Raw genomic sequence first — 69,398 nt, 5'->3', positions numbered from 1 at the left:
CCGAGAGCTCTGACAAAAGGTGATCCACTGGAGAAGGCAATGGCAAACCACTCCAGTATCTTTGCCATGAAAACTCTATGGACAGTTCCAATAGGCATAACGATATGACGCTGGAAGATGAGCCCCTCAGGTCGGAAGGTGTCCAATATGCTACTGGGGATGAGCAGACGGCTAGTACGAGTAGCGCCAGAATGAATGAAGCGGCTGGGCCAAAGCCGAAAGGACGCTCAGTTGTGGAAGTAACTGGTGGCGAAAAGACAGTCCGATGCTGTAAAGATTTTTATTCCATAGGAACCTGGAACGTCAGATCCATGAATCAAGGCAAGCTGGACGTGGTTAAACAAGAAATGAGAAGACTGAACATCGACATTTTAGGAATCAGTGAACTAAAATGGACAGGAATGGGTGAATTTAATTCAGATGACCATCAGGTATACTACTGTGGACAAGAATCTCGCAGAAGAAATGGAGTAGCATTCATAATCAATAAGAGAGTAGGAAAAGCAGTCTTGGGATACAATCCCCAAAATGACAGAATGATCTCAGTTCGAATCCAAGGCAAACCATTCAACATCACAGTGATCCAGGTCTACGCCCCAACCACTGCTGCTGAAGAGGATGAAGTTGATCAGTTCTATGAAGCCCTACAACACCTTCTAGAAGCAACGCCCAAAAATGATGTGCTTATCATCATGGGGGATTGGAATGCTAAAGTAGGAAGCCAAAAGATAACCGGGATAACAGGCAAGTTTGGCCTTGGAGTACAAAATGAAGCAGGGCACAGGCTGGTAGAATTTTGTCAAGAGAATACAATGGTCATAGCAAACACTCTTTTCCAGCAACCCAAGAGACGACTCTACACATGGACATCACCAGACGGTCAACACAGAAATCAGATTGACTATGTGCTCTGCAGCCAAAGATGGAAAAGTTCTATCCAGTCAATAAAAACAAGACCAGGAGCTGATTGTGGTTCAGATCATGAGCTTCTTGTTGCAAAATTTAGGCTTAAATTGAAGAAAGTAGGGAAAAGCACTAGGCCACTCAGGTATGAACTAAATCATATCCCTGACGAATACACAGTGGAGGTGACAAATAGATTTAAGGAATTAGATCTGATAGACAGAGTGCCTGAAGAATTATGGACGGAGGTTCGCAACATTGTACAAGAGGTAGCAACTAAAACCATCCCAAAGAAAAAGAAATGCAAGAAATCAAAATGGCTGTCTGAGGAAGCTTTACAAATAGCTAAGGAGAGAAGGGAAGTGAAAGGCAAGGGAGAAAGAGAAAGATACACCCAATTGAATGCAGAATTCCAGAGAAAAGCTAGAAGAGATAAGAATGCCTTCTTAAATGAACAGTGCAAACAAATAGAAGAAAACAATAGAATGGGGAGGACCAGAGATCTTTTCAAGAAAATTGGAGATATGAAGAGAACGTTTCATGCAAAGATGGGTATGATAAGGGACCAAAATGGTAGGGACCTCACAGAAGCAGAAGAGATCAAACAAAGGTGGCAAAATTATACAGAAGAACTATACAAGAGCGAGCTTAACATCCCTGATGACCACAATGGGGTAGTTACTGACCTGGAGCCAGACATCCTGGAATGTGAAGTCAAATGGGCCTTAGGAAGTCTGAGCAACAATAAAGCTAGTGGTAGTGACAGCATTCCAGTTGAACTATTCAAAATCTTAAAGGACGATGCAGTAAAAGTGCTACACTCAATATGCCAGCAAATTTGGAAAACTCAACAATGGCCACAGGATTGGAAAAGGTCAGTTTACATTCCAATCCCAAAGAAGGGCAATGCCAAAGAATGTTCAAACTACCGCACCATCGCACTAATTTCTCATGCTAGCAAAGTTATGCTCAAAATCCTACAAGCTAGGCTCCAGCAATATGTGGACCGAGAACTTCCAGAAGTACAGGCAGGATTTCGAAGAGGCAGAGGAACTAGAGATCAAATTGCCAACATACGCTGGATCATGGAGAAAGCTAGGGAGTACCAGAAGAACGTCTACTTCTGCTTCATTGACTATGCTAAAGCCTTTGATTGTGTGGAGCACAACAAATTGTGGCAAGTTCTTAAAGAGATGGGAATACCAGAGCATCTTATTTGTCTCTTGAGAAATTTATATGCAGGTCAAGAAGCAACAGTGAGAACTGAACATGGAATCACTGACTGGTTCAAAATTGAGAAAGGAGTTCGGCAAGGCTGTATACTGTCACCTTGCCTATTTAACTTGTATGCAGAGCACATCATGAGAAATGCGGGATTAGAGGAGTCACAAATTGGGATCAAGATTGCAGGGAGAAATATCAACAACCTCAGATATGCAGATGATACCACTCTAATGGCAGAAAGTGAAGAGGAACTAAAGAGCCTGTTGATGCGGGTGAAGGAGGAGAGTGCCAAAGTTGGCTTGAAACTCAACATCAAGAAAACAAAGATCATGGCATCCGGCCCTCTCAATTCCTGGCAAATAGAAGGGGAAGAAATGGAGATAGTGACAGATTTTATTTTCCTGGGCTCCAAGATCACTGCAGATGGGGACTGCAGCAAAGAAATTAAAAGACGCTTGCTCCTGGGGAGGAAAGCTATGGCAAATCTAGACAGCATCCTAAAAAGCAGAGACATCACCCTGCCAACAAAAGTGCGTTTAGTCAAGGCTATGGTATTCCCAGTTGCAATGTATGGCTGCGAAAGTTGGACCATAAGGAAGGCCGAGCGTCAAAGAATTGAGGCTTTTGAACTCTGGTGCTGGAGAAGACTCTTGCGAGTCCCTTGGACTGCAAGGCGAACAAACCGGTCAGTCCTAGAGGAGATCAGCCCTGACTGCTCTTTAGAAGGCCAGATCCTGAAGATGAAACTCAAATATTTTGGCCACCTCATGAGAAGGAAGGACTCCCTGGAGAAGAGCCTAATGCTGGGAGAGATCGAGGGCAAAAGAAGAAGGGGACGACAGAGAATGAGGTGGATGGATGGAGTCACTGAAGCAGTAGGTGCAAACTTAAATGGACTCCGGGGAATGGTAGAGGACAGGAAGGCCTGGAGGATCATTGTCCATGGGGTCGCGATGGGTCGGACACGACTTCGCACATAACAACAACAACAAAGCATTGTCTTCCACCAGCAGATAAAGACCTTTGTCTAATGTTCCCTCACGGACTCTCAATCTGGTTTACATGTGCATGTATTTGAGAAGGGGGAGGGGTGTTCTGAAGCTTGCTTTAGTATTTTTGTTGTTCGGCACACTGGGAGCCCTAAATTGGGTGGAACAGCAACTTTAAAAAATAAATAAAAGCATATATATTCAGGGAATTGCTGATCACCACTGTGGGATAGTAGGTGAAATCCCTCCTGGCCAGGCTGAATATTATGGAGATTTTTTTTGGGAGGAGGGGGGATCGCTTGAGCAGGAAATTGGGAGTCACTGTGGGTGGGCAGGTAGTTGTGAGTTCCTGCATTATGCAGGGGGTTGGACTAGAGGACCTCCTTTCCAACTCTATGATTCTCTCCTGCACAATGAGCATGACCCACATTTTATGTGCAAGCCCCATAAAGATCAAAGGAGAACAATGTGCAAGGGGGCTTCGAGGTATGGGTTGAAAATTTGGGATGAAGACCTGTGCGCTCTAGAATCCTGCTTGTGCACATTCTTATGGCAAGGCATGACTCTGAAATATCAGCCTGCTCATAACAACCCCCCCCCTCCCCAGATACACAGGCACACCATAAAAGATTTGAGGAAATCACGTTGCTCAAAGCTCCCTGAACAGCAGAAAGAGGAACTTACTTGCTATGACCAAACGGGATGCTTAAGACAGGAGAGGAGGACGCCGGAGAAGGGGCCAGCTTACTTACCATCACCAGGGCCCATCGCCACTCAAAACACACAGCCACCTGTCCTCAGGAATTACCCAGGAAAGACTCTGGCCTTTCTAATGGGCCAATTGAACACTCTGTATGGCTGTTTCTACACCATTCAGCTTTGAGAGTAAGCAGCTCCCAGTTTCCTTTGCTTTCAGTGCTTGCTAAGGGCTCTCTTCACAAAGTTAACAGGACTCTTTTTGCTCCTCTAGTTGTCAAGTTCTTTGTTGATTTGCTTAGTTCACTATCAACCAACAACCAACTATTAAATCACTAGCCCAGGGGTAGTCAAATTGCAGCCCTCCAGATGTCCATGGACTACAATTCCCATGAGCCCTTGCCAGCGAATGCTAGATAAGGCTAGATTCAAGCCTAGGAACCAGATTCAAGGCCTACACTTTCCAGAGTCAAAGCCCCATTTGTCAGCCGGGGTTTCTTGATGGCCCTGGAAGGGTTTCCCAAATTGGTGGGAGTGAATTAATTTTTAATATTATTTAAAATGTTAAACATATAACCATATAGGGTCATGTTGACCTACAAACCCAGCCCCAATGGCCAAGGATGGACCTGGAGGGGGTGGGAAGGGGAGAGGTCCCAGGTGGGTGTAGACACAGCTCTGCTTCCCCACCATATTCTGCATGACCTGCCACTTCTAGGTTTCTCAAAGCCTGAAGGATGTTTCAGAGGTTTCTCAATGGTAAAAATGTTGAGAAAGGCTGCTCAGATACCTTCACCATAGCGCTTTGCCCCTCAAAAGCTTACACCCTGGATTTCTTGCTGGTCTCTAAGGTGCTACTGGACTCATAGAACCATAGAGCTGGAAGGGGCCACACAGGCCATCTAGTCCAACCCCCTGCTCAATGCAGGATCAGCCCAAAGCACCCTAAAGCATCCAAGAAAAGTGTGCATCCAGCCTTTGCTTGAAGACGGCCAGTGAGGGGGAGCTCACCACCTCCTTAGGCAGCCTATTCCACTGCTGAACTACTCTGACTGTGAAACTTTTCCCCCTGATATCTAGCCTATATCTAGCTGGTCATTCCCGGACCCAGGGAAGCACATCTGGCCTTGACCAGGGCTAGGGTCTTCTTGGTCCTGGCCCCAACCTGGTGGAATGAGCTCCCGGGTGAGCTGCGGGAACCTTGGGCATTCCGCAGCGCCAGTAAAACGGAGCTCTTCCACCCGGTCTATGGTAGAGGCCGGGGTAGCGAGGAAGATCAGCAGCCCCCCCACCCCCCCTCAGTGTTAGGCAGCAGTCAGTTCCTGGCATCTTGACCCCCTTTCCAAACCTCCAGAGGTTGGGATGGGGGGTTGGGGAGTTTGGAGGTATTACTGCCATGTTGTTGTTTTACTGTGATTTTGTTATCTGTTTTAATGGGGTTTTATCAGGGGGGGGGGTTACTGGATGTTTGTAATAACAATAAAAACAACAACAACAACAACAGCTGTTCTTCAGCAAGCCTAAATAGGTACCTTCTGGAATTACGGAAAAAGGACCACACTTGTTCACCCACATTAAGTGAGTAGTTGCGCTATTTAGGGCCATAACAAATTTTGTTGCTTTCGGTTCATTTTTGCAAGGCTTTATACTTCTCCTTCCCAGCTGTGGATACAGAGCACCAGCCCCCAGGAAGCAACATTTTCTTCCTAGCCCAAATCTCACTTAAAAGCCATTTCTTAACACAATGCAGTCCTCCAGGGCACGGCCAGGTTCGCTTTACCCTCCAGTTGTTTTTCTGATTTGTTCAATAATATTAAACCTAGTCCACACGCCTGAATGTTTAGCATAAATCCTGCATCACAGCTTGGCAAGCCGCAAGTTCAGTCACCGTCACTATGGATGCACCTCCTCTGTGCTTGCAGCTTCACTGCAGAGGCCTCCCTTGAGCAGGCAGCCCTAAGAGACTGAGCCAAGCGGCAAAGGAGCAGCCCCAAGTCTTACACTCTGCAACGTGCAGAAAGCCTACTTTGAAAAGTCATCCAAGCCGCGCACATCGCAGCTCGCGTCGCATTTGGCCCCACAACACTTGCCCAACTTGCTGCCTGTCAAGAAACGCAGAATGGGAAAGAAGGTTTTGCCCAGGGCTTGGAATCTTCCGCCTCCAGCCAGCTTCTGCCACCCTGTCCTTCAAGCAAGGTACAGATGGGAAGCAGTCTGAAATACAAGCCTGGGGCACATAAAAGCAAGTCGCACTACATTCTACGCTCCTTATTTCTGCCCAGCCTCAAAAACGGGAGATAAAAGACAGGGAGGCAGGCAGCCAAACCCCAGCCCTCCGGAGAATTCAGCAGCAGCGGTCTGACACTCCGTCGACAGACGATCCTTCCGATGGAAAAGGAAATGCATTTAAATCAGAAGCAGACGCTCGGGCCGCCACTCACCTGAACACAGCTGTTCTATCTTTGTCAGATTCAGTTGGAGGGACTCGTTGATCCAGGCAAGCATGTCATGTCGGCTCAAGTTATCGCTTGTCACCGAGGTGGAATACACGTTGACTGCCATCTTCTGGGCAAGATTCAAGGAGAAGAGTTTTGGTTTATCCAGCGGCAAATGAAATGAAAACCTCCCCTCCCCTTTTCACAGGGCGACTCTCTCCACTGCCAAGGGTTGGATGCCGGCCACCTTTTCAGGAGAGCCGGCTCACGGGAACCACTCGGAGTCTAGCCATTTATCAGGCGTCCAAGTGCCCCGGCAATGTGAGGAGCCCATACATGCACAGACGCTGTGCTCATTCCCACGGACACAGGAAAGAGACCTATCCGATTATGCCAGTGAATATGGCTAGCCTCTTCACGGGAGTGACACAGCCTGTCTCATTCAACAGCTGGCCCAAAGAAGCTCTCCATCCTGAAGGACAACAGCCAGCCGGCTCTGCTCGTTTTTAAAATAGCCTGCACTGCAGGGACAAGAGCGGAGAAAGGAGATTCTAGAAGGTATCGAATGAAGAAGGTGGGGGGGGAGAGTGAGTGGATAGAAGCAGGCAAGGTTAGTGAGGCTTGGAACGGAGGGAAAGCTTAGAACAGTCTTTCTCGGGGGGTTGTGAAATCCTGGGGTTTCTTGGCAGCTCTGGAAGGGTTTCTTGAATGGGTGGGAGTTAATTTTTATTATTTGTTAAACATGTGTTACTTATTAAAACATTTATCAGGTGCTATGATAAATGTTTTTTTAATCCCCCCCCTCCAAATGGCTAACCATATTCTGCACGATCATGGCACTTCTGGGGTGGCTCGAAGCTGGAAGAAAGTTTCAGGGGTCTCTCACGGGTAAACAATTTGAGAAAGGCTGACAGAGAAAGCAATGGCTGCTCAGAGGAGACCAAGGGGGAGGCCTGGAGAGCTGAGACAGGGAAAGGGCCTTAGGCACAGGGGCAAGAAGAGCACCGACTACTAACAAGCTTTCTGAAAACGAGGCGTGGAAACATGGCAAGGAAGAACAGAAGGCCAACAAGGACTTTGGATGATGCAGAAATTTAAAACTGTGTGACGTGATCAGAAGGAAAAAGCTTGGGAAACAAAGGAAAGAGTTGATGAGAGAATGCAGCCCTTCCTGCCCCCCTGGGACACTTCCACCCTGATCAGCATGAGAGGGCTCGGACACAGCAGGAAGGTCACATGCATCTGCTGTTTGAATGTAGGCACTGTGACACCCCCCCCCCCCCCTAATAAGGCAAGTCTCACTATGCAAGAAACAAAGCAGTCCAGGATGAGACAGACTTCGCCTGCCCTGCAAGTCATACCTGCAAAGCTCCCCACACCACTACCACATTTCAGGAGAGTTCTTTATCTGAAAAAACACACTCTACAGTGAGCAGTAGGGAAAGGGCTGTGGCTCAGGGCCTGCAGAAGGTCACAGGTTCAATCCCCGGCAGCATCTCCAGTGAAAAGGACTGGGCAGGAGGGGATGGGAAAGACCTTGAATTGAGTCCCTGACTCAGTGGCAGAGCCTTTGCTTGGCCTGCAGAAGGTCACAGGTTCAATCCCCGACACCTCCAGCTAGAAGGACCAGGCAGGAGGGGTTGGGAAAGACCTTAACCTGAGACCCTGGCCTTAACCTGAGACCCTGCTTGGCAGGCAGAAGGTCACAGGTTCAATCCCCAGCATCTCTAGTTGAAAAGCCCAGGTAGGAGGTGATGTGCGGTATCTATGCCCGAGGCCTGGGAAAGCTGCGGCCAGACTGAGGAGAAAATGCTGACCTTGATGGGACAATGGCCCAATTTGGTACAAGGCACGCTCATATGTGCATGTGCACAAGAAAGGCCATGTGGGGTTACCACTGAGATCTCCTAGGAAGAAGTCACGCAAATGCTAGTCAGTAGTTGCGATGCAGATGTGCAAGTCTGTGCTTCACCCTTCGGGTACCAGGGCAGGAACCGCCCCCCCCCCCCCACAAACACACACATCCTTGCACATTTGGCCACAGAGTCAATACAGCACCAGCGTTAGAAAGCTCTGGCAGGCTGCACATGAAAGTGCCTTAGACTGAATCAGACCTTTGGCACACTGAAGTCAGTATTGTTTGTTCAGACTGGCAGCTGCTCTCCAGGGTCTCAGGCGGAGAAAGCTCATTTTACACCACCCACTGCCTAGCCCTTTATTATGGCAACACTGGGGAGCACTGGAGGGGCTGTGGTTCAGTGGCAGAGCACCTGCCTGGTGTGCAGAAGGCCACAGGTTCAATCCCTGCCATCTCCAGTTGAAAAGATCTGGCAGTGGTGCTGCAAAAGACCTTTTCTTGGCCTGAGATCCCGCAGCTTCGTGAGGAGGGGCCATGGCTCAGCAGGACTGAGCATCTGCTTAACCTGCACAAGGCCCCAAGATCTCAGTTGCTCACCAGTTAAAGGACCCTGGCAGCGGGTTCCATAAAAGATCTTTTCATAGAATGACAGAGTTAGAAGAGACCTCCTGGGCCATCTAGTCCAGCCCCCTGCACTATGCAGGACACTCACAACCCTCTCTCTCCTCCACCGTCACCTGCCACCCCCTTGAGCCTTCACAGAATCATAGAATAGGAGAGTTGGAAGGGACCTCTTGGGCCATCTAGTCCAGCCCCCTGCACTATGCAGGACACTCACCACCCTCTCGCTCCTCCACTGTAACCTGCCACCCCCTTGAGCCTTCCCAGAATCAGCCTCTCCATCAGATGGCTCTCCAGCCTCTGTTTAGAAATCTCCAAAGATGGAGAACCCACCACCTCCCGAGGAAGCCTGTTCCACTGAATCCTAGAATCCTAGAGTTGGAAGGGACCTCCTGGGCCATCTAGTCCACCCCCCTGCACTGTGCAGGACACTCACCACCCTCTCGCTCCTCCACCGTCACCTGCCAGCCCCTTGAGCCTTCCCAGAATCAATCCCTTCCCGGCCTGAGCGCCTGGAGAGCTGCTGGCTGCCTGAGTAGACCATGCTGGCTGTGACGGCCAAGCACCCCAGAGGGCCGCTTCCTGTGCTCGCAGGCCTCAGGTCCAGCTGCAAGGCGCAGGCAGGGGGCGATGGGGAAGAGCTTATGCCAGCCCAGGGCCTGGGGGGCGGCTGCCGGCCCGACCTGGTGGCCCCAGAGGAAGGCCCAGGCTCAGCCCAGGGGCCCTTCTAAGGCCGAGGAGGCCGGGCCCGAGGGGGGGGGGCTTTCGAGGACCCTGAGGCGCAGGGCCAGGGGGGTCCGTGGGCCTCTGCAGGGCCGCAGTCGGACCCCCCCTGCCCACAGCCCTGGATCAGAGGCCCGGCCCCCCGGGCGCTGCGGCCCCAGGCAGACACGGCGGGGAGGGGGGGCGTCGGGGGCAGGCGCCCCTTCCCCGCCCAGGCCTGCTTGTCCGCCTGCCTGGGCCGAGCCGCCCCGCACTCCCTCCCTCCCTCCTCAGCGCCCGAGGCGGACAGGCGGCCTACCTCGCGGGGCCGTCGTGAGGCGCGCCCGGCCCCGCCCCCTCCTTGGCACGCGAGGCCCGGAATGGGCAGGGCCCCCGGGGGGAGGGGGAGGGGGAGGAGGGCCCGGGCCGAGGGGGGAGGGGTGTGGGGCCCGGCCCCCCCGGAGCTCCGCCGCCCCCCCCGCAGGAGCCCCCCCCGGCCGCGCCCCGTCCCGGCCCCTCAGTCGCTCACCGTTCAAACCGGCCCCGCCCGCCTCGCCCGGGATCTGACGTCACGCGCACGCCGGCGCGCCAGTGTCACCGCGAGGGGCGGGGCGAGAGACGCGCAGAGCACGCGCCTCCCGGGCGCAACGGGGAAGGGGCGGGGCCCCTCGCGGGGATTGGCTGTCCGCCGGCGCAAGCCGTGACGCAATCGCAGCGCGAGAGGCGCCCTCCGGCCCCGCCCCCTGGCCCCGCCCCCTGACCCTGGGGAGTTCCCCGCTTTTTGTTCAGGGCGAAATCCGAGCCCGGCAGCGCCGAACGGACAGGGGAGCGGTGCGCAGGCGCAGTAGTGGAGGACAGCACGGCCCGGCCCCTGGGATCGCCCACGGGACCATGGACTACAATGCCCATGAGCCCCTGCATGCACACCTGCAGGCAATGAGTGTGCATGCGCAGGAACGCTCACCCTCGGAATGAAGCTTCGTTGCTCCTAAGCAGGCGTGGCCAACTGTGCCTCTCCAGGTGTCCCAAGACTACAATGCCTATGAGGCCCTGCCAGCACACCTGCAGGCAATGAGGGTGTATACGCATGAACGCTCACCCCTGGAATGAAGCCTGGTCCCTCCTAAGCAGGCGTGGCCAACTGCCTCTCCAGGTGCCCCAAGACTACAATGCCCATGAGGCCCTGCCAGCACACATGCAGGCAATGGTGGTGTATACACATGAACGCTCACCCCTGGAATGAAACCTGGTCCCTCCTAAGCAGGCGTGGCCAACTGTGCCTCTCCAGGTGTCCCAAGACTACAATGCCCATGAGGCCCTGCCAGCACACCTGCAGGCAATGGTGGTGTATACACATGAACGCTCACCCCTGGAATGAAACCTGGTCCCTCCTAAGCAGGTGTGGCAAACTGTGGCTCTCCAGATGCCCACAGACATGAGCAGACGCTCATGGGAATTGTAGTCCACGGACATCTGGAGAGCCACTATTTGGCCATCCCTGGTTGTAAAGGTGCCGCTGGACCTTTCCTTGCTCACCTCTGTCAGTGGGGCGGTATCCAGGTTTCTACCTGGAGCCATGCCTCATCCAGAGAAATGCATCCCACCCAACGTTCCTCTGGCCAGCTGGCTGCTCTTGAGACACCGTAAACTGTGCAGGAGCCACACCTCTAGTTAACATAACTGTTCCCAGGAAGGGCTGCTTAAGCGTCAAGATGCACTTGCAACTGAGTGATCAGGATTAAAGCGGCTGGCAAGACCTGTAAATGGCAGTCTCCAAAGCAGCGGCTTTCTCCAAAAGAACTGATCTCTGCCATCTGGAGTCCAGGAGTAACCCCCGGAGAATCACAGGCATCACCTGGAGGTTGGCAGCCAGCTCCAGGTCAGCAAATCCTTGAAGCCTGGGCAGGGTGAGGAGGGTCTCAGCCGGATTTGGGGAAACAGTCCTCTCTCCAAGGTAGCAGTTTTCTCCAGGGGAGCGGATCCATATCCCCTGTAGATGAGTTGTGATTGTCGGAGACTTCCAGGCCTCTAGAGCAAGGGTAGTCAACCTGTGGTCCTCCAGACGTCCATGGACTACAATTCCCATGAGCCCCTGCCAGCAAATGCTGGCAGGGGCTCATGGGAATTGTAGTCCATGGACATCTGGAGGACCACAGGTTGACTACCCCTGCTCTAGAGCACTTCTGTGTGCAGGTCTGTAAAGTCTGCCTTGGAGCCCAATGAAGGCCCAAACTATATATCTGAACAGGTGTGCCCATACAAGAAAGATCATACCCAGAATTAAACTTTGATGGTCTTAAAGCTGCCCCTGAACTAAAACTTTATAGAAGAAGAGGAGGAGAAGAGTTGGTTGTTATATGCCGCTTTTCCCTACCCGAAGGAGTCTCAAAGCAGCTTCCATTCGCCTTCCCTTTCCTCTCCCCACAACAGACACCCTGTGAGGGAGGGGAGGCTGAGAGAGCCCTGAGAGTACTGAAGAAGAGTTGGTTCTTGTATGCTGCTTTTCCCTACCCGAAGGAGGCTCAAAGTGGCTTACATTCACCTCCCCTTTCCTCTCCCCACAACAGACACCCTGTGGGGTGGGTGAGGCTGGGAGCCCTGATATTCCTGCTCGGTAAGGACAGTTTTATCAGTGCCGTGGCGAGCCCAAGGTCACCCAGCTGGCTGCATGTTGAGGAGTGCAGAATCGAACCTGGCATGCGAGATTAGAAGTCCGCATTCCTAACCACTACACCAAACTGGCTAGAAACAGACACCCTCCCCTAATAGGAACAACAAAACTAGAAAGAACCCCAAAAGTCATCTAGCCCTGTGGTCCCCAACCCCCGGTCCCGGTTCAAAGATCAGTCAGTACCGGCCGCGGCTCCTCCTCATCCTCCTCCCTGGCTGCTGCCCTGACACTCTGCTACCGGCTCACCTTTGGTGCTCTCCAGTGTCCGCCATGGCTGGGGCTCCCCTTCAGTGCGGCACTGCACAGCTGCTGCTGGCAGCACCCCCCAGTGAACAGCAGGAAGTCAAGGGCCCCAGTGGGAAAACAAGTGGAGCAGGGGCTCAGGTGGCGACGTTCCCCCCCCCCCCGGGGCCACAGTAAAATTGTCAAGCGTTGACCAGTCCCCGGTGATAAAAAGGTTGGGGACCACTGATCTAGCCGAACCTTCTATACCAGGGGTGGCCAAATGGTGGCTCTCCAGGTGTCCACGGACTACAATTCCCATGAGCCCCTGCTCTACACAATGCAGGAAATTCACAGCAACCCTCCCCCGCTGCCACCCTCCCTGCTCTATGCCCAGAGGAATGTTTGCCTGTTTTCTTTCAGCACCCCCCCCCAACCATGAAATTACCAAGCCCACAGCTGAATGCCCCACAGTGGTTTCCTTCTCCCCCCACCGCTCCACAGTTGCCAGCTCCAGGTTGGACAATTCCTGGAGATTTGGGGGAGATGCCTGAGGAAGCTGGGATTGGGAGCCACAAGGGACCTCAGCAGGGTATTATGTGCTCGCATCCACCCTCCAAAGCAGCCTGTGCCCTGGACATCAATTGCAATGGCAGATCATCTCCCAGCCCCTCCCGGAATTTGGCAAGCCAGTTCCCCTCCCCCAGTCTGGTTAAGAATGGCCGCCTCTGACCCAAGGAAGAAGAAGAGGACGCCGAGCGACAGAGAAACACTGCCTTTAATTAAACAATGAGGTTGACGGTAAAAAACAAACAAACTTGGTGGTAACCAGTTCTTCCCACACAAATACACCCTCCGTGCCTCCCCCCCCCCGCCCCTCCCCACCCACTCCAAGGCTCAGTTAGGGTCCCTTCACATTGGCCCTGAGCTCCCAGTCTAGAAAGTTAAGTCGAAAAGCACAATTTTTGTAAAAAAGAAGATTGTATTAAAACGTACAGTTTTGACATTGTAAAAAAAAAAAGTTTTAAAAATGTAGCACCAACAAGAGGGAAAGGTCTTTTCAACAGCTTCTGAACACCACTTTGGGGGGGAAAACACAATTCTTTCAACAACAAAATACAGCAAACATTTTGGATTTGGCCCTGGCCAAAGCCCCCCAACCATTTCTAGGCCTACGTTTTGTGTGCAAATCTAACAACAACAAAAGCCATCTCTGCCCTGCGGCCCTTCCCAACACCCCCTTCCCACTCGCCTGAGGAATTGTTTTATGGTGAGAGGAGGAGAAAGAGAAAGGCCTAAATTTCCCTGCAGAAGTGAGGCTCTGACGTTCCGGCCTAGAAAACCATGTGCAGGTGATACAACATCTTGAATCAGACGCATGCTTGCGATTTCCACACAGACATATTCTGGGCACACTTGATCCCCGTTCGTTTCTGCCGACGCAGGTCTTTGGTCTGAAGACGCCAGCACATGGAGGCAAACCCTGTGCAAGGATTTCGGGTTCATGTTCCCAATGAAGCAGCCCAACAAGCAAATATTTAAGGCACAAACACGAGCAACTGCATTCTCACCCTCCAAGTGAACGGATTGTACATCTATGAATGCACCAAAACACTCAAGCATAAATAGGGGATTCCATATTCTACGGTCTCCTAAGGCACCTCCCTGACCAACTACTTTAAATCGCAGGCCCGGATTCAAAGGGAGCCAGCTTTGTCCCCTTAAAATGTCTTTCTCCGGAGTAGGACAAGTCAAGTCAGCTGAGACGGCCATTCAAGAACTGCAGGGACGATGCTGATGGAAGGGTGGGGGGGGTCCCTGAGTCTAGCCCCAGGCAGGACAAGAACAGGCCCTGGCTCCAGCTGCTGGCCACCTGCCCCTCCATTCTCAAGCAGCTGTTTGCCTAAATGGGGGGGGGGGGCGCTGCTCCCCCAGGGAGAGAAAACTGGGGATTTCAGCTGTGATTCAAACCTTCGCCATTCAGTGCAAAACCTGCTAGAGGGATACCTGAGCAAAGCTGAAATCTCAGCATTGGCATCCCAGTGGCAAATACAATAATCGCATTTTTTGTTGGACAAAATCAGAGCATCACTTGGCTGGCTTTCAAGGATGGTGAGGAACTCAATGCAAAGGCCGGCTTTCCTCCACAGAGCCCCCTGGAAGCCCACTTGCAAGGGGATGTGGACGGGGCAAACATGCTGGTGGACAGTGTAGCCATGCGAGCTTCATCTACGCAGCAGCGTAAGATCCTGGCAGCACAACTGACACGAAGCTCTCGGTCCGCGCCCGGTCGAACCTCCTCTTGCAACCAGGCCTAAATGAGCGGCCGTCGCTCATGCAGAGAGAGCTCTCTTTAGCCGATGGCTTGAATCGTCTTTCTTGAATTGTCTTTCGGCACATTCAGCAGCTCCAGATGCGTCCTCTGAAGGCACACAAGGTGCAGGAGGGAAAGCCCCGGAGCGCTGGTTGAGGCAGTAGGTTGACATTAGGGTTGTGCGATTCGGCTGGTTCGGCGGCCGTTCCCTCCGGGCGCAGCCAGCGCCGCACCGCAGGGGGGGGAGGGCGGTGCCGGCAGCGGCGTGACAGCGGGCGCAACCACGCAGGCGTGCCTGTGTGGTTGCGCCCGCTGTCACGCCGCTGCCGGCACCGCCCTCCCCCCCGCGCGGAGTGGTGCTGGCTGCGCCCGGAGGGAACGGCCGCCGAACCAGCCGAATCGCACAACCCTAGTTGACATGATTCGGAGACCGCACCGTCTTGAGAAAAGCAAGGTCCAAAAGCCAAGTCTTTATTGCAGATACTAGTACAGGTGAGCGTGCCGGGGCTGCCCCCAAATGTCTCCTCGAGGTGGGCCCTGGTAGAGGCCCGAGAGATGTGGGGAATGGCTCAACTGTAAGGGCAAGGTCTTACACAACCTGACAAGAAACAAGGATTTCTTTTATTCCCAGGTAGGTAGACAGGACCTATGTCCACGAGTCTCGTCCTCCTCCGTGGCAGAAAATCAGATCTGTTGACAAATCTAGGTGATGCGAATGGCATAGACAGCCCTGACTTCTTCTGGAGTGAGACCATTTGGGGCAAGGCAGCTGAGGAGGGGAGAGGCCCCCATGGGGATATTTTCCCAGCTGTTCTGCTGGCAAGGAGGTGGTGCAATGGGCTGGAGGAGGGGGGGATCTGTCCTCGTTTGTCAGCGTTCCTTTGGGTAGACGCAATGGGGTCTTTCCCCTTTGAAAGTACTGGTGCGTGTCCCTCCCTGCTCCTGGCATGGCTCTGCACTGAGAAGGTCAGCATTTCTGCAGGACGTCACTGATGGTGTCACTGACGGACGACAGATGCCGCAAGGATGACACATCTCAAGTTTCCTCCCCAGGATCACATTCCACGTTCAAAACACACCTCTTGTGCCTCCCGGTGAGCACAGTGTCCAGGTATACCCAGATGCCCTGGACGGTTCTTTGGTTCTTTTGAAGCTCTAACTAGTTTATTTCACAGTCCTGTTTCTGCTACATTCAGCAGCGGTTGCCTGTTTTTTGAGGGGGTTTAGACTGAAGAAAGTAGATAGTCAAAAAGAAAAAAAAACACAGTCCCCCACATGGTGCGTGGCTCAGAATTGAAGTCGAAGAGATTCCGTGGTTGCTCGCACCTTCAAGTTTTGGTTCTTGTTCACAGCCCATCCGAAAAAAATCCCCTTTTTGCTAAGGGGGCAACCCAGGGGGTAATTCTGCTAAACACAGAATGATGAACAGTGTTGGGGGGGGGGGGGTCCCACAAACCACCAGAGTTCTGCAGAACGGGAGAGCAGGAAGTCCCAGTTGGGTCAAAGGACGCTTCCCTGATTGGTAATCTTATCGTCTGTCCTTTCTATCCCCCACGGGTGGTGGGGGGGGGGGGGTAGCCTTGGAGGAAAGTGGAGTTCCTGCTTTGCTCTCCTTCCCGGGCAGCTCTCTGCCCCTCCCCCCGCCCCCCTTTCTAGTCACAAGCGAAATAATCCTTGAGTGGGGCAAAAAGGTGACGGATGACCGGGACGCTCCACGACCTGCCGAGCAGCTTCTGACGAGCCCCGCGGCCCATATTGTGCAAATCGGTGTAGTGGAGAGGAAAGCCAAAAATCCTGGAAAGAGGCAAGAGAAAGGCACAGCCGTGAGCACAACATTTTCGGGGCAAGCACAACAGTCCTGCACTGATGGGCTAAGCTCCAGGATCCACACACCGCAATGAATGGGATCAGTCAAGGCCCCTCCCAGTGGCATTCTGCAGGTTCTGGGCGGGAACACTGCTTGGCATCTTCTGGATCAGATCTCCATGGGCTACAATTCCCATGCTGGCGGGGGCTCATGGGAATTGTAGTCCATGGATGTCTGAAGAGCCACAGTTTGCTCACCCATGCTCTAGATCAGGGGTAGTCAAACTGCGGCCCTCCAGTTGTCCATGGACTACAATTCCCAGGAGCCCCTGCCAGCGAATGCTGGCAGGGGCTCCTGGGAATTGTAGTTCATGGACATCTGGAGGGCCGCAGTTTGACTACCCCTGCTCTAGATCAAGGGTTGGCAAACTGTGGACGTCCATGGACTACAATTCCCATGAGACCCTCAGAAGAGCCCTGCTGGGTCAGACCAGGGGTCCATCTAGTCCAGCAATCTGTCTCACAGGCCCCAAATCCCAAGCAGTTCCTCTGAAGGTCCAACAACAAGGCACAGAGGCTGGTTCTGTCCCCTGAGGTTGCCTCCGGGCTCTGGGATTCAGAGTTTTAGTGCCTCTGAATGCACCAGGGCTAGTAGCTATTGACCGACTTATCCTCCCTGAATCTACCTAATCCCCTTTTAAAGCTGTTTATTCCTGTCCCCATCATGACAACCTTGCCCAGCAAATTCCACAACTTAATCCCTTGCTGTGTACAGAAGTTTTTTCCTTTTGTCCATCCTGAATCTATTTCCCTCAGCCCCATCGGATGTTCTCCAGTCCTAGTATTTCAGGAGAGCGAGGAAAAAGGTGCTTTGTCAATTCTCCCCGTCCCCCCTTAGGTGTCTTTTCCAAACTGATGCATACCGAAGGTCCCGGACTGGATCACTGGGCCACCGTGGAAGTGCCTCCAGGAAGAGGATTGGAAGCCACAACCTCAAATTCGGCCTGTTCTCTGCAGAGGCTGCCTGTATGCAGTGCTGACTGGCCAGTGTCGATGCCATCATAAACCCACCTCCCCGTCCTCAACCCAGGAGTATGTTGTCAACCATTTAAGACTGAGAGTGTCTAAGACAGGGGTAGTCAAACTGCGGCCCTCCAGATGTCCATGGACTACAATTCCCGTGAGCCCCTGCCAGCATTTGACTACCCCTGGTCTAAGATGACATGATTTTGAAAACATGGCCAGGCTGCCTGAAGGAGGAAGGCGAAGAATTCCGTGGAGGGATATATACGTCTGTTGCTTGCATTCTAAAAATGGGAAAAAGTCAAGCTCTCCCTGAAAGGAGGGGAGGAGCAAAGGGATTTCTGTCCTGGTTTGCTCGTATGCAGCTGTTCTTCTGTCCCCCCCCCCCCATGGGAAACCATGAAGCGGTACCACCAAAGGAACCTGACGGACAGGTGCCTCACCTGTTGGACTCTTTCCCTCTTTCTGTTCCCCGGTTCCTCTTTCCTCCCTCACTCTTTTGCTCTTCCAGAGCTCAGCCCGCCTAGTCATTTCTCTGCCAACTCAAGCACCAATCAGGAATCCCAACCTGACCTACAAGGATGCCTCGAAAAGACGGCATAAAAACACAGATATGCCCTTGGATGTTTGGACGCAATTCCAGATCCCTTGGGAAGTCTTTGGAAAAGTCTGCCGCTGGGATGTTAACCATAGTGGGTCACAGGGACCATAGTGCTCCAGCTTGGCCGCCTTCACTGGCTCTTGGTTTGATTCTGGGCACAATTCAAGGTCCTGGTCTTGACCTTCAAGCCCCTATATAGTTTGGGGCCAACATACCTAAAGGACCACCTGCTACCTTAGGAACATACCCAAGCACTATGGCCATCTTCAGGGACCTCCTTCGGGTGCCCCCATCTTCTGAGGTTAGGCAACAGGGATCCCAGGAAGGGGTCCTCTCAGTGATGGCACCAAAGTGCTGGAACTTTCCCCCAAGGAAGATTTGCCTGTCCCCTTCTGCTCCCATCTGCAGCAGGTGAAGCCTTTTTTTTCCCTGTCTCCTTTGGTGTTCCTTCCAGACCGTTTCAATTGTTCTAATGTCTTTGTGCCTATCATAATTCTGCTTTTTAATAGTTTCTATTCTGTGTGCTTGGGGGAGCTGGCCCTGAATACATTTTATACAGGTACATTTTCAACTGTTAGCCACCTTGGTGGCATCCTTGCAAGGGCAGAAAGCCCAGGGTACTCATTTTGTAAAGAAACAATCAAGTAAATAAAACAATCCAGCTGCAGGATGTGGGGTGAGGGGTGCCCACGTGCCGTCATGGCTGGAATCTTTGCAATGCTTCTGAAGGGAGTGAGGCAGGATGGTCTGTGGGAGGGAGGGGCAACTAATCCCCCCCCCCAGTGGCTAAGTGAGAATCAGAATAACACAGAGCTGGAAACCCCCCCCAAGGGCACTCTAGTCCAGCCCCCACCTTCTCAGGAAGGTACAAAATGCACCCTCCCGCGAGATGCTCCTCCAATCTCCTAAAAACCTCCAGCACCACATTCCATCAACGAACAGAAAATCACCATCAGAAAATTCTTCCTAGTTTTTCAATGGAACCTCCTTTCCCGTCATTTGAACCCGGGGCTATTAGTATCTGTGCTTCCTCAAGAGGCCGGATTCTGCGGCCTCTCCCCAGCAGGCATCTGACTCTGAATCAGGGTTTGCTTTCTCACAGCTCTCCCTGCTCCCAATTCCAGCCCCCAATTCTCTTTCCCCTCCACGATCTCGCCTTTCTATCTAGTTGAGATCTCACCTTTCAAGTTCAGTGCACCACAAATCGTCGTCCTGGCCGTTCATGCGCACCGGGAGCACCTGGGCTTTTCCCTGCCGGATGGAATTGGACTTTGTGGTGATGGTCTGGACCTTTTTCAACTGGAGGGGACGAAAAGAGCAGCGTTGAGCGCCACGGAGCGAGGGCGGCCCATGTCCAAACGACAGAGATCAGTGTCCCAGGGGGAAATGACCGCTTCGGAGGGGGGGGGGCTCTGTCTCTGTACTGGGGTCCCTGTCCTCCTCAGGATCTGCCCCCAAATCTCCAGGGGTTTCCTACCTGGATCTGGCAACCCTTCATGCTCCTCACCCAACTGCTGGGGGACCTGGCTACCCTATAATGCCACAGGATTCAGGATTTGCAACCAGCAGGAAGAGTTGATTACTTATACCCTGCTTTTCACTCCCTGGAGGAGTCCCAAAGCAGCTTACAAACCCCGTTCCCTTTCCTCTCCCCTCAACAGACACCCTGTGAGGGAGGTGGGGCTGAGACAGCACTGAGAGAACTGCTTTGTGAGAACAGCTGTAAGAGAACTGTGACCAGTCCAAGGTCACCCAGCTGGCTGCATGTGAAAGAGGAAACCCAGTTCTCCGGATTAGACACCACGGTGGCTCACAAGGGACATTAAAGACATAGGATCCTGGTTTGGACAAAGGAAGTCTGGGGGGGGGGGGATGCTGGAATCAACACCGAGAAAGACACATGCAGTCCTGTGACTGTAACATTCCCCTTCATCTGTGCAGGACGCCAGGAAGGCTCCCTAAGTCTGCCTTCCCTTTAACGCCGACCCTGAAGGCATCCCAAGGGCTAAAAATACCCTGTCAGAAGACAGAGAAGGACGGGCCAGCCCCACGCTCCTTGCCGAGTCCTCAGGAATGTGGTCCCGAGGTCCTCCGCTCTCTGTTCATCCACATGCTTTTTTTGGGAGAGCAGGGACCCCGGCCGACGTCTCAGCCTCGCTCGGCCGAGGAAAGCAGGTGGGAACAAGGGCAGGGAGAAGAAACGCGGGCTTCAGCGCATGGCATGGAGAGAGCTGTGGCGTTGGCATTTCCTGACCCATGTTCCGTGGCACAAGGGTGAGGAGAGGTTTACTCCTGCCCCCACCTCTGGCCTGCGCCTAAGAAAGCTCCTGCATGCAGCTGGCAAAGACAGGGTGACGGCACCTAGCCAGTGCAATTCCTTCCCTTCTGAGGCACATTTAAAAGTTATTTATCCATTTATTCATTACATTTATTTATCCATTTATCCATTGCTGCAGCTCAGGGCAGTTTATAGCTCAGCTTGGTGTCATGGTTAAGAGCACCGACTTTAATCTGGCGAGCCGGGTTTGATTCCCCGCTCCTCCTCCGCATGCAGCCAGCTGGGTGAAACTGGGCCAGTCCCAGTTCTCTTTGAGCTGTGCTCACAGAGCAGTTCTGCCAGAGCTCGCTCAATCCCACCTCCCGCACAGGGTGTCTGTTGTGGGGAGAGGAAAGGGAAGGCGAACGTAAGATTCCCTTCGGGTAGAGAAAGGCGGCATCTAAGAACCAGCTCTTCTTCTTCACAATACATAGGTCCAGTGTACAATCAGACACAAAACACTTCAAAAGTTAGTTCAGCAGATTGCAACATTTTAACCACTAAACATTTAACTGTAACTCAGTTTAACAGACTGTCAAACTGAGGATTGCCCCATGATGTAGCCAGTGGGGAGGTGTCTGGAGGGCCCAGGAGATGTTTACATCCCACTGGCCCCATCCAAAGCTAGGCAGAAGAGATCCGTTCTGCAGGCCGTGCAGAACTGTGCTGGGAGGGGCCTGGGTCTCCCCCGGGAGCTCATTCCACCAAGTGGGGGCCAGGATAAGCCCACCTTTCTCCCCAAGGAGGACCCAAAACAGCTGACCTTGTTCTCTCCTCCGTTTTACGTTCACAACAACCCTGTGTGGTAGGCTGGGCGGAGAGCATCCGAGTGGCCACAAAGTCACCCAAGGAAGCTTCCATAGAGTGGGGATCTGAATCTAGCCTTCCCAGAGCCTAGCCTGACACTCCAGCTAACCGCTACACTCCTGGGCTTGTTTCCTTGGGCCTTCTGGCGTGCCTAGTAGGAAACGGGTGAAAGTACTTTTGATTTGGCATGTTCTGGGTTTGGAGGGCTGTGCCACCACGAAATCCTACCCTCTGTTTGTTTTAGGATCAGATTCTGCATATGAAAGGGGCTGTGGGAAAGATCATTGGACCCAAAAGAGGGGTATAAATTGTTTAGGTTAAATGTGAATCTTTGGGTTGAGCAGTGGGGTCTTACCTTGGCTGTCCTGCTGTACTCCAAGCAGTCCTGAAGTTCAAGCTTATCCGTCTTAGAAGCGACCAGCGGCCTAAGAACAGGCAAAACTCATTACGGCCTCAAATCCGGCATGCTGCCCCTTATCCACTATAAGAGGTTTACAAAATGATGCAAGGGATAGGCAAAGGGATAGCAGACAAAGTAGTGCCTTTCCCCCTTTCCCACAGTACAAGAACTGGTGGGAAATGGGTGGATTCCCCTATAACTTTATTGTATTTATATATCGCCCTCCTCTGAGGCTTAGGGCGGTTTACACGCAACTGGTGAAAAAACACTACAAATAACACGATAAATTGAACAATAGCAATACAGCCATAACAGAAGAACAATAAAATGGAACAAACATGGTGAGAACACCCATGGAACTGTTACATGGTGCCGGCCCCGTGAGATGGACGTGTCAGTGGTGGTCCTCAGGGGAGGGGGCCAATGGGAAGTGATTGAATTCAGGTCGACCACAACCAAAAGCCTGGCAGAAGAGCTCCCTTTTGCAGGCCCTGCGGAACTGTTTAACCTCTATTCCCATAGCGCGTTTGCCCAAATACCAGCGTGCCACACCCATCGCCCTGATGTGATGACATCACTTAGAATCATAGAATCACAGAATCATAGAGTTGGAAGGGGCCACACAGGCCATCTAGTCCAACCCCCTGCTCAACGCAGGATCAGCCCAAAGCATCCTAAAGCATCCAAGAAAAGTGTGTATCCAACCTTTGCTTGAAGACTGCCAGTGAGGGGGAGCTCACCACCTCCTTAGGCAGTCTATTCCACTGCTGAACTACTCTCACTGAGAAAAACTTTTTCCTGATAACTTCTAGGTCATGTGGGCAGGGACTCAGACATGTCGGCCGGATTTCCCTGTTTTTCGGCAAATCAACAGTGGGGTAGTGAGGCCTAGCAGTGCGGGATGCCCATCTCCCCCAGGGAGGTCTGGTAACCCTGCTCTGCAATCCCAGTGACCCTGCTGGCATAGATCGATGCTGAAATCCTCAACTGAATTTGGGAGATTTCAAAGAACGTCACAGGGTTGTGAGTGTCCTGTACAGTGCAGGGGTTTGGATTGGATGACCCAGGAGGTCCCTTCCAACTCTGTGATTCTAGGATTCTAAATTCCGTCTCAACATCCGGAAGAACTTCCTGACAGTGAGAACAGTTCCTCAGTGGAACAGGCTTCCTCGGGAGGTGGTGGGTTCTCCCTCTTTGGGACATTTTTAAACAGAGGCTGGAGAGCCATCTGACGGAGAGGCTGATTCTGTGAAGGCTCAAGGGGTGGCAGGTGACAGTGGAGGAGCGATGGGGTTGTGAGTGTCCTGCATAGTGCAGGGGGTTGGACTAGATGACCCAGGAGGTCCCAACTCTTATGATTCTAGGATTCTCCCAGTGCTGCATTCTCAATTAGTCAGAAGCTGCATTATGCAAATTCTGCTGTTCCCGGGTACCCTGTTCTAATCAGTCTGCCCTCTCCCACTATCTGGGGGCTGAAGAAGCAGGCGGGGAGGAGATGGGGGGCTTCTCAGTTACCGGTTCATGCCAGGCAGGTTCCCCCAGAAATATCGTGCCCGGTGAGCTGCGGAGACCTTGATGGCATCGATCATAACTGGGTTGCACTGAAAAGAGGGAAGAGAGAAAAGTTAAGGAGAAGCAAAGGATTCCAGAACAGCTGGACGAGGCCCAGGGTGGGAAATGGGAATGAGGAAAGGAGTCAACTCCAAAAAATCACCGTATATTAAACAACTCGTAGGGTATAATGGCTCCAAGAGGGGTCCCTGAAGTGTTCTGAGCCTGGGACTCCTTTCGAATTCTGACACAGCATGCGGAGCGCACTATGTATATAATGCTTTCCTGCTACAGCGTGGATTCTTATGCTGCAAAGAATGCCAACTAATGCCAGGTATTTGATGCATGAGATGGATCAGCGACAAATAGAGCCCAAATGGAGCAAGTCAAAGAATGTAAATACAGAAGCTGATGGGTGCAAGAAAGGAAAGTGTCCTCTGCCCCTGGAGCCCACAGTAGGATTGGTGAGCAACCCCCGCCTTTGCCAGGCTCAGATGGGGCCTCTGGAAGAAGACAAACATCTCTCTCAAGACAAACGTTCGTCTTGCCAATAAACTTGCCAATCCTCCTAATATGGATCAGAAATATGGACTTTACTTGGCACTTAACCTCAAGGAGTAAGCCTCTTGTGGCGCAGAGTGGTAAGGCAGCAGACATGCGGTCTGAAAGCTTTGCCCATGAGGCTGGGAGTTCAATCCCAGCAGCCGGCTCAAGGTTGACTCAGCCTTCCATCCTCCCGAGGTCGGTAAAATGAGTACCCAGCTTGCTTGCTGGGGGGTAAACGGTAATGACTGGGGAAGGCACTGGCAAACCACCCCATGTTGAGTCTGCCATGAAAACGCTGGAGGGCGTCACCCCAAGGGTCAGACATGACCCGGTGCTTGCACCTTTACCTTTATCTTTAACCTCAAGGGCCGCCAAGGCTGGAGATGGCTCAAGGGACAAGGAAGCATGAATTGGTGGGCCCAGGCTTGGGTTCCCGAAACAAAGGCCGCTAGCCGAGTCGCCCTGGTTGGCGATGCTCTTTCCTGGTCCTGGACTGGCCAGCGGCGCTTACCTCCAAGAAGCGAGAGATGTCTCTCTTGTCGTTCACTCGCATGGCCACGACGTTCTCGAAGAGCCAGAAGAAGGGGCGCTCCTCCTCAGCCTTGGGCCGGGTGTAGTTGAGAAGGTGATAGAACTCGAAGAACAGCCGCCCGGTCCCCTCTAAAGAGGGAGAGGAAGGAGGGTGAGAGACCGAGGACGGCAGCATCGGCGTCCCTGGCCCCTAAGCGGGGTCACCAATAAGCCCCTCCGGCCGGCCGCCCGTCTTACCGTACAAGCCCTTCCGAGCAGGGTTCACGATGGACAGGTCATTACAGGGGCTGCCGCCAATCACCAAGTCAAACGGGCCCCAGTCGTCCATCTGCAACAGACAGACACGCGTTGCGCTACCCAGGCTGGGGTTTTATTGCTGCCTTGTGGGGTTTTACTGGGCAACCCCTCGCGACGGCAGGCAAGACGTCCAAACCGTAAATATAAATAAGAGCACCAGAGCAAGACTTTCCCTCAAATGCCAGTTCTGCCCAGTCAGTTCGGCTGCGGGAGAAAATAACTGAGCCAAAGGTGTGCATCTTCCGTGCCTGCTCCCCTTAGAGCCCTTCTTGCCACGGAGAAGAACCACCAGCAAGCCCCTGAGAGAGTGGAGTCCGTGGGGCATGATGCTTAGCGCGGCCAGCTGGCTCTGGGGAGAGCCACGTTCCCATTCCCACTCAGCCCCCAAGTTACCTGGGGGATCGAGGGCCAGCCTCTCTTCCAGCCTGACCTGCCTCGTGAAATCGTTGTGATGACCAAGTAATGCAGAAATGCAGCCTGAGTAGAGAGGGCACTCTGGGGGTTCCCTAACCCCTGCAAGGGGACAGCTGCCAGGTCACTCCCGAGAGAACATTTCCCCCCTCTCTCCTGCTCGTTAGCAGCTGTCATCTAGGAAGCCTGATTTCCTAACACTCGCTCCCTGTACGCCCTCAAAAGGGCTTCAAGATCAAGCCAGCAAAATTAGCTTGGAGTCCCCGGCCCCAAGGAGATCACAAAGGCCTCAATCAGAACGGGGCCTTTTGGCCATGGCTCCAGCCCTGGTGGAATTCTCCCCCAAAGGAGAATTGCAGGACCTCAAATGGCTCTGCAGGGCTGGCTTGTAAGAGAGAGCTCTTTCGCCAGGCCTATGCACTATAACAGGGGTAGTCAAACTGCGGCCCTCCAGATGTCCATGGACTACAATATCCAGGAGCCCCTGCCAGCAAATGCTGGCAGGGGCTTCTGGGAATTGTAGTCCATGGACATCTGGAGGGCTGCAGTTTGACTACCCCTGCTCTATAACTTTGCTGAGTTAAGCTGGCCTCCCAGTCAAAGCCCCAACGATACATCATGGGGGTCCTCCCCTCCCTCTCCCCTTCCCAGCCACTGAAATGTAGAATAGGCCAACAAAACAAAATGAGAGTCCAGGGGCACCTTTAAGACCAGCAAAGATTTATTCAAGGCGAGAGCTCACACCTTGAATAAATCTTTGTGGGTCTTAAAGGTGCCACTGGACTCTCATTTTGTTTTGTTGTGCTGCTTCAGACCAACCCACTTGAATCTAGAATAGGCCGTTATGGATGAAATTTTTTGGAAGGCTTTAGACTTTACACTATTTATTACAGGGGTAGTCAAACTGCGGCCCTCCAGATGTCCATGGACTACAATTCCCACGAGCCCCTGCCAGCAAATGCTGGCAGGGGCTCCTGGGAATTGTAGTCCATGGACATCTGGAGGGCCGCAGTTTGACTACCCCTGATTTATTATATGCATTTATAAACTGTATCAACCTGTGTGTTTTTGTTATGATGTACCCCGCCCTGAATCTGAAAAGAAAGGGCAGGTAGCAAATAGTATTGTTGTTGTAATTATTGTTATTAAGAATAATAAAAATAACAACCACAACAACAGAGGCCACGGCCAAGATGGCCTGGCTCATCTCAGTATTTGGGGTGGGTTGATGAATGATTTCTGAACGGGTAGGGTATACGATGCTTAGTTTGAGCTATGCATCTCGTGTCGAGGTCAGGCCAAGCGTCGCAGTGTGGGGCGCACTGAAGAACCAGCAGATGAGAGCTTAGCTGGTTATTCCCGTAAGCTTGATCACCGCGGTTTCAAAATCCCCTTGTAAGCCAATCGGATCTGAAAATCGTTTCCTTGGGATTTCTGCAAACCTGGCCAGAGCGCTTCTCCCGTCCCTTCCCAGGACATTCAGGCCTTGGGCTCAGACTGGCTCAGCCCTGGAAACTCCCAACCCAGAAACCTCGTCGCTGTCCATGGCCAGAAAGCGTCTGTCTGATAAGGGACCAAGCCCTATGAAGATAGGTTGAGGGACTTGGGAATGTTCAGCCTGGAGAAAAGGAGGTTGAGAGGGGACATGATAGCCCTCTTTAAGTATTTGAAAGGTTGTCACTTGGAGGAGGGCAGGATGCTGTTTCTGCTGGCTGCAGAGGAGAGGACACGCAGTAATGGGTTTAAACTTCAAGTACAACGATATAGGCTAGATATCAGGGAAAAATTTTCACAGTCAGAGTAGTTCAGCAGTGGAATAGGCTGCCTAAGGAGGTGGGGAGCTCCCCCTAACTGGCCGTCTTCAAGCAGCGGCTGGACAGATCCTTCTCCTGGATGCTTGAGGCTGATCCTGCACTGAGCAGGGGGTGGGATTAGATGGCCTGTATGGCCCCTTCCCACTCTAGGATTCCAGGAGTCTAGTTCAGCCGTGGAAGGGGCTGCCTAAGGAGGTGGTGAGCTCCCCCTCACTGGCCGTGTTCAAGCAGCGGCTGGACAGATCCTTCTCCTGGATGCCTGAGGCTGATCCTGCACTGAGCAGGGGGTGGGACTAGATGGCCTGCATGGCCCCTTCCCACTCTAGGATTCTATGATTCTGTGATTCTATGACCCGGCTCCCTCAGCTTCTGGCCAGCCCCTTATTCAGCTGCTTCTTGGTTTCCGTCTCTCATCATAACAACCCCGAGAGCCACGCACAGCGATCCAGCCCTCGCCATATAAGCAGCGCACACACATAATCTTATGGAAAGGCACACAACAAACCTGCAAGGTAGGAAAGAGGAGTGAGGGGCTGAAACGAACATGGGGGTTGTTTTAATCTGTACAGCCAATCAGAAGCCTTGCTGGACAGGTTGGCACCCCCCATTTCTAAAGCCATTTGGCACCCCCCATTTCTAAAGACTCTTTGGGGCTGCTGGGCACCGGGTTGAGGAACCGTGGCCGACAGAGCCTGTGGCAGAGCCCAGGTTGGAACAGGCGGCCTCCTGGCTGAAGCGCCCAAGGAATTCTGCTGTCCGTCAGTCAGACTTGGCAGAAGCTGCTCCTGAGGACAGCGGGACCAAGGGGCCAGAACTGGGAATGGCTGCCACCCGGACAGCGCTGCGTGGAGCATCCAGAAAGCTCAGAGGCCACTTGGAGTGGCAGCTTGCATGGCACCACTTTCCCCCTGCCGGGCTGAGGCCTTTCTGGGGGCTCCCCAAACACCGCAGCCAGCAAGCCAGGCCCAGGCATAGGACAGACTGGCCAGCGCCTGCACAGTCAAGCACACGAGTCACACCGTGCGCTTCGCCTTACATTCCTCTTGGTTATGTTCCGGACGTCGTTGACGTATTTGATGTTCCCTTCGTGCCGCACGGTCCCCACCGCTATGGAGTCCTCGCAGATCTCGGAGGCGACGTATTTCTCCACTTTAATGCCCAGCTCCCGCAGGACCAGGTAGCCTGTCGGGAAGCAGTTCCATGAGTGGGAACGGGGGGAGCCGGATCACGGCCTTCAGGTACCCCCCCCCTTCTTTTGGGCAGACATCTACAACCATCAGGTGCGCCCAAATCTTCCAACACAACTGTACCTGGAGTCTGTATGGGCATGCTCTAGTGCCGGGGGGGGGGGGGAGAGGGGGGAGTCCATGGACATTATACTGGCAGGGGCTCATGGGAATTGTAGTCCATGGACATCTGCAGGGCCACAGTTTATTTTATTGCATTAATATGTTGTGAGCTGCACTGAATGTTTGGGGAAAGGGAGGGAGGGAGGGAGGGGGGGGAGAGAAAGAGAGAGAGAGAGAGAGAGAGAGAGAGAGAGAGAGAGAGAGAGAGAGAGAGAAGAGAGAAAGAGAGAAAGAGAAAGAAAGAAAGAAAGAAAGAAAGAAAGAAAGAAAGAAAGAAAGAAAGAAAGAAAGAAAGAAAGAAAGAAAGAAAGAAAGAAAGAAAGAAAGAAAGAAAGAAAGAAAGAAAGAAAGAAAGAAAGAGGGAGGGAGGGAGGGAGGGAGGGAGGGAGGGAGGAAGGAAGGAAGGGACTCCCCCCACACACACACAACCATCCTCATGATCACTAATGGTCCACAAAGACCCCCCCACACACAAACACACACGCCCTGCATTAATCCCAAGCCTCACGTCAGGCCTGTCCAGCGGATGAGGGGCCTTACCGGTTGCGATGCCGTCGAAGAGGGACAGCACTCGGATCGGCCTCCTCTTGGCCGCGGGGATGGCTGGGTAGATTTTGGGTGGTTTCTGCCACGAGAATCAGAAAGGACAATGAGAGTCATGGCCGTGAGCCAGAAGGGCCCATCAGGGCACGGTGGGATTTTATGGGGATTTTATAGCGTAATTTTAAAGCTTGTTCTGTGAATGAATGAATGAATGAAGAGACACCACTGATCACTAAATAAACAAATAAACAAACTAATAAGAGACCTCACTGGTCACTCCCTGGCCTGGGAAAATGGCACACAAACACAAACACACCCCAGGCAGGCCCACAGCCCCCCACCGGCTCCGGCTCCGGTGTCCTCGCTGCTTACGTATTCCTGTTCCTGGTCACTGGTGAAGAATTCGTTCAGGCGCGTGTTCCAGTCGTGCCTCCGCTGCAGGATACCGAACTTCTTCTGTGGCTGGCACATGTAGCAGCTCCAGGGCTCCTGCTCCTTGGCCGCGGCAGAGGACCCTCGCCCCACCAGGGCTTCCACGCAGTCCACGCAGAAGCACCTGCCACGGGCGAGAGAGGGGCACTCGGGACGCCGGCCGGGACGGAGGAGGCGGGCCGGAAGGAGCAGCGGGCAGGACCGGGCGGGACCCCGGAGCAGGAAGGGGCACTCACCGGAAGCAGCTGGCGTTGCCGCACAGCAGCAGTTCGCTCCCTTCGCAGCAGATGGCGCAGTAGGTCTGGTACCCGTCCTCGTCGTACATGTAGAAGAGCTCCAGGAACCGATCCTGCAGGAAGAGACGCGGGAAGGAGGGCCGTTATCGCCCAGGCAGAGATCCAGGACCCCCGTGGGGGGGGACAAAGTCCCAGTGCTTTTGCCACAGCCGGTGTGACAAACTAGGATCTGGGAGACCCGGGTTCAAATCCCCACTGCTGGGCTACCTTGGACCAGTCACACTCTTTGCCTAGCCTACCTCACAGGGTTGTTGTGCATTAAAATAGTGAGAGGAAAATGTTGTTAGTCATTTCGGGTCCCATGGGGGAGGAAAGCCAGATACGCATGGAAAAAATTGGTCTTTAATGAGATGCGCAGAAGCCAGGCCTGGCTGGGCCAAACTCAGAGCTGGCTTCCCTCGGGGTCTCAGCAGCCAAACGTAGCAGAAGTGGGCGGGGGGGGGGTGTTGTTGTTGTTAATAATAATGATAATAATAATAAAATATTTATATCCCACCCTTCCAGAGCTCAAGGCACGCAACGACCTTAAGACATACACAAAGATGAAACTAACGCACGTTAAAACCATCCTCAGCCTTCCTTGGGGGTCTCCCATCCAAGTCCTGTCAAAAACCAGCCTTGCTTAGCTTCCAAGATCGGCCAAGGCCGGGCTAGCCTCACCCGTCCAGGTCACAGCAAGAGACGCTCAGGGGTGGTTTGCCGCAGCCCTGGACGCCCCTGGTGGTCTCCCTCCTGTTTAGCAGTCGAGACCGGACGAGACCAGACCACTCTACACTAACAGGGCCGCTGCCTAGTCATAGATAAGCTGAAAGGTGGGAGAGAAATCAGCTAAATAAATGCGTCCGTCTGATGGATCCCCGGCTCCTGAGCCACCCACCTGGCAGGTCCGGCAGAGACCCCCCTCGAACAGCGGGTGGAAGGTCACGACGTTCTTATTCCCACACGACAAGCAACTGTCTGTGCAAACAGAGAAAGGACAAACGGGCCATCAGATGTCAAACAGCAATTCCTTGTGGGAGCCAAGTGTCTCCGGGTGTGGAGGGCCATGCCTAGGCACCCCAGTGGTGGGTCTGCTCGGACATGCACAGCGAGAATAACATCGGTTCATTTATCGTACTGCAAAGTTACACGCAGGAAAAACATAATACTACAAGATAGGCAGGCAAATAGGTAGAATCATAGAGTCACAGAATCATAGAGTGAGGCCATCTAGTCCCACCCCCTGCTCAATGCAGGATCAGCCTCAAACATCCAGGAGAAGGATCTGTCCAGCCGCTGCTTAGAGACGGACAGTGAGGGGGAGCTCCCCACCTCCTGAGGCAGCCCATTCATAGAATCATAGAATCATAGAATCACAGAATCACAGAGTTGGAAGGGTCCATAGAGGCCATCTAGTCCAACCCCCTGCTCAATGCAGGATCAGCCCAGAGCATCCTAAAGCATCCAAGAAAAGTGTGTATCCAACCTTTGCTTGAAGACTGCCAGTGAAGACTGCCAGGTACAAGGGTCATGCAGACAGGGTGGGCAATCCCCCTCTCAAGAGGAGTTTCTTGGACAAGAGCTAGATTTACTTTATCAGCCAACAGGATTGGGACTTGCTTACACCCTCAATATTCAGTTGGAAGGCCCACGTGCCCGTGTCGTGGCCCTGAGGAGGCCTGTTGGATTGGTTGATTGTTTCCACGTGTAGACAGGAGATCCCATGACAGGTTGGCAGCCAGAGGTTCCAGCTCTTTGGCGCTTTGTTATCCAGGCTGCATCTCAAGGGGTGCAACTCTAGAATAACCCCTAACTCAAAATGACGGAAGGAGACAAGGGCAGGGATCCTCAACCTGTGGTCCTCCAGATGTTCATGGACTACAATTCCCATGAGCCCCTGCCAGCATGGCAGGGGCTCATGGGAATTGTAGTCCATGAACATCTGGAGGACCACAGGTTGAGGATCCCTGGACAAGGGCATAGTGCTTTGTGCACAGATTACATCCCTGGCGTCTCTCCTTCAAGCATCTCATGGGTCACCCTCTGAGAGTCTCAGCCAGCCACAGGACACACGGCTGAGCTAGACGGACCACAGTTCTGATTCTAGAATACAGCCATTCTAGGCATAGAGCAGAGGTCACTGGGAGAGGGGGGAGACTGTGAATTTCCTGCATTGTCCAGGGGGTTGGGCTGGATGACCCTTGGGGGTTCCCTTCCAATTCTGTGTTTCTAGCCTGACCAACCACATCATCTTCAGTTATGTCCTTTTAATCTGAGACTGCCTAGAAATAGTATCATCTTAATAAAAAATAGTAATAACAACCTCTCCCCTCCTTTAGAATCATAGAATCAAAAAGTTGGATGGGACCTCCAAGGTCATCTAGTCCAACCCCCTGAGGAATGCAAGAAACTCACAACTATCTGCCCACTCACAGTGACCCCAATTCCATGGCCGTATGGTGGTATCGAGGGTGATTGGGTTTGGGAGGCATAGGAACAACCTCACCAAGCCCTTGGCTTATAGTCAATGTAATGCAACAATTGGAGAAGGCCATCTTGGAGACCCGGGTTCAGATCCTGCCATGAAATGTGGTGGCTGAGCCTGGGTCAGTCATAATGAGGGTTGCCCGGTAACGTCTGAAAACCAGGAGAAGGCAGGCAGGCAGGGCAGCGTCACAGGAGATTTTTTTTTTCAAATAAAGCCTGACTTTATTAACAGGATGTTCTGAATATAGAGTTCCTGGCAATTCCTAGAGCTACCCAGAAATGACAATGGTCCTTCTAGGAATTGCCAGGAAATGAATTAGGAACGCTAGGTTCGTTGCTTGGAATTTGGAAGAGGAAGATACAAATCTGATGCTTAGTTCTGGTTTAAAATGTGGAGCGTATTCTCAAGATTGCCCTAAAATGGTTCCGTTTCAAAGGGCAACCATGTTGGTCTGCAGTAGAAGAGCTGGGTTCGAGATTAGCAGGAGCTTCAAAATCAACGGGACAGGGAGATCTGAGAAAGGGAGCACTGATTTTGAAAAGTCCCCCAAAATCTCGTTGTTCTCTAAACTGCTCCCGGACTCCAACGGAGCTAATTTCGAAACCGTTTCAGCGAAGAGCAGGCTGTGACTATACCCATTTAATCGACGAGGGTTTTGCGGCGTGGAGGGAAAGCATTACCTTCCAGGCACTTGCTGTGGCTCCTGACTTCAGAGACCATCCGCTCTGGAAAGGAAGAAGAGGAGTCGGTTTTTATACCTCACTTTTCTCTACCCAAAGGAGGCTCAAAGCGGCTTCCAATCACCTTCCCTTCCTCTCCCCATAACAGACACCCTGAGTGGGAGTTGGGGCTGAGAGAGCTCTGAGAGAACTGCTCTATAGGAACACCTCTAACAGGACTGTGACTGGCCCAATGTCACCCAACTGGCTGCATATGGAGGAGGAACGAGGAATCAAAATCAGTTTGGTAGGTTAGAAGCTGCTGCTCTTAACCACAACACCCAACTGGCTCTCAACAGAAGAAGGCGAACCCCTGGGAGGGGTCCGGAGCCTGTAGTCCATGGACATCTGGAGAGCCACCGTTTGGCCAGCCCTGGTTATCAAGGCCTAAGATGAATAGCGGTGGCTTGCTAATGCCCTGCACTTCCCCGGTGGCCTCCCATCCAACTCCACACCAGGAATGACCTGCTTAGCTTCCCAAGATCTCACGAGAACAGGCTAGCCTGGGCCATCCAGGTAAGGGCAAAAGGTATGCAGAGGTGGTTTGCCCTTGCCTGCTTCTGCTCAGCAACCCTGGTCTCCCTTGGTGGTCTCCGATCCCAGCATCCACCAGAACTGGCCCAGTTTAGCTCCTGGTTAGCCTCGGCCACAAAGCCCAAAGCAAGAGACATCTGCCGTTTCCTGCCTCTGCCTAGCAACTCTTGGCCTTCCTGGTGGTCTCCCCTCCAAGGGCTCACCAGGCCAACTCGGTTTAGCTTCTGCGGTCTGAGGAAGATGAAAATGCCACAGCAGGTCCACCCTCCCTTCCCAGACTCCACCAGGCAGCCATCAAAAACCAGAGCTCTCTCTCTCTCTCTCTCTTGCAGGACTGCAGACCCAGGAAGCGCCCCGAGACCCCCCCTTCTGCTGGACAGTCCCCTCCTCTCCACCCCCCCATCCACCCCTGCCTCCACTTACCCCGGATCTGTTGCTCCTCCACTGGCTCTTTGTTGCCATTGCAAGCCGAGGTCCTGAGGCGCTTGGCGGGGGGCGCGGGCTCAGGGGGGGCAGCCTCTTCCGTGGCGCTTTCGTGGACGGCTCTGTCCTCTGCAAGGGAAGGACACCAGCCTGGCTCAGGCATCTGGACGGTCGAGAGGCAGGCGGGGGGAGGGGATGAGGGGTGAAAGTTTTCCCTCTCCCCCCCCCCATTAATTATTTTTAAAATTTCTGTTTCAATTGGCACGCATCCAAACACAGAACACGAGCTAGAATCACTTGCCTTCAAAAATCATACATTTACATCGAACTTAAACAGATTTTTAAAGTTTATTTATTATCGACATTTCTAGGCCGTCCCTCTCAAGCCCGTCACCTCAGCCTAGAAAGGTAAATAACAAATAAATGACAACTTTCATAAAATACAATTTAAACAGTAAAAAAGTGAAGATTTCCCATCTAATTAAAAAAATGTAATCTGTCTTATCACTGTATCTTCACATCTAATAATATTTTTATTACAAAGTATATATTACCTAAATCTTTCCTTTTAGTCATCCTCTACTTTAATTATATTTTTGACTTTCGGCCATATGTAACTTGAAATTCCCAAGTTATGTATAAAAGGTGTTGATTTGGCCACTGCCGTTTATTCATTTTGTTTATTGGGGGGGGATGGCGATGAAGAAAGGGGCATTCCCAAATTATTCAAAATGGCGGGCACAGGGGAAAACCCAATTGCCCCCATTTCTACCTTGGGCAGCTCCGAATCGGATCCCATGAGACCCCACTTGAAAAGATGAAATGCAGTTTTCTGGGGATTCCGTTGCTGCCAGGCAGGCCAGGGGGCAATTTGGGACTGTGTCCGAGGAGGCCATTTTAAGTGCGGAATCGAACAAAAAGGCCGACCCGTTAAAATGCAAAGCCAAACTGTATTGCTAGTGCAGAAATAGTCCTAGCTTAACCTCCTGGTCAGTGCAGGATCAGCCTCAAGCCTCCCGGACGAGCGTTTGTCCAGCTGCCCTTGGACGACTGCCAGGGAGGGGGAGCTCCCCACTTCCCCAGCCACAAGCCCTGGGAGGCAGGGGCGACAAAAGGCAAGGGGGTGGGGGGAGAGAGACTTTGATGTCATCAGCTTTATTCTGCTTAGGAGCGGAGAAAGGACGGGAAGGAAGCAGCCCGGAAGGGTCTCCAGGCATCCTGACGGGGAGGGAAGGAAGCCTGCCAGACGTCCAAGAGCAGAGTGGAAAACCAGCTGACCAACTGGGGGGCTGGGGGGGGAGGGGACTTGCTCTGGGCTAAATGTACACACAGCCGGGGGAGAGGGGCAGACCCTTTTGCTCCGGATGCTGCTGCTGCGGAGTCTGCAGCCCCACAGCCTCCTTGTTGCTTTGTTGAACGAGGAGTTCTGCTGCTAGTTTGACTCCCTGAAGCTGGTCGTCTTGTTCCCACTTGGGGCTGTGGGATTTGGGCAATTGGCAGGCTTGGCGCTGGGGATGCTAATTCTCCGTAGCCCTAGAAATCGGGGGCTAGTTGGGCACAGGGCATCACAGAGAAGGGCCCCGGAATGAAATGAACTCCGAATTGCAAAGCTTATGGTCAGCCTACAGGGCAGGAAGAACTCAAAGTCAGCAAGCAAATTAGTGTTCACACACTTTTAGGGCCGAGAAGGGGGAGAATGCAATGCCATAGATTCTCGAGACCAAAGTAGCCATCTTCTCCAAGGGCATGGATAAATCAGATCTTAATTCCAAGAGATCTCCAGGCCGCAACTGCAGGTTGGCAAGCCAGCAATACCTTCGAATCCCATCAATCATGTTCTGTGCAGGGAGCTTTTTGGCTATCCTCTGCTGCCACCTAGAGGCCGATCATGAAACAAACCAAGTCATCTCCCAAAGAGGTCTTTGTCCATCAGCAGCTGCCAGCAGAGAGAAGTCCTTGGAAAATCTGCTCCCTCTGGAGCTTTGCTTACTCTCAAGAAGGCAGTTGTCTCTTTCCTTCTCTTGCCTTCCTGCCCCTCTTCTGGCAATTCAGAGCACTTTTCTTAAAACTTAAACTCAGAGGCGTCAAAAGGGCATAAAGAACCTGAGAGAAGGTCAACGGCCTACTCAGACCAACACTGTGTGTCTCACAGGGGCCATTGGGGGGTCCTACACTGGGGCCAGAACCCCAGAAGCCCTCCCACTGTGCCCCCCCCCCAGCACCAAGAAGACAGAGCGTCAGTGCCTCAGAGATCAGAATGACAGAGCAGCCATGAGGGATCAATCAGGCCAGTGGCCCCTCCAGTCCAACGTTCTGGGTCACACAGGGGCCAAACCCCAGGGGCCACCTAGCTCTCTCTCTGAGTTTGCAGCAAGGGCTTCATCTCCTTTCATAGAATCATAGAGTTGGAAGGGGCCATACAGGCCATCTAGTCCAACCCCCTGCTCAACGCAGGATCAGCCCTAAGCATCGAAAGGGCACCATCTAGCCATGCTGTACCCCCTGGCAGTGGGGCAGCCCAGCCAGAGTTTCCATCCTTCGGCTGCTTGTTGTCATGCTGCCGGCCGCAGAGGAGGTCAGAGCTGAGCCAAGAAACGGCGCTGGGCTCATGAAGCCAGAACCGGCAAGATGCGGCACCCAGGGATTCCCCCAAACTGGCTGCCTCTGTCGGCCTCACCCTTCTCCCAGCACAAAAGTCCCACCTGAGGTTTTGGGCGGCTTCAGCCCTTTGCCTCCGGCAGGCTTGAAGCCGCTGAGGGCCCAATCCACCATAGGCTTCAGCTTCTCTTCCAGAGAATCCCCCGCGGCGCTCGAGAAAGTCTTGCCAGATCGGCTGCTTGCCACCTGCCGAAAGAAGGATCTCTCACCACAGAGGTCCCCCACCTGGTGCCCCGGGGAGCCAAGGAGATTGCCAGCACGTCTCCTGGCCAACTGGGTGGGGCCAACTGGGCTTTCCCCTTGAAGGGGCAGATCTTTGGAGGACCAGCTTCCGCTCTGGGACTTAAGATAGAATCCTAGAATCCTAGAATCCCAGAGTTGGAAGGGGCCATAGAGGCCATCTAGTCCAACCCCCTGCTCAACGCAGGATCAGCCCAGAGCATCCTAAAGCATCCAAGAAAAGTGTGTATCCAACCTTTGCTTGAAGACTGCCAGTGATAAGCAAGGGCAGCCATTTTCTGGCTGGCTCCACCTCCTGTGGCCGCCGTTCTGTGCCTGTGTCCACCAGTGTGTCCGAATTCCCAAAGTGGCCGCAGGGTCAAAGGCATAGGGGACCCCCGCCCTTGCAAGGTGACACAGCATGGCTCCAGAATAGGCTTTTGCACCGATCCGGACCAATTCGGCTTCGGTCCCCATTGATGGCGACATTGACTTTAATGGGAATTCTGGCACTTCCGCCGTTCCCGGGGCCTGGGGGGGGGCAGGTGTTTGAGTGAAAGCCTCCAAACTTTCAGGGTATCTCTGGGGGACCCTCCCCTGACCCTCCCCTGAATTTCACAAGGATTGGACCACGGGGTCCACTTGCAGGGGTACCGAAAGAGGGTGTCCCCATCTCTCCATTCTACCCAAGGGAGAGTCCGTCCCAGGTGCATGCCAGTGGCAAGGGAGAGCCATCTCAGCTTCAGGACCCCTTCTTGCCCCACACAGGTGTCCAGCTGAGCCACAAACTGGGGTTTTCTCAGGTGCTTCATCCTCCCAGAATGCAACATGGGCTGGTTGGCCAAAGATCGGAACAAATGTTGACTCTCTTGTGGGCCATTAAACACAGGAGAGAGGCCTGGGAGCTGATGGGGCCCCCAACACGAGCAGAGACCCAAAGGGGACCCTCACGGCCTCCCCAGGCCCCCCCCCCCCCCCCCCCGCTTTGCCCTCTCTCCCCGATCACCTCCAAGACGTGCAAGATGGCTTGCCGGTAGGAGACCAGTTTCTGGAAGGTGGTGCTGTTGAAATGCTCCGAGAACGCCACCAGCTTAACTAGCTTGTCTGCAGAGACCTGCAGAGAGAAGAAGTTTACTGCAGTGAAGACAGGGAGATCCTCCACCGGCCCACCACAACATGCGAATGCAAGGAGGACCCTGCTGGACCAGGGAGGCTCCACCCAGTCCAGCCTCCCGTCTCACCCAGGGGTCAACCAGCCCTTTAGAGAGGCCGTAGCCCCAGGAAGTCCCCTTATTCATTCATTTAATTTAATTTATTATATACCGCCCTCTCTAGCGGCTCAGAGCACTGGGGCAAGCAGAGGGTGCCCTGCTGCTGGGGGGAAGAGTGCCACTCTGATTGGAGGAAGTTTACTGTTCCCTTGCAATGGGGCACTGCAGCCATTTTCTCCAGGGGGACTAATCTCTGTTGCCTGGAGATGACCTGTAATCCCAGATCCCACCTGGAGCCTGGCACCCCTACAGCTCATTGGGGTGCAACGCTTCAGAGCCCCCCCCCCCTCCAAGGCAGCCTTTTCCCCCTGGGGAGCTGATCTCTATAGTCTGCAGCTGAGCTCTAATTCCAGGCCCCCCCTGGAAGTTGGCAACCCCTGGGTTGGGAACATTCCGTGCGGCTTGGAGGCGGGGCCTCGTGCCCCCCAGCCCCTCCTCCAAGGCAGCCATTTTCCCCTGCAGAGCTCAGCTTTATAGTCCAGAGATGAGCGGTTTGCAGGTGTGACGTTCCCCTGGCAAAACCCACCCCAGACCAACCGCAGGCCACTGGGGCAAGCCACGGGCTTCACTGCTGGCCTTTTTTGTGAAAAGAAAGCCACCAACTCACGCCTGGAACGTTCCCGTGGCCAGTTCAGCTCCTGACGACAGCCAGAGGCTCCGCAGAGCCTTCGCCACCCCCCCCTCCCCTTCCTCAGCCCCCCTTACCTCTGAGAACTTCCCGTCCCCGAACCACTTCACCCAGCGCATCCCAGGAGCCGCCTGGCGCTTGGAGGTGGCTTTCCAAGAGACGATGATGGCCGGCCACCACGAGAAGCCTTTGATCTTGCCCCAGACGAGCTCCCCGATCCGAAAATCTCTCCCGTCCTGGAAGCCAAACACAGGCGAGGGCGTCACGTGGAAGAAACGCCCTCATGGCCACCAGCGGGCGTCTTGGAGGTGGTCTGGCATGGCCTGCCCCGGGCCTTCCTGTGGGTCACCTACTCCGCATTTCGAGGGACCCTCCTCATTAGGCCGGGACATCAGGCTCCCCTTCCGGGACATCGTCTCCCCTGAGGTGTCGGATGGGGGGGTTACTGAACAGGGGGGGGTTAGCATGTCATCGGATGGTGAATGGTTTTAAGTTGGGGGTGGTTTGTTTTGCTGTGGGCATTTCAATGTTGTCACCCACCATGAGCCAGCGTGCTGGGAGGGGCAGGTAATGAATGAATGAATGAATGAATGAATGAATGAATGAATGAATGAATGAATGAATGAATGAAGGAAGGAAGGAAGGAAGGAAGGAAGGAAGGAAGGAAGGAAGGAAGGAAGGAAGGAAGGAAGGAAGGAAGGAAGGAAGGAAGGACAGACGGACGGACGGACGGACGGACGGACGGACAGACGGACGGACAAAGAGAATGAGGAGAATAATTTTCATCCGGTCCCCTTTTGGTGCTGCCTGTGTTTGTAGCCCCCCCCCCCAACTTCCTGTGGCAGGGAGTCCCCGTCTTCATGACCCTCTGACATCAGGGCAAATGAACCCCCATGCTCCATTTTAAACCTTTTAAAATCCGTTTCCGATTCTCCTTTCTCCCGCTGCAACTCACTCCTGATCCCCACCTCTTTGGGGAAAAGATTCCAGTTTTGCGTTCTCTGCTCAGGATCGTGGCTGAATCCCCCCTTGTCGTTCTGAACGAACGTTCATGTGCCGGCGGGACACAGCATCTCTCCTAGCTGGAGTCCCTTGGAGCAGGGGTGTGTGTGTGCCCCGGATCCCTCTCCCCCCCCCCCTTGTAACGTCTCAGAGGGGACCTACCCTGCCTCTTCCCCTCCCATCCCAGCCAACTCCCCACCTGGTATTCCCCGAAGCTCCGCAGGACTCCCAAATAGGCCGGGGAACACCCATTGGGAATGCCGCCACTCTGGCAGGACTCTGAGGCGCTTCCGTCCGTGTAGTCCACTTCGGGGATTGCAGAGAGCCGCTTGGAATACTGCAGAGGGGGAGGAAGGGAGGGGGAGCTCAGAAAGGAGAGAGCCCTGGGACCTCCCGCTAGGAAGGGGGCTGGCAGGGAAGCACCAAGGGAGTCTGGGACCATTTGAAACGGAGCAGGCCGTCTCCTCGCTGTCAAGCCACAATGCAGCGGCCGAGGAGCCAGGCAAACCTGCCGAAGCTCACACAGATCCGGCCTCTGCCCCACCACAGCCGAGCCCGGGGGGGCCGGGAGCCTACCCGGATCTTGTGCCTCTCCTTAAAGCCTTCCACGCTCTCCACGTCATCCTTGGGCTTCTTCTCCTTGGAGGCCGGCCCTGCCTGGAAGACGATCCGGGGAGGCGGTCTCTGTCGCAAGCTGTTCTCCCAGCCGGCGGTGCCACGCGTCCGTACCTGGGGGCCAAGGTGCAGGTGCAGGTGCAGGGGGCTCGTTCCAGAGCAAACAGGATGCAGAAATACCACCCCACCCCCCACCCCATTGAGGGTCCCCCAAGGGCCAACCTGCCGATGGGCAAAATCAACAACTGCACAGCCATGGACTTCTCTGCTGTGGCCCCACCAACCGTGTCCTAAGCCCACCAGCTCTGATGCCCAAAGCGAGATCCGCCCCGATCCCAGTTTCCGCTTCCAACCCCGGCCAGCCAAGCCCCTCTCTGGCAGGACCGAGCAGGCAAAGGTTTTTCTCCTTCCTCAGCGACCGCCGAGGTTCTTGGGATGCAGGCCTGGCTGGAAGGAATGGGAGGACACGCCGGGGGGGGCGGACGTCCAGCGAGGGTGGGGGGAGAACTTACCTCTTGCCCGTCCTTGGCCCCCGCAGTCGGGGAGGGGGCTTCCTTGGCCACTTGGTCTTTGCCACGCCGCTTGGACTTGCCCGGTTCTTTTGGTGGGTCGGTGTGGTCTGCAGAAATTAAAACGTGGTCTTAGAGGTGGAAGGTCGGCAGGGAGGCCTCGCAATCCCTCCCAGGCCAAGCCCAGAGAGGCAGATTTGCCCTTCGGTCCAGGTTCAGCTGCAGACGGCAGAAAGGCTGTCCCCCCCCCTCCACTCCCCCATCTTATCTTTCTTCAGTTGTCCAACGAGTGCTCAAGAGCCCTGCCGGAGAGCCCCTGAACCATCATGCCAGCCCTCCCAACCATCCCTCAGGCAGGAAAGGAAAGGCCAGGGGGCTTAGTGGTTAGAGCAGGCTGTCCCAACCAGGGTTTTGTGAAGCCCCGGGGTTTCCTGATGACCCTGGAAGAGCTTCCTGAATGGGTGGGAATTAATTTTTATATATATTTATTTGTTAAACATGTAGCCTTAAAGCCCGCTATAGGAGAAATAAGGTGGGCTCTAGTGGGGGTCTCCCACCGAGGGGAGGGGGAAGCTCCCCTTCCCTTATGGCTTCCCGGCCCAAGGGGGAAGGGCAACCAACCCCCCTCCCCCCACAGCTCTCCCAGAGGCGGCATGAGGGCTTCCCAGCCCAAGGGGGAAGAGCAGCCATGTCTCCCCACCAGATTTACTAGCAGGTTGGAGTAGCCAGGAGTGCAATGGCAGGGAGTTTGCCAGAGCACTCCTGGCAGGGCTGGCAGTGCAGGCCAAAGACCAGAGTGGGCGGGCCCTCTCCAATCTTCAGCACAATTGGGCCGAAGATCGGACAGGGCCCGCCCACTCTCCATCCATCTATCTCTTAGCTTTTTATATAAAACAGCGAAGCTGTTACAGATATGAACATATATGGGCATGTATACCTGCCCCCTACCAAAATGGCCAATGATGGGCCTGAAGGGGGTGGGAAGGGGAGGGGCCCCGGGTGGGCGTGTCCACAGCTCTGCTTCCCAACCATGTTCTGCGCGATCGCGCCACTTCTGGGGTTTCTTGGAGCATGAAGAATGTTTCAGGGGTTTCTCAACGGTTAAAAAGTTGGGAAAGGCAGGCTTAGAGTGATGTATTGCATCCAAGAGACCCGTGTTCAAATCCCACCTGAGCCACGGAAACTCACAGGCTGAATTTGGGCTATTCACATTCAGCCTAGCCTACCTGACAGGGTTGTTGTGAAGCAAAAATGGAAGGAAGACATAAGGGGTGAAAGGCAGTGGTTGAATTAAGTAACTCAGGGATAACCAGATAACCTTAAAGACTAGATGTCCAACATGTATAGACCAAGCGTATAGTAGAGGAGGCAGCCAGTGAGATTATAAACATGCAACTTATTCTCTATAAATCAGTGGTCCCCAACCTGCGGGCCGCGGCCCGGCACCGGGCCGCGAAGGCCATGGCACCGGGCCGCAGCTCCCTCTCCCCGCCCCCCCCCCGCAGTAAAAAACCTCCCAGGCTGCAAGCTTGCGGCCCGGGAAGCTACTTACTGCGGGAGGGCGGGGAGAGGGAAGCAGGGCGGGGCTGCGCCCATGCAGGCCGCGCCCACACGGCCCGATCCGCGGGCGCGGCCCGATCCACGGGCGTGGCTTGATGCGCGGCCCGCGGGCGCGGCCAGAAGCGTGGGCGTGGCCCGCGCGGGTGCGGTCCCCGTGGGCGCGGCCCAATGCCCTGCCGGTCCCCAGCCTAATAAAGGTTGGGGACCACTGCTATAAATAATAACAAGATCAATAAAAATGCAACTGATAAAAGACAAGATCAGGTGGAGCGTAATTCTCAGGGGAGGGAAGCGCCCCCTGCTGGCAGGCAAGACCCTTCTCAAGACCCAGAAGAAGGAGGGAGAAGGGAGAGAGGAAGAGGAGGAAGAGGAGGAGGACGTGAGATTTTTGTATCTTGCTTTTTACTGCCCGAAGGAGTCTCCAAGGGGCTCTCAGCCGCCTGCCCTCGTGTAAGAGAGTACCTGCGTCCTGATTCTTCTGCGGTCCTTCTGTAATGGGCTCTCCCTCGTCCTCCGTGGGATGCTCACAAATCCCGTTGACCATGACCGCCTTCTCTTCGTCCTCCATCGCCCCATTGAGGCACTTCTCCCTTTTCATCTTGGCCTGCAGGGTGGATTTTCAGAGAACACGGGTCACTTTTACAACCCGCTTGTCTTTCCAAGGTAATCTTCCCACGAGGAGAAAAAATATCCCCATGGCGGGGAGTTCCGCGGCTCCTCGGCCTTCTCTGCATGCCCCAATACCGGGGCGGACAATAGAAGAATGAGCAGAAGGAGAAAATGCTGAGGAGGGATGGCAAGAGACGTTTCCAGTCCAAGCAGGAAATATTACCCTGTTATCTGGTGGGCTTGGAACGAAGCCAAGAAACTCTGGATTCAAATTGATTCAATAATGCAGAAGATATTAAAGACTCATTTGCCAGTGAGACCTTTTTTTGGGGACTGCGGGACAAACAGCCGGCAAAAAGCCACGGAAATTTGTCCTCTGAACCGGAAAAATGGCAAAATTACCCACAGTAGAGGAGCGGTTAAAGGCGCTGGGGTTTGCAAAGATGGCTAAGCTCACTTCTTTGATAAGGGAAAAATCAATAACTAAATTTATTGCTAACCGGAAGCCCCTTCTTGACTTTCGGCATGTTGGGGGGGGGGATCTTGGGTTAGTCAACAGCAGCCAGAGTGAGCCGGTGGCACCTTAAAGACTAACAGATTCATGGGGAGAGGGCAGGAGAGAACGCACCGGCTCATCACATTTGGGGCCCTCCAAGTCACAACGGACGAACGGTGACCCCCCTTGGGATTTTCAGGGCAAGATACGTTCAGAGGGGGTCTGCCATTGCCCACCTCCCTGTAGCCACACGCAACCTGCCTTATTCCAAGCCAGAGTGATACTTGATCCCTATTCTGTGTCACAGTTGTGCAAGTGCATCCCACAAAATGCAAGCAAGATTAACCAAGCTGATCTCTGGAAAGATGGCCTCTCCATTTGCTCCATAAATCAGCAGATGAACCATCCTGCTTCCCATCCAGGTGAGGGGGGGAGTTGATCTCGAATCCAGACCTATCTCATTTCAAAACAAGGCACAGCCTTCTGCTGACCGGGGGTCAACCCCCTAGAGCTGTGCCAAACAGGGAGAAATTTCAGCGCCAAAGGATCCCCCCCTCCCTCCCTCCCTCCCTCCTCCCTCCCTCCAGGAAACAGCTGCCCCAGTCGCAGAATGCAGGCAAGCCCCGCCTGGCATCCCAGCTGCACGGCTCCTTCCTGCAAGAACCGCATCCCCTTCCCCGTTGCTAGGCTGGGCGCCACTGGGGGCCAAGCATCAGGACTGCGACGCCACAGCAAGAGAGAGAGAGGTGCCAACTCCGGGTTGGGAAATTAGGGGGGGGGGATTGGGGGCAGAAAGAGGCGCACCATCACCTTCCCTTCCTCTCCCCACCACAGGCGCCCTGTGAGATAGGTGGGAGTGAGAGAGCTCAGGGAGAACTGGCTGGTCCAAGGTCACTAGGTGGGCTTCAAGTGGAGGATCAAAGCCAGCTCTCTGGATTAAAAGCTAGACCAGTGGTTCTCCGCCTTCTTAATTCCTCAACCCTTTGATACAGTTCCTCATGGTGTGGTGACCCATGCCGATCTCGCTCTCTCGATCTACCCCGCAAGGCTGTTATGTGGATGGCAACGCCACCCCACCCCCCCGGCCAAGATGCTTGCCCTGCTGCGAAAGGGTCATGCAACTCCCAATGGGGTCCTGACCCCCAGGTTGACAACCACTGCGCTAGACTATTCATAACCTCCACATTTCTCATTTTTCCCCAGGCTCTAGAGATTGGTTGCCATTCCAGGAGAACCCCTGGCCTTCCCTGGAGGTTAACAAACAGAGGACCACTCAGTTGTAGGATAATCACACCTTCTTCCCTGGAGAAGAGCCTAATGCTGGGAGTGATGGAGGGCAAAAGAAGAAGGGGACGACAGAGAATGAGGTGGCTGGATGGAGTCACTGAAGCAGTTGGTGCAAACCTAAATGGACTCCGGGGAATGGGAGAAGACAGGAAGGCCTGGAGGATCATTGTCCATGGGGTCGCAATGGGTCGGACACGAACTGGACTTGTGCTTTCATTATTTTGGGGTACTGGCTGCTGAGCAAGTCCATCGAAATACCAATCCAACCTGTGTGGTTTCCAGCTGTTGTTTTGAATAAACAGTTCCATTGATCACAACTTATTTGGGACCCTCAGCTCTGTGTTTTGTTCCTTGGTTCCAAGAGAACTGGGTCCTGTTTGTGGACCACCCTTTCTCCAAAGGGCTCAGGACCCTCTGGGCCATGCCCCCCCCCCAAAGAACAAGGCATCCAAGTCCCCAGAGGAATTAAACTCTCTAGACCAGGGGTAGTCAAACTGCAGCCCTCCAGATGTCCATGGATTACAATTCCCATGAGCCCCTGCCAGCGAATGCTGGCAGGGGCTCATGGGAATTGTAGTCCATGGACATCTGGAAGGCTGCAGTTTGACTCTCCCTGCTCTAGTCTGGAGAGGAGCTGTCATTCCGGGAGAACCGAGGTCCCACCTGGACACTGGCATAGCAGTACAGCAGGGGGTGGCCAATCGGTGACTCTACAGAAGTCTGTGGACTACAAGTACCATGAGCCCCTGCCAATTGGTAATTGTAGTCAATGGACACCTGGAGAGCCACCGTTTGGCCACCCCTGCCATCGGATAGAGAGGCAAATAACATTCCATTAGGCTATCGTATTCCCTCCGGGTCTGTTTGCAAACCCTCAGCCTCAAAGGCAGACCAAGCGGCTTCCAAGCGCTAGTTAAAACAACATAAACCCGCCTTGTTAAAGACCAAGAAATGCCATAAAACGGACTTGCAGCAGCTGTAAAAGAAAGGTAAGTAATCCATGTCCCCCTGCTGTTCTCTGGGAAACTGCCCTACCTTACAAGAGTAGCGCGCAGACCGTGGTGATAGCCACTGCAAAAAACAGACATCTCACAATAGCAATGGATGGGGAAGAGATCAAATGCGCTTTCAAGAATTCATTTTTCTTGGATCACAAATTGATTAAAGTGGCGATTGCAGAATGGAAATAAAATGTCCAATTGCTCTGGGTTGGTCAGCAATGACGAGCTTGAACTGAACCATGGAGAAGCAAGGACATCAGCCTGACTCCCAAAGGTAGATCTATCGTATTTCCAGCAGCCACTTATGGCTGTGAGAGTTGGACGATGAAGAAATGGGACAAGAGAAGAATCTGAACTCTGGTGCCGGAGAAGGCTTCTGCAGGTTCCAGGGACAGCAAAAGTCACAAACAAGGAAATGCTACAGCGCACAAACCGTGGAAGGCAAAATCACAAAACTTTGGCCACATCATGCGACCCAACTCACTGGAGAGCGCCATTCTGCTAGGATTGGTCAGGGGGAAAGGAAACCAGGCATTGGTTGGGCACGGCCAGAACACTGCACAGCTGAGGGAGGTGCAGGTTCGGGGATGATGCCGGCTGTGCCATGGGATGGCCAAGGGTCGAACTCGACTGAATGGCTGACAACAACAAAAGGAGACAAGCAAGATTGGGGAGGGGGGGTAAACTTTCAAGAGTCCAGCCCCCAACACTTGTGACTCTTCGTAGCTCACGGATGGGGGAAGAGTGCCATGGTCAAGGCACGGCCGGTCGAGGGTGGCCCTGGTGGGGTTTTCTAGGCAACTGACCTTCGGAGGTGGTCGGCCCTTGCCTGGCTCCGCAGAGCAACCCTGGGCTTCCCTGGAGGTCTCCCATCCAAGTGCTAAGAAGGTCTGGCCAGTAAACCTGGAGACCATCCGCAGACCATGTATCTTGACTGTTCATTGCATGTGCAGTGAATAAGGCTCACGTTACATTTCATGCACACCAGGTTGAAAAACTCAGCATTCCTCCAGGTACCCACATTGGCTCCTTCTTACAAACAGAGGTACGTATGGATTCAGGCAGGGCACAGCAGGACAAAACTTGAGTCCAGGAGCAATTTGCACACAAAGATCTTACGCCTTGAATTCAGCGTTGTGGGTCTTCACCCACAAAGCTGAATTCAAGGGATAAGAACTTTGTGTGCAAACTTTATCCAGATGCTGTAAGAGCGTTCGCTGTAAATGTGTAAACGGGGCTTGCGTTTGGGCCCCCTCCCCCTGGAACCAAACTATTTCCTCTCGTCCACCAAGCCCCCCTCCCCCCACCCCAGCCAAGAAAGGAGGAAACTGTTGTGCTCCAGAGATAAGAGTGATGGGGCAGGCAATCTATTTCTCTCTCCCCCCACCCCACCCCCAGGCTTGCCATGAAAACTCCCATCTGTTGAGTCCTACAGGTTTCTCCTCTGGGTTTTCAAATTGTTAGCAGAGGCAGGGAGCAGATCCCAAAAAAGGGACCACGCACACCCAAACACATTACAAATATTGAGTCCAGGGGCACCCAAAGTTTTATTCAAAGAAGAAGAGTTGGGTTTTATACTCTGCTTTTCACTACAGCAGTTTGCAATCACCTTCCCTTTCTCTCCCCACAACAGACACCGTGGAAGGTTGGTGGAGTGGAGAGAGCTCTGAGAGAACTGCTCTGCAAGAACAGCTCTTAACAGAATTTCATTGTCTGATGAATCCTGCCTGCGCACAAAAGCTCACACCTTGATTAAAACTTTGTTGGTCTTAAAGGTGCCATTGGAGTCAAAATTCGCTCAGTACTAACAAGACTGTGACTAGTCCAAGGTCACCCAGCTGGCTGCATGTGGAGGACGAGTGGGGAATCAAACCCAGCTTCCAGCCGACAGAGAGGCTGATTCTGTGAAGGCTCAAGGGGGTGGCAGGTTAGTGGCTGAGCGATAGGGTTGTGAGTGTCCTGCCTAGTGCAGGGGGGTGGACTAGATGAATCAGGAGGCCCCTTCCAACTCTAGGATTCTAGGATTCCCCGGATTAGAGGCCGGCACTCTTAGCCACTCCACCAAACTGGCTCTCTGACAAAGCGTGCATTCACATAGAAGCTTCTACCTTGAACAAAACGTGGCCAGTCTTAAAAGGTATTCCTGGACTCAAACTTCGTTCTACCGCTTCAATACAACACAGCGACCCACTTGAATCACGCAAACAAACACACACACATATTGTGTGGCTCTGGAGACTGACAAACTGGGAGAGGCGTTCCACCAAGACAGCCATGCCAAATCCATCAACAGCTCAGAGGCCCCAAGGTGGAATTTCTTCTCCCACTCCAGGCTAGGAGAATTCAGCATCTGCAGCACCCGTTATGCACTATGGGGTGCCTGGTTTTGTTCCGGCTTTGTTACAGAATTTGGATTCTTGGAGGTGGGGGGGAATATTAATGTTTAAAAAAAAAAGATAGAACAGGATATAAAGGGCACAATGAAAGAAGGAAAGGCGATGTAGCAAATTGGGAGAGGTGTGTTTTTGGGAAATGGAGGGACTTCAGCAGCGTAGTATGCCAGAGAGCAGGGGTGGCCCGACTGTGACTCGCCAGATGGCCATAGACTACAATGCCCATGAGCCCCTGCCTCGCAGCAGGGGCTCATGGGTATTGTAGTCCATGGCCATCTGGCGAGCCCTGGAGGTTGGCAGCTCTAACCAGCCAGCGGTCTCCTTGTCCTAATCACATCCCACCCTTCGGGCTTGGCCTCCAGGGAGCCACAGATGAGGAAGACCTCAGAAATTCAAAGTGTGCCTCGTTGTTATTTCTACTTCCTTGACCTCCCTCTCAGTGAGGAGAACCCCCTAGTTTGGGGGAGGGGGGGAGAGGAATCTCTGCCCCTTGGTAGCTAAGCAGGTAAAAGGGTCACATTGGAGAAAACAGTTTCCAAAGTTACTTGGATAAGTAGCCAGGGACTGTGGTCTAGACCAGGGGTAGTCAACCTGTGGCCCTCCAGATGTCCATGGACTACAATTCCCATGAGCCCCTGCCAGCAAACGCTGGCAGGGGCTCATGGGAATTGTAGTCCATGGACATCTGGAGGGCCACAGGTTGACTACCCCTGGTCTAGACAGAGGCGGACAGCTGGCTGCATGGAGGATCCTCCTAGGACACCCAGCTCAGTTTAACTAGTCATATCAATACCGATACTAAGCTTCAGTTCTGGTCAGTTGGTCCCCGTTATCTACAATCCTAGTCCTATTTCATTGCTTATGAAAATGTCCCTTTGCCTCTCTCTGTGTAATCCGGCTGGAGTCCCAGTGAGACCAGAAATAAGGCAAATGCATTTTTTTTTAATGCAGTTTTTACAGTATGCACAAACAACACCAAGGGTGGCCAAATTGTTTCTCGACCTGCTGGTTTGCAAGGGCTCATGGGAACTGTAGTCCATGGACGTCTGGTGAGCCACAGTTTGGCCACCCCTGCTGTGAGTAATATCCATTTGGTGGGAGGGTGAAGCTAAGTGCAAGTCGCTTGCCCAAGACCAAGCAGTCGGTTTGACGGCAGAGACAGGTTTTCTTGCGTGGAAGAAAGAATTTCTAAGCCAACCAATCCACTGAGTGCGTTTTTATCCTAAACTCTGTACAAAGAGCCTGGGGCTGCAGACTTGCTTCTCCCTTCCTTATTATACCTCCACAACAAACCTTGGAAGAAGAAGAAGAAGAAGAAGAAGAAGAAGAAGAAGAAGAAGAAGAAGAAGAAGAAGAAGAAGAAGCTTACAGTCGCCATCCCTTCCTCTCCCCACAACAGACACCCTGTGAGGGAGGGGAGGCTGAGAGAGCCCTGAGATTACTGAAGAAGAAGAAGAGTTGGTTCTTAGATGCCGCTTTTCTCTACCCGAAGGAGGCTCAAAGCGGCTTACAGTCGCCTTCCCTTTCCTCTCCCCACAACAGACACCCTGTGGGGTGGGTGAGGCTGAGAGAGCCCTGATATCACTGCCCGGTCAGAACAGTTTTATCAGTGCCGTGGCAAGCCCAAGGTCACCCAGCTGGTTGCATGTGGGGGAGTGCAGAATCGAACCCGGCACGCCAGATTAGAAGTCCACACTCCTAACCACTACACCAAACTGGCATAAAGTTTGAGTCCAGGGTCACCTTTAAGGCCAACAAAGTTTTATTCTGGGGATAAGCCGGATATCTAAAAAAGTTTATCCCCTGAATCAAACTTTGTTGGTCTTAAAGGTGCCCCTGGACACAATCTTGGTCCCATAGCGTCTTTGTCCTGCATTCATAGAGTCATAGAATCATGGAAGGGGCCATACAGGCCATCTAGTCCAACCCCCTGCTCTATGCAGGATCAGCCCAAAGCATCCTAAAGCATTGTGCAGAGTATTGGACTAGATGGAGGTGCCCTCCGGTTCTATGAACATGAGTACAGTTGAGAAAAAGCTGCCTGAGGTCACCCAGTGAGCTTAATGTCAAACAGTAATGGTCAAGCGGCTGACCAGTGGGGAAACCCTCCATTTTAAATTCACAACCACCCTGTTAGGTAGGTGAGGCTGAGAGCGTGTGACTGGCTTAAGCTCCCCCAGTGAGCTTCCATGGCAGAGCTGGGATTCGAACCTGGGTCTCCCAGATCCTGGTCTGACGCCACCAGTGACCCAGCTCATCCTACTCCTGTGCGGGGATGAGGGCACCGTGCATCGGAATGGAAACAGGTGCTCTTGCAGGCAAGTATTTTTGGACATGCCCCACTGAGAAATTGGGGGGGGGGGGTCGCTACTCATTGGAAATTGGTTTTCTTGCTCTTTGGGGTTTTTTACTTGTCTTTTTTACGACTATGGATCTGATTGGCTGGATTGGCGATAAGAGCATCTGGGGAAAGGGCACACGATTTAAACAGCGCTAACGTTTTACATTTGTTTGTTTGTTTCTATCCCGCCCCTTTCCTGAGACTCGTGGCGGGTTGCATATAAAACAGATAAAATCCCCAATAAAACCGATCAACTCCCCTTAGAACAATCCCCATCTACCCTCCGCCCTCCTCAGCCAATCACAGCAAGGTGGGGGAGGAGGCGCCCCAGTTGCTCCTGACCCCAGCGGAAGAGATGGTTTGCAGGTCCTGCGTTCGAAGCACTTCACCGGCCACCTTAAGGACTAGCAACATTTGTGGCCCCTTCCAGAGCCCCTGCTAAAAGACCCTGCCCCAAATTCCATTGGACTTCAGGGTGCTCCATGACTCTTGCTGTTTCCACCAGCCAGTAATCCTTACAACAGCCTTGCTAGGTAGGACAGTATTACTATCTCTGGATATCACTGCCTGAGAGGAGGTGCCCAGCAGAAGGTTTTAACCACATGCCTCTTGGTTGATCTGTCTGCCACAGCACCAGATCCCTCATCCCCCCTCCCCCGTGTCACTCTTGGTAAAAGAACTCTCTGCATGCTCAGAAGCACAGGAGTCACACTCCAGCCTGAGCCCTGACACTGGAAACAAGGCCACGCCATTGTGCCCGATCCTTTAATGTGCACAACATTTTTAATGTGCCGGCACACGATTTTGCTTTCTGTGATTCCTGCCCCCTTCTTCACAGCCTCCCTTCTCGCCTGGAGCAACCTCATGGCTTCCCTGCCAGGGCCCTCTGCCGTTCGGGGAGAGGATGTGGGCAGACTCCCATCACCCTCCCGGCTCCCAAGCCCGGAAACGTCTGTTTTACAGCCTCAAACTCCCCTCTCCTCTTCCTGCCCTTCCTCCCAAATGGCTTGGGGGTCTCAGGCCGGCGGCTGGAAAGGGCCAGAGACACACGCAGAGACACAACCAAAGCGCAACTGAATCCAGTATCGCACACTTTGTCAGGCTGCCCCATCTTTAAAAACACTCGAAGTCACGTTTTTTTTCTTTTATCCTCCGCTTGTCTCCACCTGAAGGAGCCTCAATGCGGCTTCCCTTCCTCTCCCCGCCACAGACACCCTGTGAGGGACTCCGAGACCTCTGACAGGGCTGCTCGGTCAGAACAGCACCATCAGGACTGTGACAAGCCCAAGGTCCCCCAGCTGTCTGCATGAGGAGGAGTGCGCACAATGATGCGCACACGCCAAAACCTTGCTTGTGTCGTTTAAAGCAGCGGTAGTCAACCTGTGGTCCTCCAGATGTTCATGGACTACAATTTCCATGGGAATTGTAGTCCATGAACATCTGGAGGACCACAGGTTGACTACCTCTGGTTTAAAGGCAAGCTAGCTCCAAAGAAGGTAGTGGTGCGGAGCTGGCAGTTCATGCTCCGGAGCAGGGCCCCCAGCCCCTTTGACCCTGCAGCCCCCCTGACTTTGCAGGAGAGGAGAGGAGAGGAGCTGGTTTTTAATACCCTGCTTTTCACGACCCAGTGGCTTCCAAACCCGTCCCTTCCTCTTTCCGCAACAGACACCCTGCAGGGTAGGTGGGCCTGAGAGAGCTCTAAGAAAATTGTGACAAGCCCAAGGTCACCCAGCAAGCCTAAGTGGAAGAGGAATGAGGGACTCAAACCCAGTTCTCCAGGCTAACCAGTTAACCACTCTTAACCAATACACCACACTGGCCCAAGAAGCCAGAGGCCAAACGGAACTCGGACAGCAGCTCTTTAAAATCTCTTGGGTGTCGCAGTTAAGAGCAGCGGCCTCTAATCTGAAGAGCCGGGTTTGATTCCCCGCTCCTCCTCCACATGCAGGCAGCTGAGTGACCTTGGACTATCCCCAGTTCTCTCAGAGCTCTCTCAGCCCCACCTCCCTCACAGGGTATTCTCAGAGCTCTCTCAGACTCACCTCCCTTACAGGGTGTCTGTTGTGGGGAGAGGAAAGGGAAGGCGAATGGAAGCCGCTTTGAGTCTCCTTAACATAGTGAAAAACAGGCTATAAAAACCATCTAATCGTCTTCTTTCTACACTTCTTGTTCAAGATAATGGTGGTGGTAACTTTTAAATGCTGTGAACAGGCAAGCAGATACCCAATGGTCAATCACACTTTATTTTTTTTAAACTCTTGGTACGCAGCAGGGGAGGAAAAAGCAGGTACACCAAGTTGCATCTCTCAGCACCACTATGTCCAGAATCATAACAATGAGCACACAACTCCACAAGAAAAAGAGTTGTTTTTTATACCCTACTTTCATTGCCCGAAGGAGTCTCAAAGCGGCTTACAATTGCTTTCCCTCCCTCTCCCTACAACAGACGCCCTGGGATGTAGAAGGGGCCGAGAGAGCTCTGAGAGAACTGCTCTAGGAGAACAGCTCTAAAAGAACTGTTCCGCCAGAACAGCTCTAACAAAACTGGGACTGGGAAAAGATCCCCCAGCTGGCTGCATGTGGAGGAATCAAACCCGGCTCACCAGATTAGAAGCCGCCGCTCTTAACCACAACACCACCCCGGCTCTCCAAGATAAGCACCGTTTTTGCAACAAATCATATCTGCACAATCCCAGTTTGCCATGGGAAACTAAAGAAAGCAGAGCATAGGACTGCATGGGAAGATCTGCCACAGAAATGCCACAGGCCAAGGCACACCCCTGGATGGATGGATGGGTGGGTGGGTGGGTGGGTGAATGGATGGATGGAGGGAAGAACAGACACCTGCAAGCAACACCACGCCAGTCTTCAGGTGGGGCCTGGGGATCCCTCGGCATTCCAGCTCACCTCCAGGCCAGAGAGATCGGTTCCTCAGCAGCCCTGCCCTGGACAACCCAGGCTAGCAGATCTTGGAAGTGAAACAGGATGCCCCCTGCACAGTGCTTGGATGGGAGGCCCCATGGAATGCAAAGGCAGCCAGCAGCAAACTACCTCCTGGGACCTCCTGGCTACTGCAAACATGCCGGACAATAAACGGAAGGAGGTTTGTCTGCAGAAAAGGGCTGCTGCTCTGAAGAGGAACGGAGCTTTCCCTGACCCACGTGGGGAGGCCCTGGTGACTGAGGGCTGGGCTGAAGCGGGGGGGGGGGGGCTCCGGAAGGTGGGCTCTAAATCAGGTACCTTCACCTGAGAAAGACTCGTTGAAGCAGCTCCTGACAGACTTCTCTTTGCCACGCAGCAAGCCCTTTGATTTTACGCACGAGCGCATTCCTCACCATGATTTGGCCACTGAGGAAGGGCCCTCGGGGTTGGAGCATGTTGCTCTATTCCATGTGCAGTTAGAAATGGGATGCTTTTAAATTACCATGACTGTGTTTTTAATGGGCTGCATTAGTGCACTTTATGCAATAAACATTTGGCAATTTTTAAAATTATTCCTGCAGCTCAACCTTTGGGTCCCCAACTGCTTTGAAGAGCAGACTCGATGGCAGGGGTGTCCAGACTACAATTCCCATGAGCCCCTGCCAGCACAATGGTCCGTGGACATCTGGAGGGCCAGTCTGCCCAGCACCCTGCAGAGGTCCCCGTTACTCCCAGGCTTCGCCCCGAAATCTCCAGGATCCAACCGGGATCTGGCGATCTGACTCCCCCTTCTTCACCCTAAAATGGCAGCAACCAACACATTCGAGAGCCAAGCTCATCCCAATCTAGACATGAGCCGGAACGCCAGGGCAGTGAGCGAGTCACAAGCAGGGGTGGCCTGGCAGGCGCTCATGGGAATGGTAGTCCATGGACATCTGGAGAGCCACTTTGCCCACCCCCTGCCCCAAAGCAAGCCCCACAAACCGGAGTGAGGCTTGACTGACACCACGCAAAGGCTCTTGGGAAGCTCCTGCACTCCTCTGCCTTCCCAGAACTGGCATCTGGTGGATCATATAGACCGCTAAGCTTTCTGCACAATGAAGATGCCAAGTGGGGTCGCCAACTCTGGGAAACTGGGAAATTCCTGGACATTTGCAGGCAAAGGGCAGGCTCTGAGGAGGGCCCTCGGTGGACTAAGACACTATGGTCCACCTTCCAACGCCGATATTTTCTCTGTTGTGGGGAGATCAGTTTTAATACAAGGTCCCGCCAGGAGGTTGGCAACTCTAACCTCCTTGCCAAGAGCATCTGCCCAAGTGCAGAAGGCAGCCACCTCAGTGGCCTGCCACAAGTGCCCATTAATTTATGGTTGGGTCTTTTTGTTCCACTTTAGCATCCACTTAAAGGAGATGCACACTTGAATGGGCCTTCCTTTATTTTGCAAACACAGCCAAATTGGTGCCTCTCATATGGAGAACCAGATTCGATTCCCCACTCCTCCCCTATGGGCAGTCAGCTGGGTGGCCTTGGGCCTGGCCCAGCCTTGTTGGAGCTCTCTCAGCCCCACCAGACCCACAGGGTGTAGGGAGAAGAAGGGAGGGTGATTGGAAGCCGCTTTGAGATGCCTTCAGGTAGTGAAATGTGGGGTTCAAAAACAGCTCCCTCTCACACTCTTTTTCATTCATCTAACACAGGGGTAGTCAAACTGCGGCCCTCCAGATGTCCGTGGACTACAATTCCCAGGAGCCCCTGCCAGCAAATGCTGGCAGGAGCTTCTGGGAATTGTAGTCCATGGACATCTGGAAGGCTGCAGTTTGACTACCCCTGATCTAACACTTTTTAAAAACTCCACTCAGATGACTGAGGGACTAAGCAGGGTCCAAGTCCTCCTGCAGGAGCCAATGGGATGGTGGGATTGCAGCTGGTGAACCAAAATGAGAGCAAGGTAGGTACACGTTTTGCACCTTAGATCCAACAAGGTTTTCAGGCTATAAGCTTTCAGTGGACTTTGCATTGAAGGCTCCTACCCTGAAAATATTGCTGGTTTCGAAGGTGCCCCTGGACTCGAATCCAGCTCTTCTACTCCAGATCAACATGGCTCCCTTCTGAAACTGAACCGCAACAATGTTGTGAATTTCCTGCATTCTGCAGGAGGTTGGACTAGATGACCCTTGAGGTGCCTTCCAACTCTGATTCTACACATCTTGAGAATGCACCCAAAAGTGTAAAAAGACCAAAACAGATGAGAATGGGAGCCAGAGGCCTAATGACAAGCCTACATTTTATAACAGAAAAAGAGTTGACTTTTGTACCCCGTTTTCCACTACCCCAAGGAGGCTCAAAGCGGCTTCCAATCTCCTTCCCTTCCTCTCCCCACAACAGACCCCCTGTGAGGGAGGGGAGGCTGAGAGAGCCCTGAGAGAAACTGCTCAATGAGAACAGCACTATCAGGACTGTGACTGGCCCAAGGTCACCCAGCTGGCTGCATGTGGTGGAGGAGTGGGGAAACCAAACTAGAGGCCGCAGCTCTTAACCACAACACCACTCTGGCTCTCAGAGTCTAAAAAGTATATAATCCTGAGATGTAACCAACAGCAGGAAAGATGTGTCCAGCTCCAGGCACCTGTTTGAGGGACTATTTGGGGGAATTTCCCCCATATTTGTCAGTAACATCCGAGCACACTGAAGTCTGATTCTCATGACGTTCCTGGAGGCTGGTAGAGATAGGTTTGCATTCTGGATGTTTCTACAGAATGTATTTAAGCAGACGCTTCATTTATTTGTAATTTGATAAATGTTTTAGATACAATTTTAGGTACCGAGGAAGATTATGGTAGACTTTTTAAAAATCTGAGCATGCTTGATAATTCCAAAACATTTCAAAGGGTTTTTTTTGGGAAACGATTACTCCTTCCAGCGTGAGTCACGACTAGTTCCTTTTTGCAACAGGCCTGGGCTCTGCTGTTTGCTTGTTTTGAAATTTGAGTCCAATCAGGCCCTTTTAAGACCAGCAAAGTTTTATCCCAGGCGTGAGCTTTCCTGTGCAGGCACACTACCTCAGACCCTTGTTTGGAAAGTCCTTGCCTCTCGTGGTTTTTTCATATTTACCTACAGCCCATTTTGCTTCTGTGCTTACCTGGAGGTTGGCAGCCTTAACTGAGACTGATACATTCAAGTGGGTAGCCATGTTGGTCTGAAGTGGCATGACAAAATCAGAGTCCAGTGGCACCTTTAAGACCAACAAAGATTTATTCAAGGTGGGAGCTTCCGAGGGCATGCAGAGGAGCATTCTGTGCATGCACTCGGAAGCTCCCACCTTGAATAAATCTTGATTGGTCTTAAAGGTGCCACTAGACTCTGATTTTGAGATTGATTCATTTTGCCTATGCATATACCCATAGAAGGGCAGGGTTCAAGACATCTCAGACTGACCTTGGGCATTTCTTTCTTCTTTTTTTTTAGTGTATTTTGTTTCTCCAAATACTTAACTGGCCTGCGGGGGAGGGCTCTTGTAAAAACTGGGAGCGTAGGCCAGTAGGAACTCCTCTGCAAGCCCAAGGACAAATCTGGCCCTCTGCAAAGGTGTCTTCCCTCGCTTTGTGCAATGCTGAAGTCCAGGGGCACCTGGAAGACAACAAAGGACTCCTCGAAGTCCTAGCATCAAAGTGCAGGCAGCTTCTCCGAACAAGGACGGTTCAGCCTGGAATGGAACTTGGCCGGTCTTCAAGCTGCCCCTGGACTCAAGCCTTGTTCTGCTGCTTCAGGCTCACTTGACCAGCCCCTCCGACCGCTTGGATTAGATTAGATCCTTTGCAAGCCGGCAGAAAGTTCTCCTGGCGTCGGCTTTCTTGCATCTGCTGCTGCAGAGGAGGGGTCTTTCCCTGGAAGCCTTCAAGGTGAGGAGCCCGCCCCCGCCCCCACCCCAAGCGGGGGTCAAGTCCCGGCTGCCGCCTTGTGCGGGGGGGGGGTGTCCTACGGAGCACGTGGCCCTCCTCCCTGCCGGGCCAAATCTCCTGGGCCATTGTTCGAAGGAAGCCGGCCAATCCCCCCCCCACCCGCCGCCGGAGCAGCCCTGGACGGGGCGGAAGAGGCCGGAGCCGCTGCCTGCTGGCCGGGCAGTGCCATGCTGCCCACGAGGACAATGCATGGGCTTTGTCCCATCCCGAGGACCCTCTGCCACCGACTGGCCGCCCGGCCTTGGTCGAGCCCGTCTCTCGCTCGCTCGCTCGCTGCCTCGCTTTCCCCGCCGGAGAACGGCGACCCGGCCCGGCCGAGCGAGCGCTTGGGGAAGCCCGGAGAGGAGACCCCCTCCCGCCCCCAGCCCCGCGGCCGGAGCGCCGGAGAGATCGCGCGGCCAGGACCCCCCGACGCCAGCAGCGCTCCCTTCGCCGGCAAGCCTCTTGCGCGGCAGCCCGGCCGCCCCGGATCGCCTTGCGCGGACGACCCCTGCCCGCCCTGCCCTGCCCGCCCCAGCGCGGCGGGGGACCCTTGGACGGCGCTCCCCATCCGACGGCTCTCCTGCCCGGCTGCACCCTGCCCTGCCCAGCCCAGCCCTGACCCCTCGGCGCGGCTCCCGGGCGCTCACCTGGTGGGCGGCAGCGGCGACTGTATGCGGGGCAGCGCCTGGCCGGCGGCCCTCCAACTGTGCTGCTGCTGCTGCTGCTGCTGCTCCCCGCGGGGCTCCGCTCGGAAACTGACAAGCCGCGACCCACGGCGCCTCTCTCTCCCGCGGCCGCCTCGACCCGCCCCGCGACGCCCGCCTGCCTGCCTGCCCGCCCGGCTCGACGGCCCCTCCTCCGGGGCAGGGCTGGGCCAGGGGAGGGGAGGGGAGGGGAGGGCCCGCCTCTCCCGGGGCCGGTCCCAGGCCGATGGAGGCGGTGCCCAGGTGCCTGCCCGCCGGGCTGCGAGAGAGGCTCCTCCTCGGGACCCCCGGCCCACGCCCCAGGGGGAGGCAGGCGGCCAGGGCAGGAGGGCGGAAGCAGCCGCGGGGGCAGAGCAGCGCTTCTTGCCCATCCCCCACCCCACCCCACCCCCGGGGCCAGACTCACCTTTGGAGGCGGCGCTGGCAGGCACGCAGGCAGGCAGGCACACGGAAGAGGCAGGCCGGGGACAAAAGGGCCAGATTGGAAGGGACCTCTGTCTAGTCCAGCCCCCGCTGGATGCCTGCAGAAAACTCACAGCTGCCTGCCCACCCCCAGAGACCCCAAGTCCTTGCCCAGATGATGAGCCCCCCCCCCCCCCCAAATAAACCCTCAGAGTAGGCTGCCAGCTTGGCCTGGAAGAGATTTCCTTCTGGATCCCAAAGGGCCCCAAGAGCCAAGCACTGGCAGGGCCCCTTCTGCCCACCCACTCACAATTCCCCCAAGTCCAGGAGCACCTTCACGATGAACACAACCATTGGGTCGGGTGGGGGGAGGGCGAATGCACTTTGCCCTGCAGTTCTCCCCCATAAGGTAGCAAAATCCACATGCAAAGGATGGGGAAAGTCTATTCAGCGTGAGCTGGAGGGGCCCGGACAGCCCTGCTTAGGCCTTGGATGGGAGGCCCCTCAGGAAGGCTGGGATTTGCTATCCAGAGGCAGGGAAGGCCAGGCCAATTCAGTCCCTCTGCTCCGATCTCGTTGGGCCAGGCGGGCTGGATTTCATCCCAGCTCAGAAGCTAAGAAGGCCTCGAATGGAAGACCCCCAAGGAAGGCCAGGGTTGCTACACAGGGGCAGGCAGTCGCAAACCACCTCCGTGTGCTTTTCTGCCCTGGCCTGGCCTGCTTAGGCTAGCCTGATCTTCTCAGATCTCAGGAACTCAGCAAGGTCAGGCCTGATTGGCACTTGGTTGGAACATTACTGAAGACATCCACAGTTGCTAACCTGCCTCTGAAATTAACTAAATCAGCTAATTCACCGTAAATCAGCTGGGAGGATTGGGTGGGAATAGAAAGTCCATCATTCAGAGACTGTGAAAGCTCAGGGTCCTGTAATAGCATCCCATTTGGGGCCCCAAGGCGCAGACCAGAATCAACACCAGTGAGTCCCTTTGGTTAGACTCATAGAGTCTTAGAGGCACACAGGCCATCTAGAAGAAGGCGAAGAAGAAGAGTTGGTTCTTAGATGCCGCTTTTCTCTACCCAAAGGAGTCTCAAAGCGGCTTCCATTCACCTTCCCTTTCCTCTCCCCACGATGGACACCCAGTGAGGTGGGTGAGGCTGAGAGAGCCCTGAGATTCCTGCTTGGTCAGAGCAGCTTTATCAGTGCTGTGGCGAGCCCAAGGTCTCACCAGATTAGAAGTCCACACTCCTAACCACTACATCAGGCTGTCTCTCCTTACTTCAGACACTGTATCTTGTAAACAATTAGGCTGTTTTACCACTATATTGTTCATTTGCATCTTAGCTTCATATTCTGTATTATACAGTTCACTTCTACATATTAACTATAGCCCTTAATAAATCATCAGAATTTAAAATAAAAAAAATTATTATTCAGAGAGCCAGCATGGTGTCATAGTTAAAAGTAGTGGCTTCTAATCTGGTGAGCCAGGTTTGATTCCCTCCTCTTCCAGGTGCAGGCAGCTGGGTAATTTTGGCGCAGTCACAGTTCTCTCACAACTCTTTCAAGCCCCACCTCCCTCCTAGGATGTCCCTTGTAGGGAAAGGAAGGGAAGGTGACTCCTTCAGACAGTAAAACATGGGGTATAAAAACCAACTCTTCTTTTTCTTTATACATTTTCTAATTCTGCTTTTGCATTGAAATGTATTTGCTCTATATTTATATACTGTTTTAAATGGCTCCTCATTCTAAATTTGTCTCCTGCATTCATATTTATGTACAACATTTGTGCCCCACCATTCTGCCCTTCCTCGGCTGCAGAACCTCTGATTGGCACGCAGAAGGTCCCAGGTTCAATCCCTGGCATCTCCAGTCAAAAAGACCAGGCAGGGAAAAGATCTCAGCCTGAGACCCTGCTGAGCTTGATGGAGGGCAGATTCATTAGAAGGAAGCCTCATGTGTTCATATGTCCCAGGTTCAGGGAACACAGTTTATTTATTCATTTATTTTTATATACTGGCCTCCCTTCTGGCTCTTGGAAGACCCACATCCAGCCTGTGCTGAGGTAGCTGCCCGTTTCGGCTGCAGCCAAGATCACGTTCAAGGTTCTGGGATTAACCTTTAAGGCCACCTGCAGTCTGGACCCCTCATGTCTACAGGACCGCCTGTCTCCTTATGTCCCGCACAGGGCCATGCGCTCTGCAGGTGTGAATCAGTTGGAGGGTCCTGGCCCGAAGTAGGTTTAACTGGCCTCAAGTAGTACCAGGGCCTTTTCAGTCCTGGCCCCTATGTGGTGGAATGAGCTCCCAGGAGAGTTGCGGGCCCTGTCGAAACCTTTGCAGTTCCACAGGGCCTGCAAAAGGTATATCTAAAGGTCCTGGTAATTACCTTCAAGGCCATACGCGGTCAGGGCCCAGTGGAGCTGAGGGACCACCTCCCTGCCTATGCCCCCAAAAGAGCTCTGCGCTCCACCACCACCAACCGGCTACTGGCCCCTGGCCCTAAAGAAGTCCGCCTGGCCTCAACCAGGGCCAGAGCTTTCTCCATCCTGGCCCCCACCTGGTGGAACGAGCTCCCGGAGGAGATCAGGGCCCTGACGGAGCTTAAACAGTTCCGCAGGGCCTGCAAAAGGGAGCTCTTCCGCCAGGCATTTGGTTGAGACCAGACGCAATCAACAGCGACTGAAGGGCCCCTGCTCCCCCCAGCCCCCTCCTCAGAACACCCCCTATATACCCTGGACCTGTTTGTTTGCACTGTTGTTTTGTTTATTGGGTACACTACTATACTATGTTTACAATTATCAGATATTATTGCACGTTTATCAACTGTTTTATAGACTGTTCCATGTATTGTTCTTATGTTATTATGTAAACTGCCCTGAGCCCCCGGGGAGAGCCGTATATATAATTAATAAATAAATATAAATAAAACGGAGCTCTTCTGCGGGGGTTTTGGTTGAAATATAAATAAAGAGGAGCCGGAGTCCAGGAGCACCTTCAAGACTGGCAGAAATCTGTGATGGGGAGGAGCTTTCCTGAGTCCCTGCTCACTTCTGCAGATGTATCTGTCTAGAAGGGGATCTTAATAACTAAAAATCTCGGAGGACTGAACTGGGAAGGAGCAGGAGATACCTCCTCCATCGCCCTCCCTCCCTCCCCCACGGGGATTTCCCAACCACTGCCCCCAGAGAGAGAGAGATTATTTATGGCCACTCCTGAGATAACTTGCCTGTTGTAATGCTTGCCCCCTTTATTGGTGTTTCTCTTAGCTCCGAGCGTCCTCAAGGCCCTTTAGCAAAGCCAAGACTCCCTTAAATCCCTGTTTTGTACTCCCAGTCAGGGAAAAAGGACTTGGCTTTTGTTTCTCCCCGGCTGGCCCCCAAAGAATCTTGCCCAGCTGATGGTCTCTTCTCTCTCAAAAGGGGCAGCAAGCGTCCTCATCCGTCATCTCCATGCCCTTAATGGGCCGGTCACTTACGCATTGATATTCATGTCTGGAGACTGGCAAGAAATAAAGGCGTTAAGGGGGCCATTTCCTGCCCCATCCCCATCAGCAGAGTGAAATTTGAATATGTGGGGATTATGGAACTTCTGCATCTCAATGGGCAATCCCCTGGCCCCTGTGACACCCCCCCCCCTTTAGCTGGGGGCTTTCCAGGTGGATCTCACACCTCTCTGGCCAGTTCTCTGTCTAGCTGGCAGCATTATCTTGTTCTGGCTCTGACCCAAACTGAACCTGCTGGGCCGAACCTGCACCTTGCTCACTTTTCCAGCTGCCTGAGCATCTATGCTGACTATGCTCACTGCACTGGCTTCACAGAGCAGAATCTCACTCCCCTCCGTGGGCCACAACATGGGAAAACAGGAGTCCCTGGAAAAGACAAACATTTGAGTCTAGTGGCACCTTAAGATTGACCAAGTTTAACTCTGGGCATAAAGGTCCATGTGCATGCACACTTCTCCAGGTGAACAAAGTCTGACTCCAGTGGCTTAAGGTATTCAGATTTAGATTTTAGATTTATATACCGCCCTTCCACAAGCTTTTGTGTGCACGCACACTTCTTCAGATAAGATACCCGAATGCTTATACCTAGAACAAAACTTTGTTGGTCTTAAAGTTGCCTCTGAACTCAAACTTCACTCTGCTGCTTCAGACCTACTCACTGGAATTGAATTTTTTTCAGAAAATCGGGCTAGGGAAGGTTGAAGGCAAGAGGAACAGGTGAAGACCCTAAACGTGATGGATGGACTCACTCAAGAAACAGGGTCAAGGCTGATGGTGCAAAATAAGGTAAAATATATCATAAGGTTGCAAACTTAAATGGACTCTGGGGAATGGTAGAGAACAGGAAATGGGACCTTGGGGTCCTTGTGGGCTGTCAGCTCAATATAAGCAGGCCATGCGATGTGGTGGTGGTGAAGAAGGCAAATGCAGTCTTGGGCTGTATCAACAGAGGCACCACATCCAAATCACAAGATGTCCTAGTCCCTAGGCTGCATATCTCACCCCACCTGGAGTCCTGCGTGACAAAGAGAGTGACGAGGGTGATCCAGGGCCTGGGGATCAAGCCCTTGGAGGAAAGGATGAGGGACTTGGGAATGTCCAGCCTGGAGAAGAGGTGGTGGAGAACGGACAGGAGGGCTCTCTGGAAGTATGTGAAAGGCAGCCACTTAGAAGAGGGCAGAGAAAAGTTCCTGTTGGCAGTAGAGGAGAGGACCCACATTAATTGCTTTAAACTACATAACAAATTGTATGGACTAGATATCGGGGAGGGGGGGAGTCACAGTCCAGAGTAGTCCAGCAGTGGGATGGGCTGCCTAAGGAGGTGGGGAGCTCCCCCTCACTGGGGGTCTTCAAGCAGCGGCTGGACAGATCCTTCTCTTGGATGCTTGAGGCTGACCCTGCACTGAGGAGGGGTTGGGCCTAGATGGCCTCTGTGGCCCCTTCCCACTCTAGGATTCTATGATTCACCCCTTCCTTCTTCCTGGAGCATCTGGTCATTTTTCCTCTGCTGGCCGTAAATTGATTATGCATTTCTTTTATTTTGTAAGCTTCCTCAAGCTCTGTGAAATTCTATCCCCACCAACATCTCCAGTTAAAAAGGACCAAGCAGGAGACGGTGGGAAAGACAGCTGCCTGAGACCCCAGAGAGCCCCTGCCAGTCGGAGTGGATAAGACTTGGATGGAGTGAGGGTCAGATTCAGTATAAGGCGGCTTGATGTTTCTTGTGTCGTTGCCGGCTTAAGTCACCAGGTGTGTTTAGATTTTCAGACCCCCTTCCGGGCTCCGGGCTCCTAGGGGGAGCTCTAAGCAGCTGTCCGAGGGCTTCCCGTCATGCCGTACTCAATGTGTAATTCCTTCCCTCCACGTATTTACCTGTTTTGCCTTTCATAAACACCTGTTTTTCTCCCCAGTCTGTGGCCTTTCTTCGTGAAAAGTGTGCCAGGGAACAGACAGGGCGCGAAAAGGTCTTAAAAAATTCTTCGGAGCAGGATGTCCTCCAGGGACAAACCAAAGAGAGAGGAAATCCCGTGACCCAGGGGATGACAGACGAGCAGGGATCATGTCGGGATCAGAAGTGGGAAGGCAGATTCCACCACGGGGGCTGCAGAAGGGCAGGAATCCGAGGTCAGCCTCCAGGGGACCCAGTGGGAGGACATTCCAGTTGGCCGGGATGGAAACATTTGCTTGCTGTCCTGAAAGGCATGATTCTTCACCAAGGGACTTCAAAAGGAGACTGGACAGGATTCTCTTTGCCTCCTCGACCCGTTTGTCCTGACCTGGATGGCTCAGGCTAGCTTGATTTCATCCCAGCACCGAAGGGACGGGGTCAGCTCTGGTGAATATTCGGATGGGATTCCTCTGAGGAGCACCAGGGCTGCTACCCAAAGGCCTGCAATGGCAAACCAGCTCTGGACATCTCTTGCCTTAGAATCATAGAGTTGGAAGGGACCTCATGGGTCATCTAGTCCAACCCCCTGCACTATGCAGGACACCCACAACCCTCTCGCTCACCCACTGTCACCGGCCACCCCCTTGAGCCTTCACAGAATCAGCCTCTCCGTCAGATGGCTCTCCAGCCTCTGCTTAAAAATCTCCAAAGATGGAGAACCCACCACCTCCCGAGGAAGCCTGTTCCACTGAGAAACGGCTCTAACTGTCAGAAGCTTCTTCCGGAGATTTAGATGGAATTTAGAAAGAGTTGGGACCTCCTGGGTCATCTAGTCCAACCCCCTGAACTATGCAGGACACTCACCCACTGTCCCCTGCCACCCCCTTGAGCCTTCCCAGAATCAGCCTCTCTGTCAGATGGCTCTCCAGCCCCCTGGAGTCAGCTGTGACTTGCCCGCAAAAACCCTTTTTTAAAAATTATTTATTTATTTATTTCAATTTATTACCTGCCACGATCGAAGGTCCTCTCGTAAAAAGATAAAGCCCTACATCACTTAATATTAAAAGCCCAAGCATGCTCTGGTGGCAGCAAAAATACGAAATAATAAAAGCCTCACCTCCCCGCCCCCCAGTGCCTCAGGGCAAACCTCCCAGGGCAAAACTCCGTCTTACAGATCCTGCAGAACCGCAAATGTTCCCGCAGGGCCCTCTGCTCTTCCGGGAGCTCCTTCCACCAGGTCAGGGCCAGGACCGAAAAGGCCCTGGCCCTGGTCGAGGCCACACGAGCTAAGCATAAGGAAACAGGCAGTTGGGTTCCAGGCAAAACGCCTTAAAGGTTAAAATCAAACCTTGAACTTGATCAGCATGACCACAACAGGCAAGCAATGCAGCTGCCTCAGCACCAGCGGAGTCCGGGGGCCCCTGAAAGACCACCAAAATTTGTGGAAGGGTGTGAGCTTTCATGTGTCACTGCTCGCTTCTTCGCTGTCATCTGAAGTCATGAGCAGGGACTTGTGAAGGCTCGTTGTCCCTCTTTAAGCTGCCCCTGGACTCTTGCTTTTTTGCACTGTAGCTGCCACCCTACATACAAAGGCCCTCCGTTCTGCATGGTTTTGTGGAGAGTGGGGCCCTCCTGACCCCCGGGACCTGGCCATCCCACAAGGAGGGGGAGCAGCCGTTGGGCGGCCAGGGGCACCACTGCAGGTGGGGAGGTTGAAATAAGCACAACCCAGCCCGGAAGACACCATGGTCCCCACCACCACCACAAACGCCCAGGATGGGTGCGCAGAGGCCTTCTCATGACCCTTCCAGAAGGACATGTGGGTCTCGCAGAGAAACACTTTAGGGCAGGGGTAGTCAAACTGCGGCCCTCCAGATGTCCATGGACTACAATTCCCAGGAGCCCCCTGCCAGCGTTGCTGGCAGGGGCTCATGGGAATTGTAGTCCATGGACATCTGGAGGGCCGCCGTTTGACTACCCCTGCTTTAGGGGGACCTTTCAGAATATCCAATAGAGAAGGTGAGTAGGACTAGGAGGCCCAGCCCTTCCTAGCTCTGCGGGTTGATCACACGGTTGCCAGCCTCCAGGTGGGGGCAGGAGGTCGGGGACGCCCCTGAGCTGCAGGCTGCAGCGCCCCGGGGTGCTCTCGGCGCCGGCCCAAGCCCCTCTGCCCTGGCTCAGTCCGCGTGGCGCTGCGTGGCCGGGAGCTCGGCTGGGGCGGCCACACGGCCAGGCTCCCCGGAGGCGGCCGCGGAAGAGGCGGAGCGGCGCCGGGGAGGAGCCGGCTGGCCGGCCGGGCGGAGGAGCAGGAGGAGGCTGCGGCGGCCATGGGGCTCCTGCGCGGGGCGGCCGAGGCGGGCAGCGCAGACATGCAGCCGCTCAACCAGCTCAGCGGGCAGGTGCCGCCGGGAGGGAGGGAGACCCGGCCGGGGGGGGACCGGGCAAAGGGCGCCCCCCTCCCTCCTCCTCCTGCTGCAGCTGCTGCTGCGCTTCCTCCTCCTTCTCCTCCTCCTCCTCTCCGCGGCGGCCCTCCCGCGGTTGCCAGCTCCCGCTGGGGGGATTCCCGGAGAGGAGGGGCGGGGCGGGTGCCTCCAGCGGGGCCGGGAGGAAGCCCTGGGGCGGGGACGGGACGATGGGTCGTCTGGGTGCATCTCCGGAGGGCCCCGGGGTGGGGGGCTGGGTGGGCTGGCAGAGGGAAGGATGCGCCGTCTCCTTGGTGCTGGGGGGGGGGGCACAGTGGGAGGGCTTCTGGCGTTCTGGCCCCGCTGGTGGACCTCCTGGTGGCCCCTGGGCTTGGGCCGCAGTGTGACCCCGAGTGTTGGACTGGAGGGGCCCCTGGCCTGTTCTTAGTCCCTCATTTGCCTTGAAAGCCCCTCCCCCCGGCGTCCCCCTAAGTTGGGTCTGAGGGAAGCAGCGTATGGACTCACAGCGGGTGCTTCAGGCCGGCTACTTTGCTGCCAGTCTGCCCAGGCGGCAGCTGGTGTTCTTCAGGGCAGTTCCCAAAGTAACGGACCTTTTACTCGGATTGTTGCCCCAAAAGCTTGGCCAGACTGTTTTGGACCGGCCCAGAATTCCAGACACCGTGTGCCAGAATGCCGGATTCCCCCACGTTTGCCCTCCCGGGGGGTGCGAAGGGGGCTTCATCAGTTTCCATAAGTATGTTTACCAGGACACCCCACCGCCCGACAAAGGGAGTGCTGTCTCGTAAAAGCCTCAATAAATGTGTCCGTCCTTCAGGGGCCACAAGACTCTGCCCTTTTGACAGCAGCAGATTGGTGGCATCATTGGCTTGGCTTGGTGAATTTATTAAACCCATTGTGGTTGATTAAAAACTGGGCAGCAGGAATTTTACAATCACCATCACCTAATAATAGATTTATTTGAGTCTTTGAATCATAGACTCCTGGAGTGGTAAGGGGCCACAGAGGCCATCTATTCCCACCCCCTGCTCAGTGCAGGATCAGCCTCAAGCATCCAGGAGAAGGATCTGTCCAGCCGCTGCTTGAAGATGGCCAGTGAGGGGGAGCTCCCCACCTCCTCAGGCAGCCCCTTCCCCTGCTGAACTAGACTCCTAGAATCCTAGAGTGGGAAGGGGCCATGCAGGCCATCCAGTCCCACCCCCTGCTCAGTGCAGGATCAGCCTCAAGCACCCAGGAGAAGGATCTGTCCAGCCACTGCTTGAAGACGGCCAGTGAGGGGGAGCTCCCCACCTCCTTAGGCAGCCCCTTCCACTGCTGAACTAGACTCCTAGAATCCTAGAGTGGGAAGGGGCCATGCAGGCCATCTAGTCCCATCCCCTGCTCAGCCTCAGGCATCCAGGAGAAGGATCTGTCCAGCCGCTGCTTGAAGACGGCCAGTGAGGGGGAGCTCCCCACCTCCTGAGGCAGTCAATTTCACTTTCCCCACCCAGGCTAGTTCATGGCTTGGATTTCAGATCTCCTGGGAACAGGAACAGGACTCTTGGGGACCAGGACGCCTTTCAGTCTAATGGGACAGCCACACCCAATTAAGAGGTTTTTGGACTGTCATGATGTTTTTTAGGATTAACAGGGGGCGTTCAAGGGGGCGTGGAAATTGGGGGTGTGGGGGACACGCTGGGCCGATACTGTTTTTCTGACACTGTTATCCCTTTTCTTCTCCCAGCAATTTGCTTCCCTAACCAAAGTGATTTTTCAGTTTCTGGGAGAGCCTAAAGAGGTAAGCCTTGTGCAAGCGCCCGCAGGACATAAAATTCACAGGTAGAAGTTAGTCCACTCGAGGTGTATTTTTACATAGGGACTTTCACCATGATTTTTCTACTTAAAAGGTATTTTTAAAAATAAAATATCCCAAAGGGATTTATTTATGTATTTTGTGTTTATTTGTTTGTTTATTAGTCTTTTATCCTGCCACTCCTGGCACAGCCTTCTTGTGGCAGCTCAGAAGCATAAAAACCAGTATGAAGCATAAAAACAATCCCAAGAAGCCACTGATTTACAATTAACAACGTGGCATCAGTTGCTTATCCTAATAACTACATGTCATATTCTCTAGGACTGTGTACGATTTTTTGTAACAGGGGTTGCTGTTCTATAGAGCAGGGGTAGTCAACCCGTGGTCCTCCAGATGTCCATGGACTACAATTCCCATGAGCCCCTGCCAGCAAATGCCGGCAGGGGCTCATGCGAATTGTAGTCCATGGACATCTGGAGGACCACAGGTTGATTACCCCTGCTATAGGGCCTCAACCAAACACCCGGCAGAAGAGCTCCATCTTACAGGCCCTGCAGAACTGGGACAGAGCTTAAAACAAAGGGAATCTTTTATTTTGTTTAATGAGGATAACATTTTAAAATGTGTAGAATGATCTGAAACCCTAAAAGTGTCCCCTTGTTGAGCCTCAAGGCAGAGAGGTCTTTCAAAGGGAGGATAGAATATTGTCTGACTTCCTTGCTGAGACTCAAAGTGGGTCATGGAACGATGAGGACTAGTAGAAGACATACGCCCTGACCTGGCTGGGCCAGCCTGGATCCTCCTTGTTGGCTCTGGGAAGCCGAGCGGGGTTGGGCCTGGGGAGTCCTTGGATAGGAGGCGACTGAGGAAGCTCAGAGCTGCTCCGCAGAGGCAGGCAGTGAGTGGCTAACCCCCTCCGCACGTCTCCTGCTTGGAAACCCCTATGGTGTCACCGTGGGTCAGCTGCGACTTGCCTGTCTTTGGTGTAGTGGTTAAGAGTGGTGGCTTCTCATCTGGCCAGCCAGATTTGATTCCCCACTCCTCCCCTTGCAGCCAGCTGGAGGTGGCTCTCTCAGGGCTCCCTCAGCCTCCCCTCCCTCACAGGGTGTCTGTTGTGGGGAGAGGAAAGGGAAGGCGATTGAAAGCCGCTCTGAGACTCCTTCGGGTAGAGAAAAGCGGCATATAAGAACCAACTCTTCTTCTTCTTGAGTAATCTCAGGGCTCTCCCTGCCTCCCCTCCCTCACAGGGTGTCTGTTGTGGGGAGAGGAAGGGAAGGTGAATGGAAGCCACTTTGAGACTCCTTCGGGTAGAGAAAAGCGGCATATAAGAACCAACTCTTCTTCTTCTTGAGTAATCTCAGGGCTCTCCCTGCCTCCCCTCCCTCACAGGGTGTCTGTTGTGGGGAGAGGAAGGAAAGGTGAATGGAAGCCACTCTGAGACTCCTTCGGGTAGAGAAAAGCGGCATATAAGAACCAACTCTTCTTCTTCTTGAGTAATCTCAGGGCTCTCTCAGGCTCCCCTCCCTCACAGGGTGTCTGTTGTGGGGAGAGGAAGGGAAGGTGAATGGAAGCCACTTTGAGACTCCTTCAGGTAGAGAAAAGCGGCATATAAGAACCAACTCTTCTTCTTCTTGAGTAATCTCAGGGCTCTCTCAGGCTCCCCTCCCTCACAGGGTGTCTGTTGTTAGGAGAGGAAGGGAAGGCGAATGGAAGCCGCTTTGAGGCTCCTTTGAGAGAAA

The 69,398-nt window shown here is 53.6% G+C and overlaps 3 protein-coding genes across 7 annotated transcripts in view; 1 reads left to right on the top strand and 2 right to left on the bottom strand.

The window, feature by feature from the left end:
• The window catches only part of MAPRE1 (microtubule associated protein RP/EB family member 1), a 27,994-nt gene extending 17,891 nt beyond the window's left edge, over positions 1 to 10,103 (bottom strand). The window contains exons 1-2 of one of the 5 annotated variants that reach the window (XM_077336081.1): positions 9,958 to 10,103; positions 6,254 to 6,377 (exon numbers count right to left, since the gene is read on the bottom strand). In XM_077336081.1, coding sequence (XP_077192196.1) covers positions 6,254 to 6,374 — 121 coding nt within the window. In that variant the 5' untranslated portion in view covers positions 6,375 to 6,377; positions 9,958 to 10,103. Of the gene's footprint in view, positions 1 to 6,253; positions 6,378 to 9,747; positions 9,932 to 9,957 lie in introns of those variants that run through there. The other 4 variants (XM_077336084.1, XM_077336082.1, XM_077336083.1 and 1 more) reach the window with 4 other exon arrangements.
• A 3,107-nt stretch (positions 10,104 to 13,210) lies between these two features.
• Positions 13,211 to 57,796, bottom strand: DNMT3B (DNA methyltransferase 3 beta). Its single transcript, XM_077336080.1, has 22 exons — positions 57,599 to 57,796; positions 42,427 to 42,568; positions 40,408 to 40,514; positions 39,857 to 40,009; positions 39,480 to 39,617; positions 38,356 to 38,514; positions 37,386 to 37,493; positions 36,205 to 36,346; positions 33,503 to 33,631; positions 32,507 to 32,551; positions 30,237 to 30,316; positions 29,300 to 29,412; positions 29,004 to 29,187; positions 28,629 to 28,713; positions 27,776 to 27,921; positions 24,455 to 24,545; positions 24,198 to 24,346; positions 23,105 to 23,190; positions 21,545 to 21,614; positions 19,246 to 19,364; positions 15,054 to 16,429; positions 13,211 to 14,825 (listed from the first exon to the last, which is right to left on the bottom strand). The coding sequence occupies exons 2-21, from the start codon at positions 42,560 to 42,562 to the stop codon at positions 16,288 to 16,290; spliced, it is 2,382 nt and encodes a 793-aa protein (XP_077192195.1). The 5' UTR covers positions 42,563 to 42,568; positions 57,599 to 57,796; the 3' UTR covers positions 13,211 to 14,825; positions 15,054 to 16,287.
• A 7,884-nt stretch (positions 57,797 to 65,680) lies between these two features.
• COMMD7 (COMM domain containing 7) overlaps positions 65,681 to 69,398 on the top strand; it is a 10,154-nt gene continuing 6,436 nt past the window's right edge. Inside the window, exons 1-2 of the mRNA XM_077336078.1 lie at positions 65,681 to 65,846; positions 67,591 to 67,644. Of these exons, the coding sequence (XP_077192193.1) occupies positions 65,775 to 65,846; positions 67,591 to 67,644 (126 nt within the window). The 5' untranslated portion in view covers positions 65,681 to 65,774. The remainder of the gene's footprint in view (positions 65,847 to 67,590; positions 67,645 to 69,398) is intronic.

This window comes from Paroedura picta, chromosome 4, assembly GCF_049243985.1.
Source record: "Paroedura picta isolate Pp20150507F chromosome 4, Ppicta_v3.0, whole genome shotgun sequence".
NCBI lineage: Eukaryota > Metazoa > Chordata > Lepidosauria > Squamata > Gekkonidae > Paroedura > Paroedura picta.
This window is presented reverse-complemented; position numbering and strand designations above follow the sequence as displayed.

Bases quoted from the DNA above. Each gene is read 5' to 3' on its own strand.
- DNMT3B (XM_077336080.1), bottom strand. From the start codon at position 42,562: ATGAAAAGGGAGAAGTGCCTCAATGGGGCGATGGAGGACGAAGAGAAG. The intron at 38,515-39,479 runs GTGGGGAGTTGG...TTTGGCTTCCAG, and splicing joins GGAGCTTCGGGGAATACCAG to GACGGGAGAGATTTTCGGAT. The intron at 27,922-28,628 runs GTAAGGCCCCTC...GCTTCCCGACAG, and splicing joins CTTCGACGGCATCGCAACCG to GCTACCTGGTCCTGCGGGAG.